This window comes from Sceloporus occidentalis, unplaced genomic scaffold (assembly GCF_023333645.1).
Source record: "Sceloporus occidentalis isolate IW3139 unplaced genomic scaffold, rSceOcc1.0.p SCAF_45, whole genome shotgun sequence".
Classification (NCBI taxonomy): domain Eukaryota; kingdom Metazoa; phylum Chordata; class Lepidosauria; order Squamata; family Phrynosomatidae; genus Sceloporus; species Sceloporus occidentalis.
In genome coordinates, this window is record NW_028317025.1 from 1,914,124 (window position 1) to 1,986,212 (window position 72,089).

Sequence of the window (72,089 nt, forward strand, 5' to 3'; positions counted from 1 at the left end):
TATATAATCCTTGCAATTCCCCCCCCCTTAGCCTTGCCTAACATTCATGAGACGGAGAATTAGTTTCACTGATGTGTTACGTATGCCATAAATCGCATGCATATTACCGTATTTGCGCGATTATAAGAGGTTCCCCCCCCGAGTAAATGTCCTGAAAAATAACCATCGTCTTTTATTCGAGGTCGTCTTTTAATCAGACCTCAACTAGAGGTCTGACTACAAGAACAAGATCAAGATCCCCCGCAGCGCTGCAGGGGACCCAGATCCTTCTATCTGGTAACCTCCACTGCTGCCGGCACCCTCTGGGGCTTCTATGACAGAGCGCCGGCATCACATGACCTTCCGGTGCTCCACCATAGAAGCCCTGGCGGAAGTGCCAGCAACAGCAGAGGTTGTCTACGCACATCGTGGAGACCTCCACCGGCTGCCCCCTCTAGACACCAAGGGAATCTGAAGCATGAGGAGAAGCCTAGGGATGCACTGGTAAGGCGGGGGAGGGTATAAGGGCTTTTTGGAGGCAGCGTGGCATATAGGAGGTTAAAAGGAATATCAGGGAGGCAGAGTGGCATATCAGGGGGTATAAGGCATATCTGGGAGGCAGATGTGCATAGCTGGGGGCAGGTTGGAAGATAGAAGGAAATAAAAACAAAATGCTTTTTTCTCAATCATAGTTTTTATTAAATATGAAAAATAGTTTACATGTTAGTTAATTTTTTACTAGTAAAACTTTTTCCTTATAGTGTCGTCTTATATTCAGGCTTTTTTCCTAAATTAATATTTAAAATTTGGGGGGGGGGGGGGTCATCTTATAAATCGAGGAAATACAGTAAATATGCACTGCTAAATACCTACATAAGATTAAGATGCAGTACATGGCCTTGATGTTCTTTTACTGCAACCTTGGCTAAAGAAGAAGCAGATTATTAAGCAGGGAGACCCTACAAATTCACTCGTTACATTAGAGATTAATCCTCCTCTACCCAAGTGGACACATCTTGATGGCTGATAGTCCAAGACAGATACAAGATCTAGGGACTGGGATTAGCAAGCAACATTTCACCAGTCAAGGTCATGATTACTACGGTCAATTTTAGAAGCACTAAACATCCGCTCTTATGTCGCAAAGCCCAGCTGATATTGCTCCGAGAAGCAGGTGCCAGAGCAGTTTTAATAGTAGTCCAACAAACTTTACCTGGAAACTTCACCACAATGAGAAGTAACTCTCTTCCAAAAGTAAAAATCTAATATATATATATATATATATATATATATATATATATTATGCAATCATTCCCCAGCCTTTTGCACTTACCATATCTTTTCTTTCCATAAGCAATTCCAACCAGCAAAGCAGAATACCTTGTAAACTAGAAAAGAATAAACCATGGTAGTTACAGTCAAAGTTCCTATAAGGTTTTGAAGTTAAACTAAGCTTTAAGGCGCCAATAGATATGATGCATGCAGCGCAACATGAAATGAACATGAAATGTTGGTTGTGTACACCATACAATATATTTAATGAATACTATAGGGACCTTTAATGCAATACATGAGTGAAGGGAAGAGTTGGTAACCGTATGAAGAAATAGCAGCTGTTGCTCTCATATACAGAACCGAAATCACTGGGGAATTAGAACTGTCAGCTAGGCAGCCTTTGCCAACAGCAAATCGGATGAATGAACACATACCGCCCTTATGTTATATTGTATATCTTTCGTCAATACGTGCCTCTACTACAGGTTATTTTACACTACAAGTGTTCACCAAGGTCAAGTAAGAAGAGGATAAACAAATATACAACAGGAAAAACTCAAACGCCATTTACAGTAAGCAGAGGCAATACATACATATACACACACATGTATAATACTACCATTAATGCCTTATGACGTTACACTCCAGGGTGAGCCATTTAAGATCCTCAGTCACCTCGATGAACTATAATGTTGGTAGGTCACGTTGAAGAGGCTGGGACAGTGGCCACACGCACAGAGTTGGGGTACATGCACAATACGAAGGGGGCGAATAATAATGCAAGTGACAGGTTAGCGCCTGCTGGCAGATACCAAGTGAGCCGGGGCTACACTCCGTGTAAAGGCCGCAGGCTCAGAGTCACCTTCAAGCCCCGCGCAGCAGCCAGCAGTGGTCAGTCCAGAAAGCAGCTCCTCGGGCCGGTAGAAAGACAGCCCCATTTCCTCGGAGCGCGCCCAGAACCGGGACACAAACATTACTCACCTTAATCAGCGGGGACACTTGCACCGGTGGAACCATCTTGTCTCCTCTAAGTGACACTAAGGAAGGCGATGGATTATGGGAGAAGGCGGAGTTTAACTTACGTGCGCATTTCGTCACTACGCGTGCGTGACAGGCGTTCTTCACGTACGCCCCGCCCCCTCCCTGCCGGTAGCTATCGATTGACGAATATTCTACGGCAGTCGGGAATTTTCCGTTTTCATAATAACTGCCTTTTTAGGGCATATATTTAACGGGAATGTAAATGTCTGCCTAACATGAACCCGGAAATAGCGATACATAATAGGGAAGCCATTCTATTGGTACTGCCGGGTTAATGCCATAGATATTTTTGTTACTAAGGTATTCAGAGGGGGCATATAGTTAAGACAGTTAAAAAGTTACAAACACATTTCTGCGCCGTTCGTCAGTGTAAACACTACAAATGGAAGCTTCCGGCAGCTGCAGAGGTGCCACGAAAAAAAAAAAGTACCCTGTTTCCCCGAAAATAAGACATACCCATAAAATAAGCCGTAGCAGGATTTCTAAACATTTGCGCAATATAAGCCATACCCCGAAAATAATACATAGTGATAGGCGTGGTTATGCAACGTACCGGCGCGGAGCGGTAAAGAAGACGGGCAGCCCTTCTCATCTGCCCCATCGTGACAGCTGCTATTTCGGAGGTGACCGGCAAGGTGCGGGCAGCCCCATCAACAAGGTCGGCTCCCCCTGTCAGGTCTATCTTTGAATAAATGTAGATTGTTGTACCATACTTAATAAAAATAAGACATCCCCTGAAAATAAGCCATAGTGTGTCTTCTTGAGGAAAAATAAATATAATATAAGTTGGCAATAGAAATTAACAGTGAGAAATGACTCCGCTGCCGCTTTGCCAAGATCTCTATTTCGAAGGTTCCACCATCCCCAGGCAAGAGGGTGTGCTGAAGCCCCAGGTACCCCCTCTCCACAGGTATACACAAACCACTGGCCCAAAGCACTGCACAACACCCATCACTCCTTTAGTCCAGGTGTATTTTTTGTGTTGCATGGTTGAGATCTGATCCATTTTGCAGGTAGGATTCTTTTTCTCACTAGTTTTGTGTGCACTGAAAACACCATGGTGAATCTGAGCCTCGGAGCTAAGTGCCTGACGAGGAAGACTGTTAGGCCATCGCTCCCTGGACTTGTGCCTTTCTAGGAAGGCTAGTAAAGCCTGAATTCCATTAGGTCCCAGGAAAGATCCAAGCCTTCCACTGACCTGCTGGCTGGAGGTCATCAGGAGACTGGCTCAGTCGCTGTAGCTGCCTGCGACAGAGAATGGTGTCCTCACATCAAAGGAACACAGGATGGGACAAAAGGTCACCACATGTCTTGAAGCAATTGCCTAATTCTTAATTGTGCCAGCACAAGGCACTCTCCAAAAACGTAGGAAGCATAAGCTGATATATCTGTTCTTGACCAAATGCACCAGTCTCGTGAGACAGGACACGGAATACGATGACAACACGATGTGCCAGAACATTAACCGCTTAACAACCAATGAAGGGCCAGGCACGTTACACAAAAACGGTCTGGTAACATCCAATGAGGTAATTTCATTAAACAAGCTTAGAAAGTAATCTACAATCACTTTCTTCGCTTAAAGTGTTGCTGTATAACACTGAGATAGGCAACATGGGCCGTGTGTGTCCCTTCCCCAGGACGCCAACATCTGCCATACACTGTTTGACGGCGGACACCCATTTTAAAAGAATGTAGGAGGTGATCAACGATCGATGGCAAGGCCTTCCTGAGAACTCTGAATACAGGCACTGGATTCAACCATGCAAGTCAATGGAGCCCAGCTTTCTAATCACAATGTGATTAGTGAAATATTAAAAAAAATAATTTAAAAAACATGGCAAAATGTAACTTATTGCCCAATAACTTGCAGAAAAAAGCAAAAAAACTATTTCTAGTTTTTCATTAGCTTTTTGGATGAGTGGTTTTTCAATTTTTAATCATATATATATTTTTTTATATATAGGAAATTAAATGAAATGATTAAAAAATTGAATCTGAAGAAAGCGCTTTTTGTCCTGCAAAAAAACAATATATAACTTGTGTGGGCCCTTTTAATGGGAAAGGAGAAAATTACAGCTAAACACAAGCACCACAAAAGTGTTAAAACAGCCTTGGTCACAAAGGGTACAAAAAACCCCCCAAAAAAACAACTGGTCCTTAAGGGGTTAATGCCCTTCATATGGAACTTAGCGAAACATTGTTGGGCAAAGAAAAAAAGAAAGATTACTAAGTAACAATAGGTAATTATATCCCTAACGTAATGGAGTGCGTAAAAAGAACAGCAAGCTGGAAGGAAAAGATGATGCTCTGCCAATTACTGGGCAGACGCTCTCCCTCTGCCTGCCAGTCTCTACTACTGAGCAAGAGAACAGTATATGTAGGATCGTGCATGAGAGAGGCTTCCGGAGTGCAGAAGACATTGGCTTTCAAAGATCACACGGAGTGTATGGGGGCTGACAGATAAAGCTAGTGGACACTGAAAGGAATGGAGCAATGGTATCTATAAAAGAAGTAAGAGGGATGCAGAGGACAGTAAAAGTTGCACACATTCATCTTTGCTGGGGGGGCCTGTTATTTAAAAAGAGAAATCCCACTGTTTACTATTACCGATATGTGATTGAAATACTTTTTTCAATAATGGTTCTAGTTTTCGCATAATATAAGGCCCTCAGGCAGCTCCATATTAGACACTTGCACTAGTCAAACACCCTGACTCCTTATCACACTGCCAGGGGTAAATAGAATGCCTTTGCCTTAATCAGCCAGCCGGACACCGAGTAATGAATATCTATGGAGAAAGGGACTTCTTCAGCATTGCCATGGAAAACAAGCTCAATGTCTGAACAAGGACTGAAAACAAATTACACCTTTCAGGTTTGCATATAAGCAAAGTTTATTGGAACAAAGTCAGGTTGTCAATGCTAACCTGCATTACTTTATACAACAATGTAATTTATGCTGAAGAAACAAAAATATTTCTTTCCCCATGAGACTTCCCCTTAAGGCATGTGCTGATGCTGCCTTTCGAATACCCATCATTGGTTATGCACCTTTAATATACATTCATGCTTAATATTATAATTAGGAGTTATTCACTTCCAACCACAAAGGACTTGAAGAAAACTGTTTTATTTATATGTACAATACAATGGGAATGATTATGTATTTACTACAATTGAGAAATGTACACCTACCATTGATTGTTGAGGGAAAGAAAGTGTCAGATCAAAATTCCATAATCAAACAATAGAGTTATATGTCTGATACATAAACTGCACCGAACAGCTCATGCTGGCCTACAAAAAAAAATGGAAAATGCCCTACGTACGTCGCTTGGAATGCACTTACAAAACAGGGACAGACATATGCCCGACATTAAAGAAAAATGTTTCATAGGCTGTTTTCTTTATACAAGTACATTGTACTTGGGAGAATAAAATGTGTGAGAATAAAACAGACCGACAAACAAAAACAGTCAGTTCCACTAAGAATGCAGACCCATTGAGCAGCTGCATTTTAAAAAAGGGATCGTGATCCTTGATTTTCAAATTCGGACCAGGCGTCGTTCAGCTCCATAAAAATCATTTTGGCGTACTGTTCATAAGGTTGTCCTGTTGCCTGAAGACAGAATGAAAATGTTTATAATATAAACTATAACAAATTGAAAACTGCACAACACTATCAGAAAAAAGCTCATTCACTTAATAGTTATAGGGCATCTTGTCTAATGTTAATTAAAAACAAAACAAACAAAAAAAAAAAACATACCTTATCAGGGTGAACCACAAGCACTGCTTTCCTGTAGTATTTTTTGACTTGCTCAGGGGTAACCAGCTCAGCCATGTTGACAGGTTTCCATTTTGTTTCCCCTTCCCACAACACCGTGTGTAAAGTGGAGATCAATGCTCTTATATTTCTCTCCTTCCCTTCAATCCAATCTAAAATCTGTACAAACACAATCATGAATGAAGCATAATAAGTCCAGGGTCTGGAGATATATAAATGACTGCTGCACAATAGCTCTGTGTGGGATAAGATAGGGACAGCATTTACAGTGTAAATAGAAAACACTTGACAGATTTCAACATCCCATACAAATTATTACCAACATTTACTTAATACATATGTAAATGTGAAATCTAACAATCATATCTGCTTTGATTCATTAAACCAATTTGTTGAGTGAAATGAAGAATCTCATCTCTTCACATTAAGCTATGCAGAGCCAGGTCAGTATATTGTATGGGAGAAATTTACTTGATCCTTGACCTGAAACTCACTGTTTAGTGAATAAAGCCCTTTTTGTGTACGTATGTATGTATAATATATATATATATATATATATATATATATATATATATATATATATACACACACACGGCCAAGAAAGATGTAAAACCTGGTGCCTACTTTAAGCTTCAATGGATCAATGTCCTTGGTCAGCTCTTGTCTTCTCATTTCAGCAATTGTTTTTGGACCTTGCTTTCCTGATTTTGTGGAAAACCCTTGGTTAGACAGAAGATCCCCAAAGTCACTTTCTGAAACCTTTGGCTTTGGTCCTGTAGCCAGATGAGGGAGTAAATTAATTAGTAACCAGAAAGGAAAAAAATCACCAATTATAACAGATAAGGCAATCACATAGATAATGACAGGAAAATGGGCAGGAAAAATTACACCCCAAGGCAGTGGGCGTATTCAGGCCTAGGCCAACTGTCAGGTTGCTGCTTCTTAGTTGGCTGGTTACATGAGAGATCCTGGATCTCCCCGACAGACAAAGTTACACCAGCACAGGCTCATAGCATGGATCCAGACAGACGCCATATACTGGAACTCAGCAGTAAGAACGGCAGCTGTGGCTTGGGGCTTTGCCCTGGGTGAAGCCGATGGCAGTATTGAAGTTAAGTATATTGCTGCCTCAAAGTATATATAGAAGAAAAGTTGCAATGTAAAAATATACTGTGATATGGTAGCAAACAATTTGTATACGGTACTATGCTACATTTACCTTACACTAACAGGGTGGCATAACACACACACAGAAATTAAGATAATGTGCTATCCTATTTGAGCTGGCATTATGCAAGGACATTTGCTCTAATTATAATTTCTGTTATTCCTTGACATTTGGCCATATTGTAACTTTTTACTTCTGTGTGTTTGTTTGTTTAGTTACTTTTGATGTTTCACTTATGTGGAAACAGAAGTAGCTCACCAAAACCTGGAGCTCTGATGCCCCTTTCCTCTCTCCCTCCAATTACACTGAAATTCACAGTATAGTTCGGCTTTGAGGGAATGACGGGCTTCTGTTGGGATTGCCATGCGTTACTGCTTGTCTGAGGTTTTCCTGCTTGCCATGGATTGGACTTCTGAGATGGCTTCTCAGTAGAACGTGGGGGTAATTTTTGAGACGATGATCCTAAATGAATCAGGAGAGATCAAGTTTAACAAGAAAACATAGATGTGATCTGGACAGAAACTCTTAATGTTAAATGTAAAAAGCAAAAGCATGAAAGTGCGCATCAAACCCGAGGGACAAAACAGACCAGGATCTGCAGGTACTCTCCTTAAACATAATTGCTTTAAACTTGTCTGAAAATGTGGATTAAACAAGTGACCAAGCACAAATGCAGAAAATCTATCCTATTCGTACTGACACTTGTTTTTTAGTCAATAAAAAAAAATAAAAAAAATTATCGTAGTAGATAGATCAGCTATCAAAAGCTTTTAACTGTCATGATGTGATACTGCAGAAAAAATAGTCCCTAGGCAATCAATTACCGAATTTGCTTAATTATAAGACGACCCCCAAAATGTGATTATTAATTTAGAAAAAAGCCTGAATATAAGACTACTCTATAAGAAATTTTTTTTACTAGTAAATATTAATTCCCATGTAAACTATTTTTCCATATTTAATAACTATGACTGAGAAAGATGCATTTTTTTTATTCTTTTATTTGCCAAACTGCAACAGTTATGTACATCTGCCCCCCCAGGCTTGCTACACTGCCCCCCAGATTTGCCTTATACCCCCTATTTGCACCCTGGTATGCCTTATATACCCCTCGATATGTGCCCCCCCCCCTCGACTTACCAATGCATTCTTAGATTTGTCCTCCGTGCTCCAAGTGTCAAGTGGGGGCAGCTGGTGGACGTCTGCACCCATCGCAGACAACCTCCTCTGCTACCCAGGACTTCCACCGGATCTTCTATTACTAAGCACTGGAAAGCCGTCACGCCGTCGCTTATAGAAGCTGCGGAGGTTGTCTGCGCGCATCGTGCAGACGTCCACCAGCTGCCAGAGAGGAAGATCCGGGTCCCTGCAGAGCTGCGGGGGATCTGGATCTTAGTCTTATAGCCAGACCTTTTAGAGCACAGGAGAGAGAAGGGCCCCAAGCGGTTCGTTCATGAAAAAATCTTCAGTAACTGCTTGGTGCCTCTATGTCTTCTCCGCTCCCTGCCACCACCGTTTCGGCGCTGCCCTGACTGTCTCGGTCTCGGTAGTGGAGCTTCATGCTGAGCGCCGGAATATGACATGATATCCCGGTGCTCGGCAGTGAAACCGCACCCACCATGACGGAGCAGAGTGATAGAGGCCCTGCACTCCCACCACACGATTTTAGCAAGGTAAGTGAATTACAAAAGTGTGTGGGGGTAGATCTAAACAGGAATGGAATATTTTGATCCAGGAGATAACATACATACCAGGTGTGTCCAACCTACATCTCCCATAATGCTCTTTCAGCTAAGGGGCTGGCTGAGGAGGATGGGAGATGTAGTCCTGCAGCAGCTGGAGGGCCGCAGGTTGGACGCCCCTGAGATATACTATACCATGCAACCCATAGTTACAGTGCTATTTTATAGGCACTGGTTATATTTGCGTAGCTAGGTTACCTTGAATAGAAGAACTAAGGTTGTCAAGATCAGCAAATGGGTCAAAATTTGAGGACTTTGCTTGGTTAAATGATGCACTCGAAGATGTACTCAATTGACTTGTGGAAGTAAAAGCTGGGCCTGGATCATAAAAGAAAGAAAGTCACATTACACTGCAACAATAACATGATTTGACTATGGTTACTTTAATTAGAGCTGTCATTTTTCTGTAAAATTTAATTGTGAGGATTATCGGTAGACCGGAATGTAAATGGCAGTGGGTATAAGAAGTTGAGAGTGCCTGTAAGAGGAGGATTTTGCTCATATACAAGCTATTAACCCCTAGGTTTTTCTTACTCTAAAGTCTGGAGCTCTTTTTTGCTATTTTTACCATGTTTGTTAAACCACAATTGCCCTTTTCATATTTGATGTACCAACACAAAACAGATATTTTTTGGAAGACAGGCAGTACATTCCTTTGAAATCACAGAAGCACATAAAACATATTAGTGCCAGTATGATAAAATCTACACTAACAAACTAACAAAAATTTACTTGCATTTTTGCATAGCATTTTTTCTACATACAATAATAAAGTCTTTGGTTGACAACATTCTCTGATTACAGTAATACCTCATAGCAAAGGGTTTTTTTGTTTTGTTTTGTTTTTTTAATACATTTTCCACTTGTTATAGGTATTAAAGGACATTTTTTTGTAATTTTGTTTTCTCATTTTTTTTGCACTTTTCCCAGAGCAAAATGGTTGGGATCTCTCTTGTATCTTGTGAATGCCAATGATGTCATTGTGACATCACTGGACTCCCTAAAGCTTTTTTGTCCCCATTTTTTGGAATAAAAGGAATCTTTGTTTCTCTCCCTTTTACCTCTGATCTCACCTGCTTTAATAACACAAATAATCAGGAAGCAGGGCTCCATTGCTGGTCACAGTACCTGTGATTAGCCAACAGGAGATCAATCAGAGATCCCATCTAGGTCTCTGCTCTTCGAGTCTTTCTGGTGGATATCGGCGACACCGCCGAAGGGAATGCTCAATCATACATATTGATTGTATATATACACTCACACACAGAACAAACATGCGTAGATTGTAAATGCACTCATTGTCTTAAAAGAAAATACGTTTACATACCTTCAAAAGCACTTTTTTTAGTTTGTGGGATGAAAAAATTGTTGTTCCCCGAAGGTTCTTCCCATGAATTCCATCCACTCAGAAGGTCTGGATTGCTTGCAGATGAAACCATTTTTACTTGTGGGGTTGATAAATTATCTTACAAATAGAAACAAAAGGTCTTAGTTGGCTTCATCGACATGTTTAGTACTATAATCAGAATAATATGGTTACACCCATGTAGCTATAAATATCACTGATATCAATTAAAAGGTAGTGTTTCAGAAATCGTATGCAGTGCAGTCAATAAGGGTAATATGTACACACACACCATATTCTAGTCTAAAGATTCTGTAGATTGTGGGACAGTGTACTGAAGGTCTGTGGGTCTAAAGGTTCTTAAAGTTTAAATCATAAAAACGAGTTGCAGGAAAGTTAAAACATCTTATATAGGTTAGCGCAGTTGAATGTGAGACATTTTTTTCCCTCCAAAAACGGTTACAAACAAGTGGGATCCCTATCCCATCCATATTTTCCATTCCTCTGTAGTTTCACATTGGGTCTTCTAGCCCTTACGAAAAAAATTACTGCAGTTTTTCTTAAGTAATACTGCAGTTTTTTGGACATGAAAAAACTGCAATACTGCACTTTTACTGCAGTATTACTGCAGGTTTACTGCATTTGTACTTCACTGTACTGCAGTTGTTTTTGTACGGAAGTACAAATGCAATAAAGTTGCAGTACATTGAAGTACAACTGTAGGTTTGCAATATAAAAAAAAAGTGCAGTAAACGTGCAGTAAAACTGCAGTACAGTGAAGTACAAATGCAGTATTGCAGTTTTTTCATGTCCAAAAAACTGCAGTATTACTTCAGAAAAACTGCAATATTTTTTTTGTAAGGGAGCAGTTTTGGGATTTGCTATGTTTATTCTTTTTAATTTAAATATTAACATTAATTGTCTTAATATTCTCTCACTACATGTTTGGGGTCTTGGTCATCCAATTGGGCAGATCTGCTGCCCCCCTGGACATGACAGCTTAGGCTAAAATACATCCCTGATTGACTCCAAACACCAAACTTCTAACCTTACTCCAAATTCTTATAATATGCAAAGCAAAAACATGCATTACCCAAATTCAAAAAGTCCATGTTGGTAGCTGGTGCGGCACTTTTAGCTGATGGATATACATTGGGCGTAGATGCGGAGTGTGGACTAATCAAGCCTTCAAAAAGATCAGGACCACTAGACTTGCTTTCCGATATAGTGGTTGCAAACGGATCAAATATATCTAAAGACGCCAGGAAAACAATGGGAAAAGGTTCATTCTTTTCAATCGAAATTGGGAGCATTACATGTAGCTCAGTGCATAGAGTATCAATGTGCCAACACTGATATTAATTTCCTACTTTTCAGTTGCTGTTTGTTAGGAAAACAGACAACAGCTGCCAATTACATAACTTCTTTGGTTTCATTCATATATCAAAAGACAGAAATCTTGAAAATGAAAAATCCAAGTAGCAGATTACACTACACATTCAAATAAAAATAAGGGAAATGTATATTATTTATACAATTGTTTGTTCACAGGGCTCAGTGTGACACGGTTTTGAAACATTAGAAGGTTACCTACCGCAGGGACCAGACAGAAAACAGAGAAAAATGCAAGCATTCCGTTGTTCCTGGTGCCATGTTTGCCTCATGAGAAATTATTACCTACCAGAAGATGACAGAGGAACATCAAATGAAGTGCTTGATGATCCTGCTTTGGGCTGAGGAGGTCCACTATAAAAGAAGTTCTCTTCTCCTCCGCCTAGTAAGTCTGTTGCTTTGAATTCTGATGCCATATTATCAGGTAATAAATTGTCAGCAAACAAATTGTCCAATAAAACTGCATTACTTGTGGAATTCTTTATTTCTGAGGACGAGCTATTGGTGTCCAAAGTTACAGCTGTTGAATGAAGTCCCAGCAGATCTGCTTCATCTTCGCCTGCAGGTTTTGAAGACTCTACAGTAAATGAGTCAGGATCTGCTTCAAACAAAACCTCTTCGGTTTCGGAATCTTTTGTGTTGGCAGATGATCCTGTTTCTTCAGAAGGCCCTTTATTATGCTCTTGAGAGAAAGAGTAAAACTCTTCATCAGATGGTTCACTTTTCGTGTCACTTGTGCCTTCATTGTGATAGTCTCTCTGTATATATTCCTGATCGCCAATGTCAACATCTCTCCCTTCCATTTGATCTACAAGAAATTAAGATACAAGTTCTGTTGCAATTTCTAACAGTGCTAAGCAATGTAAGAATAATGCTAATGGTTTACACTCATGTTAAAGTAGAAACATCATACAGAGTCTATTCTGTATAACATATGACATGATATAAAACATAGAATAAAGAAAAGTCACAGGTAAAATACAAGTTTCCAATTTAACTTGGTACAATGATACATACTATAATTGCATATATTAAATATGTGTATATCTTATATATGTATATAACTGAATACATGAAGGACTGGCAGCCACTGAACAGGTTTCTTCAAGCCAAGATGGCACACAGCTGAATGTACTACACTGTCCAGTTACAGAGATTAGGATGAGAAGTGATTGACAGATATGGAGGAGGGGTTATGTGGTGTTATGGAGTTATCTCTAAGATCTCTTCAGGGAAGTATATCCGATAATACACACGACAGATGAACATACTAAGAGTAGACTAGGAGATGCGTGGACATAAAAACAGACAGCTTAACATTATAATGAAAGAATACTATTGTAGGGAAAACAACATCAGCACAAAATATTAATTAGCAAAACATACTTCATTTTGGTGCCAGAAGAACGACCCTTTACCCCTCTATCAATGAGTGACAAAAATTGTATTCAATAGATGACAAAAAAAAGTTACGTAATTAAGTAAAGGATGGGCAATGCATGAATACAAAGACTTCTATTACAGTTCCCTCCACTAATATTGGCACCATTGGTAAATATAAGCAACCCTTTGATCTTTTCTTAAAAAAAAAAACTACACGAAAATACTCTGCTCTCGTGGATATAAAAAAAGTTATTATTGGCACCCCTATGAATTCAGAAGTATATTCCCATTGATTCTTGACATTTTTTAGTACACCTGGGTGACTAGGAACAGGGGATTCTTTCACCGGGGTAAATATTATGTAACACATAGGCCAAATTCCCTTAGTCATTCTTCACAATGGGAAAGACCAAGGAATATAGCAGTAACGTGCAGCTAAATGGGAAGTGGCTATAAGAAAATACCAAAAGCATTGAAAATGCCAATTTCCATCATTAGGGCAATAACTAAGAAGGACCAGCCAACTGAAACCGTTATAAATTAACCTGGAAGAGGAAGTATGTCTATATTGCCTCAACGCACTGTGAAGAGGATGGTTCAAGGGGCCACAAACTCTCCAAGAATCATAGCTAGAGAATTGGAGAAGATAGTTGCTTCTCAGGGGTCAGAAAGTCTCCAAAACTATGATCCAACATCACCTATATTGCCACAAGTTGTTTGGTATGGTCTTCAGTTTGCCAGACACAACTAACTTCATATGGGGATCGGGTACCATGGTCAGATGAATAAACACCAGAGGTGAGTTTGGAGCACACAGAGAGGTAACCATATGGAAAAGTACCTCATTCATACGCATGGCTAAATATGGCGGTGGCTCTTTAATGCTTTGGGGGCCAGAGGACCTGGACAGTTTGCTAGAAAATATGGCATCAAATATCAACAGATATTAAACACCTAACTGGATCTGCCAGAAAACGTAAAATGGGCTGTGGTTGGGTCGTCCAGCAGGACAATAATCTGAAACATACATAAATCAACACAAAAAAATGGTTTACTGACCACAAAATCAAGGTCCTACCATGACCATTACAGTCCCCTGACTTGAACCCCATAGAAAACCTGTGGGATGAACTGAAGATGAGAGTCTTAGGGCTTAGGGGGGACTTAATAACTATGTATAAATATATAAGGGGACAGTACAGAGATCACTCCCAGGACCTATTTATACCCAGGACTGTATCTATAACAAGGGGACATCCTCTACGGCTGGAGGAAAGAAGGTTTCTACACCAGCACAGACGGGGGTTCTTTACAGTAAGAGCGGTGAGATTATGGAACTCTCTGCCAGAGGAAGTGGTGATGGTAAACTCAATAAAAGAGTTCAAAAGGCGCCTGGACGTGTTTCTTGAAAGCAATAATATTACAAGTTATGGATATTAGATTAATAGGGACAGAACGTTGATCCAGGGATTTATTCTGATTGCCATATTTGGAGTCGGGAAGGAATTTTCCCCCTGGTATGGGGCAATTGGCATCTGCTTCATAAGGGTTTTTTGCCTTCCTCTGGATCAACACAGTAGGGACACAATATGTATATAGGTTGAACTTGATGGACTTTGGTCTTTTTTCAACCTTATGAACTATGTTACTATGTTACTATGAGTCCACCAGCGTCGAATTTCAAAACTAATAATTTGGAGACATTTTGTATGCATTATAGGAGAAGACTCAGAGCTGTTATCTTGGCAAAGGGAAGTAGCGTAAAGTTTTGACTAAAAGGGTGCCAATAATTGGGCCACACCACACATACATTTAACATGATTTTTTTGATAAAACTTGTTTTGTGTTTGCAATAGCTTGATATCTGTGACAGGAAAGGGAAAGATCAAAGGGTTAAACAAACATTTTCTTTGCTCATATTTAAAAAGGTGTCAATATTAGCAGAGGGCACTGTGTACCAGTATTTCTGCAACAGGAGATATGACTACCTTACTTTCTTTTGATTTGCTACCTTACTTTGTAGGACAGCAAACTCTCAAATCACACAATGCTATGTTATTGTCCATTTTTGGGAAAAAGTAAAGCATTTCGGTGCTTTCATAATCTTGTCGGATGTGACAAAGGTATACACTATTGTTATTACTATGCAATCTGTGGAATAACACAAAGATCAAAACCTCACTTCCCTCACAGGACATCTGTTTGAAATGTATGGTCAGGTTGCAGCGATCCATTTACCTTTAGTTTACCTTAGGGTCTACGTTACGACATCAAATGTTGTAGCCTATACAAGGTAACAAGTGATATGTCTGTAAAGTAGTGCTCACAACACCCACACAAGTTTTATTTTTTTTTCTTTTATGCGCCCTCACTAAACACTTAAAAGCTTTAATATGATGGATATTTCATTACTCTAAACTGAAGGGTATAAGGACAAGAGTACCAGGCAAGAAAATGTAGATTAGAAAATATACCTTGCCAGTCAAGAGTTTGAAAAAAGTTGTTTTGATGGAGTGTATTGGAGTCTGGAGACTTTTCTTCTTGGGAGTTTTCAGCCTCATACTGAGCAGTTGATCCTGGTTGCCTGGGTAATTCAGGTTTTCCTATTAAAAAAAGGAGTTGTGCATGACACAAGATTAAGAAATTGCTGACAGAATTAAAATGTAAAGAGTAAATTAAGGCTTAATATATATATATATATATATATATAAAAAAATTGGCTACATTTTAACATTTTTAAATTGTATTCAAAATATTGAATCCATAATTTATTTTTGTCAGAAGTTCCCAAATATAGTTTTTAAAGCTGGGCCGACACCACTAGCAAGAGGTACAGAACTTTGCTTTTCTGTAAGGAAAATACAATTAACGGCTGAGGCTGTAACGGTGAAGTGGCAGTGGGTCTGGAAACAAAGATTTTTGTTTTTTTGCTGGTGGTATTTGTGCCCCAATGAGGTTTTTCAAAAACATCAAAATACATTAAGTGCTTATTTCAAACGAATATTTGGGATGATACAATTGCATTTGCCAGTACCAGAAAATGCCTGCTGAATTGGGGATTGAAAACCAGCCAATCAAAACAGCTAATGCTCATTTTTTACTTAATTCTCAGTACAATCAAATTTGCGATTACTTATCCTTTATCACTGCCATTGCAACAATATAAAAAAAAATACCCTGTTCTGAGCTCATGTTTTCTGTTTCAAAGAACGTTTTGAACCTTTGCGTTCCTGGTCCATTAAACTAAAATAGCACAGAGCCAGGAAAGCTACAAAACCTCTTGAGTTCCTCTGTGCATATTTTGATTCTTTTATTAGCACCAAGGACAGCAAGACCTCCAAACTCTCCATATGTAGAATGTCCATAATGGGATGTATTTGGAAGTTCTACAGCAGCAGGAACTACTGCTGTAGATATTTGGGAAGCTAATAAAATATCATGCACACTTTACGCAAGAAAAAAAAATCTCTCTACAAAATGATATAATTAGTGGATGATTTCATGGAAACCTGCCCAGCTTTATTAATAAAGCAACAAACATGAAAGGAATTATAAAACTGAACCAAAGTAAACATACATTAGACTAAACTATTACCAAATTTAGACAAGATTTCTTGCTGCTCCTCCCGGGTTGAAAACAGAATCTTGGGATTTAATCTTTTTGTGTTCAGATTTTCCCAGGGTGGAGTGACATCAGCAGGTCTATCTCGAGGAGACACCTCAACTTCAAGAGTTACTTGAAAGAGATCAGGGTATTTTTCTTGTATATCACATGCGTCAAGGTCATACCTGGAATACAAATGATCTTCTGTTTATGGTTGCCAATGTAATCAATTATTGATCATTGTTAACAAATGACCACAGACTAGAATTAGTTACAGGACACAAGGATTACACAGAATGATCAATACCTTGATTATCATGAAAACAAAAGAAAGTAGCAGATGTGATGATGTGATGAAGTTCCTTACAGCCAAGCCCCTGGTATATACTAGGCTTAACTTGTTCACTATATAATAATAAAGCAGGGCTTTGCATGTGTGTGTGTATATCTTTTAGCACTATATCTGAGCTGACTATATAAAGCTATATAAAGTTTGAGTCTGAGGTATTCTACAGTGGATGGTGTTGATGGTCTTGCATGTGTCCTGTGGCAGCAGTTTTAGTTATTTTCTGTAAATAATGTCAAGCTATAATTTTCCCAAGAGTTAAAAATACAAATGTTATACACACCGTTTAAGGCTTTTTTAAAAAAAATGTTTTAAAGTTTTATGCACAGCTTTTCATGCAAAAATAAGAACTGTCCTGACCTGTTCATTTTTTTTTCAGCCCATCTATTCTGCCCATTTTTCCTGATGGAGAGACTCAGTCCATGCTCTTGTCTTGGATTCAAGACAGCTTTATACCTATCCCATGCATTTTTGAATACCCTTGTTGTACAAGTCTCTACTATCCTCTCGGTAAAGTAAAAACGGCGATAGATAAATGGAGCACCCTATAAATTATTATTAATTGGCTTTTTTCATAGATCATAGTTGGCGGACAGACTGTATGTAGTAAAACACAGTCTGTTCACCAGCTATGAGCCATGAAAAAATTCAACATATAATGAAATATAATGGCCCTTTAAACAGCTACCCACGAACATACTTTAATTGTTCATAACTTAAGTATAACAGGTTGCAATCTATTATACTTCCGTTAGGCAATCATTGTATCAAATATTGTTTTATAATTATTGTGTCATGGAAGTATCTTGTTGGGCAAAGTTCCAAAACAGTACTGCTGTGCCCCAACTTCTCAGTCATCTTTAACCCCTTCGTGACAAAGGCTGATTTTACTTTTTGTACCCTTCGTGACAATGGCCGTTTTAACATTTCTGCGCTGCTCGTGTTTAGCTGTAATTTTCTTCTTTCCCGTTTACTGAACCCACACACATTAGATATTGTTTTTTTCAGGACAAGAAGGGCTTTCTTTAGATGACATTGTTTTGATTGTATCATATTATTTACTATTAAAAAAAGTATAAAATATGGTGAAAAATTTAGAAAAAAATGACTGTTTCTAACTTTTAGTTGAAAAATCTTTTACTCATCTATAAAAGGTAATAAAAAAACCTGCTAAATAGATTCTACTATTTGTCCTGAGTTTAGAAATACCCAATGTTTTTATGTTTTTTTGCTTTTTTCTGCACGTTATGGAGCAATAAGTACAGGTAGCGTTTTGCTATTTCAAAGCCATTTTTTCCAAATCTGGTAATTCTTCCCTCCATGTGCCATTTCGGGTATCTTTGAAGCCGGCCAATGCAATTTACCCCATTAAATCATATATTTTTGAAAACTAGACAGCCCAGGGTATTCCAAATGCTGGTATTTTAACCCTTTCCAAGCACTTATTCTACCATCAGCCTTTGTCAAACTTTATGGTAGTAATTTTTTTGCATTTGTTTTTTCACACACATTTTACTTTAGGTATGAATAAACAGGTTCTGGTATATGTCACTATCAAAAAACACCCCAATATGTGTTTAGCAACATCTCCTGAGTACAGCGATACCTCACATGAATGATTTTGCCTGGCTGTTTGGGGGCAAAAGGGCCACATTTGGGACATGCACATTTTTCAATGTTGAACTTTGGCATTTGGGGATCCACTGCCCATGCTCTATTTGGTACATCTTTGAGCCGGGCCATTTCAGTGTGCCCAACAAAACCATATATTTTTGAAAACTAGACACCCCAGGGTATTTTAAATGCTGGTATTTTAACTCTTTGCATGCACACATTTTACCACCAGCATTTTTTCAGTTTGCAGTAGTATTTTTGTGTGTGTATTTTTCCCACACACACCTACTTTATGTATGAATTTACAGCTCCTGGTATATTCCGCTGTCACACGACACCCCAATATGTGTTCAGCAACATCTCCTGAGTACAGTGATACCACATGCATGGGTTTGTCATTTTTGGGGGGGAACTAAAAGGCCACATTTGGTACGTGTGCATTTTTCTAATTGGAAATTAGATGTGTGGCCATCCTTCCCCCCCGTGTTAATTGGGACCTTGTTGAACCCGGCCAATTCAATTTACCCCATCAAATCATACATTTTTTAAAAGTAGACACCCCATGGGCATTTAATATGTGATTAGAAAGCTGAGCTCCATTGACTTGCATGGTTGAATGCAGTACCTATATTCAACCTGCAAGTGGAGCCAGAGTTCTCTAGAGGGTCAGGAGACCGTCTAGCGAACCTTTTCATCTTTATTTTTTTTTTTCCCGGGCTGCCGCCATCTTGCTGATGGCGAAGATCACCGGCAGCTGCGGCTGTGACCACTCTCCGGAGCGGTCACAGTCCATCCCCAGGTAAGTGTTTGGTGTCGCTGGATGCCTCCTGATCGAGGCATTCCAGCGACACCATTTAAGTAAATGCTTTTAAAACGGGCGTCCGCCGCCATACAAAGTATGGCGGATGTTGACGCCCCGGGGAGGGGCCAGAGATGGCCCCTTTCTGCCGATAATGGCGTTGCTGAATGCCTCGAGGCATTACAGCAACGCCGTTTCGGTGCAGAAAGCGTAAATAGATCGCTTTCTGCACCCGTTTAATGACGTGCCGGTCCTGGCACGTCATTTGTCGTTATCGACTTGAATTTCCGTGACGTGCCCGGACCGGCAATTGTCATCAAGGGGTTAAATTATAGACATCACCTAAATATCTGAGAACATACTTTGCAAATTTCACAGTTGTGGCATTCCGAGGAACAAAGCCTGTGTGGAACTGAATCTGGAACATTTTCATTGACGTCATCTAAAAACAAAAACAAACAGCAGCAATCAGCAACTTAACGGTGCAATAATAATGCGGACCCTTATAAAAGGATGTTTACATATATTTCTTCATTGCATGGATATTATTTTTAGTATAATCGAAAACCCCTTTGGTTTACTTAATGCGAAAAAATTTAATGTAATGTGTCGGATCCCCTATACCACCATACTAGTGTTTACCTAGAAGAAAATCTTGTATGTCCTGAGTTTTTTTTGCTTGTTAAAGTATTTCTTATACAAATGTTTGATTTAATAGGAAGGGACAATTTTTTATGGAAGCTGCAATGGGTAGTAACTACTTATAACCTCAGCACATCTCTTCTCCTCCACACACTCCCACAATTGTCACCACAGTGGGACAGTGACAGTGACAAAATAACCAAGCAAATCTTGTGAAACTGAAGTTATGGCATCCACACCCATTGGTACACTCAGAATTCTACATATATATTGTGTTTAAACATACAATTTTGGCATATTGAACTGAAATATTTGGGAACAGTAATACACCACTGCCACCTTCATCATTTCAGCTACCAAGTCACGTAGTTGTGGGAGACATGGAATTTATATAAAGGAAGTCTTGAATTTCAATTGAATAGTTACAATTACCTTTGCTTGTAATCGACCACCCAGTGTGGACCTTGCATGATAGATAATAATCAGGACATCTCCCTGTACAGTTACATCAAGTGGAATTTCAGCTTTGCAGTCCTCTGTTTTAAATTCCCTATAGACCAAGAAAACAGAATCGATTATTGAACTGTACTAGATCAGGGCTAATGTTTTAAGAAACTAACGCTGCTCTAAAAATAAATAAAGGCTAGCAAAGTAACCCAAAGAATTTTTTTTTGTTACCAGTTCTGTAATATTGCTGATAAAATCAAGAATTTCTAATACACAATTTTAATGTACTAAAGGCATTTTGGTAATGTAAGTCAAATGGTAAAGAAGGAGTATACAAAATGCTCAAACAGTGCGGCAGTGTTAAAACGTACATTAAAACAATTGAAAAATCAAGGCATAACACATTTGCCACTGCCAAGTTGGTGATCAAACATCATCAAGAGTTAGGTACACATTCAAGTAAAATATGAAGGCTCAGAAAAAGAGAAGGAGAACTTGAGGAATTAGGCTTTCCCTACAAGGAAAGGTTATATACCCCACAGTATACTCACATCATTTTGTCATATTCTTGAGAAGTTGTTGCCACTCTCTCATCCCCAACATAGACTTCACAGAACGGTCTGCAACCACTGCGCAGTTTGCTGAACAGAGGCACTGGGGTCATCACAATTGACCTGATCAGGATAGGTTTGTTGTGCGGGATGATCGGCTCCTCGGCAATCATGTCACACATATATTCTATATATCTGGAAAAGAAAGATTTTCCACAGTTTCATAGAAAAATAACTATATACATGATTTATTAATATAGCTGGGTCACTAAAAAATACAAATGCAAACTTACCTCTTATGAGAAGGCCATATGCCAGGTGGGCAACGCTTCATGCTAAACATGTAAACAGCAGCTTCTGCAGTAGTGAATAGACGACAGTAACACAGGAAGGCGCAAACAACCACGGCAGATGCAGCTTTCCCATCCTTAAAAATATAAAACAAACGTTCAGCTGAATCACCGGGCACACAGAGCAAAAAATGAGTGATGGCTTCTGAATAACCTAGACTGAGAACAGACAACATCCATCTGCGAGTTAGGCTATCACTCACATGCAATTATGCATTATACAGAATTTCAAGCCACTCCAAAACCCTAGCTTTCAACAGATTTGCACGTTTTTACATATGCGGCGGGAGAGAGGGCGAGTATATATATTAATAAAGTAGTGTAATGTATAATTTAGTAAGGCACACAGTAGCACACAATGAGCAGATATTAGAACAGACTTCAAAATGGACAAGAAGAAAAGAGATACATGGATGTTACATACCAGACAGTGCACAATACAGACATTCTTCTGATCTTGTTTCAACCACAAATGCATATTTTTACAAATACTGTACAGGTTCATGAGATTTGGAGCGCGTCTGCCGGACCATCCACAATCAGACACCTGCACAAGGGGGAATGCACCAATAATAATGTGAACCGGGTATTAGTTTAATACTAAAAATAACAGCCATATGTAGTACCGGGGCCCCAACGTAGTGATGTAGACGTACCCTATTGTGAAACTTTGCTGGTCTGTATTTCCGTGGACATAGGTTATATACTGCATAACTCCCTGGGTGCTTAGAGTCCAGAAACAGACGGACATCTTCAATATTGTTCTTAATGGCAGATTCCACACCTTCTGCCGGAAAGGACATAACTGCAAGAAAGAAAAGCAACTAAACGTAGCTATATATTATACAGTTTAACACGTTTTCCCTACTCACTACTATACGACTACGATTGATTTATTGAGTTCACAAACTGCTGCCAAACAGTTCTGTGTGATAAATAAAGAGCCTATTCACAATTAGAGTGAAATAAAACTAAATTTAAGATGCTGATCAACATAGGAATAGGCTTTTACTTGTTAACTATATATCTTAAAAACATTATTAATTCAATAAACATACCAGCAATCCTTGAGGTTATGTAAGATAAATCCAAATCTCCTTTTGCATAACTGCAACAAGAAGCATAAGATATTTTACACCACACTTCTATCACAGTTTTTGGACAAATTTGTTGTCTTGTTTTACAAAAGAGTATTTTTTTTTTTAATCTTAATATTCTCTTACTTGGTCATGGACTGAAGTACTTTTGAAGAAGTATCTTTAATGTTACTTAGGATTCGTTCTGTTCCTCCTTTCAAAATGTCAAAGAAACCTCCCACATCATCAGCAGAATTGAGTCCTACATGGAACAAATGCAACATGAGGAACTTTTGGGAATAATAATAATAATAATAATAATAATACAGTAGCCATTACTGTATTTGCTCGAATATGAGACGATTTTTTCAGAGCAAATAGAGGTCGGGCTGTAAGACTAAGATCCAGATCCCCCGCGGCGCTGCAGGGGACCTGGATCCTCCTCCCTGGCAGCAGGTGGACGCCGGCGTGACATGACCTTTCGGCACTCCGTCATAGAAGCCCCGGCAGTAGCTGAAGTTGTCTACGTGCACCGCACAGACGTCCACCAGCTGCCCCCACTAGACACCAGTGAGTCTGGGGCTGCACGGGTAAGCCGGGGGGGGGGGGGGGGGCAGAGCAGCAAATAAAAGGAAATAAAAACAAGAAGAGCATTTTTCTCAATCATTGTTTTTATTAAATATGAAAAAATAGTTTACATGTGAATATTTACAAGTAAAACATTTCTCCTATGCAGTCTTATATTCAGGCTCTTTTTTTCCTTTATTAATATTTACATTTTGGGGGGTTGTCTAATAATCAGGGTTGTCTATCGTGCAAATACGGTAAATGCTTTTACATATTTTGCTCTTAAGTGTACAGCAGATTGCTTCTATCTAATAAAATAACTTGCATGATTGCGGGCTTAGCAGAAAAATTATAGATACAAACAAACAAAAATAACAGTTTTGGAGATATAGGATTTAAATTTACAGTCATGGGTTATTTTTTATATAAAGATACCCTTTAGATTGTTTCCAGCAGTCTCCAATATCCCCCATGCTATGCAAGTGCATGGGGACCAAATGAATGGATGTCATTAGGCTTTAACTCATGGCACTATGAAAGACGACATTTAGGAATGCAATGCAAACATATGAAATTGTTATAATACAGGTAACCAATCTCAAAACAGAATATATATTTTCTATGTTTAGCATGTGCATACCTGAAAGTCCAATAGGCTTGGGAGTCAGTGGTATAACGCTTGATGACCTTTGATTCACAGTATTACCATAGCCACCATTTTGTTCCAGCAGCTATAAAATAAAAATAAAAAAAAAATATTGGATTACACTTTCTACTTGGTCACGTTAAATTAAAGTTCATTATCACATAAAAAAAATCTGAATTATATAACAGAATAACAAAAAAAAATTGTTATATGATGGGTGCTTTCTGTGATCACAAAACTGCTTGTATGGGTGTAAACGTGCAGTATGGTTTGTTAAAATGATTTATTCAGCAACCCACAAAACAAGAATGGCAATAAAAAAAAAAGGTGGATTTGTATCATTGTATAGCAGCAGACAGTTGTAAGCTTAACTGAATAGTGTTATTAAGAACCATGCTTTGCTTACAAACAGACTACACACGTTGTAAACTCTTAGCATCTCCTGTTAGGTGCTAAACACCTGGCAGCTTATAATTGTTATGACTCAATGATGCGGTTGAATACTTGTGGGAAAGAAACAGCCTAAGAGTGCAGAGGGCAAAAAAGTGAATTGGTTAGAAAGCTGCCATTTCATCTCACTTGCTTCACTATACTCTATGAAGGTTAAGCCCTAGCATTCACCTCTTACAAGAATTGCTCCTAATAGATAATGCAATCCAGGAACAATAAACCTCATACAATTGCAGCTAAGGTCTGCAGAACAGGAGCACTCAATGTGGAGGCAGCACTTTCTTCCTTGTTTATTGACCCTTATGGACCAGTGTTAACTTTAGCAGGAAGACACCTGGATCTGCTAGTTCATTTTAAATCAGTTACAATAGACATATATAGTTCATGGGATTTAAATGTTACTAGTCTATGATGTTTTAATATTAATAGAATAATCAATTGCTGAGAATAACATCCGTTAACAGGCACTCACCTCTGTTATAGGAGATTTAGGATTCACATTTCTAGCAGCGGCTACTTCCTGGAGCTGGCTGACTACTTCTGTAATTGACAATCTTTCATCAGGATTCACCTTCAGCATGGACACTAAAGGGAAAAATCATGCATTAAGGTGACAGATATTTGCAGTAGAAGGGCAACTTTTGCTTATCCAGTGTGAAATACCCACAATAAACAATTAGAGGGGGGAAAAAAATCTGCTGGAGCTAAGCAAGCAAGTTCAACCTGACATGAAGCAGGATTTTTTTTAAATATCCCATGTAGCTGTAGTATTATTGCAATGGGACATCATATAAGACGCTATAGGTATCACCAACACCTGATAATTGCTAACAAATACCATAAAGCCGATAGACTGGTATAGAATAATATACCCAAATTGAGAACTGATTCCCCCTCAACCAAACTAGTTGAACAGCCAATAAGCAGGATAAAGCAGGACATAAGACAATAAAGCAGGATTTTCTTTTGCTTTCATTTCCTTAGTCAAGCTTGTCCTTAATGAACCACTTTCTTAACCCCACAGCTGAATATGTGTAGAGCATTGGAATACAGCATTCAACCCCTGACACTTTGCAAGCCCCTCCAGTTTCGCTCAGTGGTTTAATTCAGCCTCCACTTATACGTAGACAACGTTTGATTTATAAAATGAAATCTTACAGATTAGGCTGTGGAAGACCGTATATCTGGTGTCATTCTGTGGAACTGAATATTTGCCATTAACTATGCGAAGTTTTGCGCCATCCTCAAAGGGGTGTTGCTTGAAGCACAGCAAATACAAAATGCAGCCAAGAGCCTGAAATAAAACACAAACTTAAAGTCTGAACGCCTAGATGCAAACAATTCCAGTGTATTCTTGCCAATGAAGGGTATTCTTCTAAGAAATTAAATTTCCAACCATTTCATGCCCCATCTTCATAAGTGACCAATAAAATGTAATCTCAAAAAAAAATTGACAGGATTTTGAGGCCTTGTTCAACACAGACCAGTCATAGATTTGACTGATTAACAGAAATTGTGTCGGATACTATCCATTTCCAAATAATAACTGACTTTTTTTGTACTTTTGGTTATTACAGAGAATAATTAAACACACTATTCAACAAATAAAATGTGAGCATCCTTACAGTTAAATGTATTACAACACATTTAAAGCATTTAGCTTAAAATTTAAGCAAAATAAACAGACATAACATAAGTTAATATCTGTGTGTAAGTCTTCACATAACTGATAGACAGGAGCCACTTAAAAGCAATTTAGTTGAACTTAATGACCCTTTTATACAGAACAATTTAATGGAACCTGACCTACTGACCAAGTCTCCTGATCACATGCTCAACTAAATAGCAAAGTGTAGAATTATATATTAAACCACATTTTATTTAATGTTCTTTAATAGGGCAATGCAAAAGCAGATGACCATACCTGAAAATCAGATTTACACAGTTAAATCAATGCAAAGAAAGAAAAAAAAATACCCATATATCTTGTTTTTCTCCTATTGGGAAGTTTGAATAAAGGTCTATTATTTCTGGAGTTCTGTACATTGGCGTTGTGTTTCGTGTAACCTAAAAAAAATAAAAATAAAAAAAATTTAAAAACAAAGCTGGACGGTAACAGAAAATAGAATTTGCAACAGCAGCGGTCCTGCAACAAGGTACAAGGTAGGTTTAAAAGGTCGCAAGAGCAGGGCTCTCGTCTCCTTCTGTACCAATATGTGTTCATATTATTGTCACTTAACGTTATTGTTAATTTCATTTCTCTCTTATTGTAAAAACTACCATAGAATCCTTAGGGGCTCAAATAATAAAAATGTAATCCAATAGCTGGAGACTTAGTCAAATGTATTTGTAAATCTCATCAGAATCTATATTAACTGCAGATGTTTCCTATATCTGCCTTGTTTAAGATCTGTTAATACTTAGCATAACATAGTATTCTGTAGTATTTATTCCGGTATGACTTGCTTTTACTAAATTAATGTGTTCATGCTTGATAGTTGCACAATAGTCATCACTACTAAATAAGCACATACATGTCCGATTTTGGGAACACTTGAGCTGTAGTTTATAGAGCCGCAACCAAGTATTAACTGCTCAACACATATACAGTATATTGAGATTACTTGGGAATCACGTGTTGCGTTGGGCCAAACACTGAACCTATAAGTTGAGTAAGTAGGGAATATTACAACTGTCATCCTTTGTATAACAGTAGGTTACAATATACGTTTCCTTTTAAATGACTAAAAGTGGGGCATTATTTCCTCTTGGAAACTAGGCTAATTTTTGTTGTATTGTTCCAGTTATACTTCGGCAACTGTAAAAGATTCTAACACATTTAACATCTCTTTTAACCCTAGTAATATGAAATGGACCATATATAATTATTGGTATAGGCAATAGTCAAAGATATGTAATCATTGTTCATAAATAAATGATTATTAAGATATATTAATAGGTTTCAATAATAAGCTTCAGGGTTTCCTTGACCTTAAATATAGAATGAAGGATTTGCATTCTATAGATAGGATAGTAGCTTGCTACAGTATACGTACAGTGACCACCTAAAATAGGGTTTCGACGTGTAAAGATCTTAGTGAGCATGTTTACCCAATTAGGTGAAGACCAATAGACTGACATCATTATCCAAACCACATATAAGCTAGGCATTTGTAAGACATGGGGAGGCATGGGAAGAGAGGTCGAGAGAAGATGTACTTGCCATCCACGGACTCTTCACGTCCCAACACTCCCTCCCTCCATCCTCAGGAATGCATAGGACAGATGTCATGAACTAAATTCCTCTCCAAGGTTTTGTAAGACTCGTTTTGTATTATTTTTGTTATCTACTTTTTATATTCTTCTTCTATTTTTGTTCGTATTAAATGTTTTACCTTTGTTTGCATCTAAGTGACTGCCTATTTTTGACGCACATACATTTATATGAGATCCAATTATTTGAAGTTTGTATTGGCCTTATACATTTTATTACAGCAACAGCCTTCTAAACAGCTTTTGTTTTAACTAGGGAAAACTACATATTTTTCAGAACAAACACAACCATAATTCTCATATATGACAAACGAGTCTTTGTTTTCTTCTGTTTTTTGAAGTCCCGACCCATCCTCGGTGAATATATCCAGTGTTACGTAGCTCATATAGATGACAGTACACAACAAAATTAAGGGCAAGCACACATATCTTATCAGAACTTAAAATACACATTTTTCTGGTGCACCTGCTTCTGTGGTGTACAGCGTGCATGATCCTCAAGAGCCATGAGGGTTGTAGTCCATAGCCATTCACCTGGCTATGGACTACATAGAAAGAATACAGAATTTATGAATACATTTTTGGGCACTTACCTCATCTTCAACTGCTGCTCTCTTTTGAGCTGTCCAGGTGTAATCTGGGTAATGTGCAATTGTAGTGGCACTACCAAAATCACATAATTTAATTGTGCCTTGACTGCTAACTAACAGATTTTCTACCTGTAAGATATATAGATATAAAAAATACAATCAATAATCACAATACAACTAAATTAGAATTCCGCTTCACAATTAAACTACTCAAATAACGATGTGTTTGACGAAACATTATAGTGAGTAAGTTTTCACACAATATAAAAACCTCTGGAACTTTGTAGCGAATATAATTAAATCCACCAAATCTGCTGCAGAACAGGAGCATCTTACATTGACCAGCAGTGAGGGCATTATTATTTTTCGTAGCTTCTTATGTATACACATGAACTCAAAGTAATCCGGACTTTTTTGGGTGACCTTTGTAGAACTAGTGAGCTAGCGCAAGATAGATTGTAGGGCCCTATTATTTTTTTTGCAATGAACACAATTTTACATAAATTAGGTTAAACAATAATGACAACTGTAATTTAGTAAAATAAAAAGTCAAAAACAAAGTGTTCTAGGGTCTATTGACTGAGCACAAAATGTGAGAAATTTAAGGGACGTGCAAGAGAATCGTAAAATTGATGCCAAAGTAGCAAAGGTGGAATAACACCAGCTTGTACCGCCATTGTTCCGGCCCTGCTCTGTATGTAATACGGTTCAAGTGTTTGCTCAACAAGGATCATTGTGTGCTGGGGTTATCGAGGTGCCTGTCGCCACAATTAGTGGCGTCCGTCACCTTCACTCTGCAGGTGCGCTCGGCATGTCATACCCTGGTGCCGATGTACAGCATAGAAAAACAAACACGAAGGAACAGAGAAAGGAAAAAAAGGGAAGAGTGGGAAGAGTGTGTTTTGAAAGCGTTTGCGTGAAGAAAATGATGTATGTTAGGATAAGTGTTCGTGTAAGGGCAAGTGTATACTAGTATGCAAGCGTGAGTTAAGTGTGCGTGTATATGAGCAGTCTGCAAGCGTCAAGGTTATGACACGGATTTGTAAATCTGTACAATAACCACATAATACGTCACTAATCCGTGATCAGATTGTAATCAGATAAAAACGTAGAAATAGAAAATATTTTATTAATTACCTCTCTCTCTCTGATAACCTTAATTATTGAATCCAGGTGTTTCAATCATACCCTTTGCCACAGGTGTATAAAATAAAGCACCTGACCATGCAATCTCATTTACAAACATTTATGAAAAAATATGGGTCATTCTGAAGAGCTCAGTAAATTCAAGAATGGTCAGTTTGCAAAATTTCATTGTTGCTAGATATTCCACGGTCAACTGTAAGTGGTATTATTGGAAAGTGGAAGCGTTCATGAAAAGCAGCAACTCAGCCATGAAACAGAAGACCACATAAAGTCACAGAACATGGTCACGGAGTGCTGAGGTGCATAGTGCTTCGTAGGAGCATAACATTGATTGCTACTTGGTCCCTTAAAGCCTACAGGGACTGAAGAATTAACACCTTCAATGCCCCAACTGCGGCATTAAAAGAGTTAATGCTCTCATGCAGCAGGGGGAGATCAGGGCTGGCCTCTGCACCTGTATGTGGCCGAATGTAGCCTGGATGGCAGGTAGGATGCAACGGTCGATGATCTTAGAGTTAATGCTGCATAATCGCTCGCACAGCAGTATCCATGTATATGTCAACACACTTCCTGAAAAAGGGGTAAATTGTGTGCGGTATACCCAAGATTTCAAGGTAACAGACCACAATTAAAGAAGGGGAAACAGCACTAACTAGTAATGCAAGGTGATTACGTTATTTACAATACCTTGAGATCTCTGTGGATAATTGGAGGCTTTTGCTTATGCATGTGCTGAACTGCCCGACAGGTTTGGTAGAAAACCTTCAGCACTGTGTCACATGAGAGAGGCCCTTTGCTTTCTGCCTTGTTTAGGAATTCCACAAGTTGTCCTGCACACAAAAAATACAGATTAAACAGATTATAAATAAAAATAAAGTTAATGTGAACAGTCTGTTCCATGGTATCTAAAATTCCTGTTCTCAAGCCTGATAACCTAGCATTTAATATAAATAACATTTGCTTAATTGGATTTTTTTCCGTAGAGATCAAAAATAATTTAGTCATAAGTTACTTCAATAGTCCTAAATGTGGTGGAAACCAATGGGCTCTGACAGCCTTTGTAACAATGGGGGGAGGGCAAAGGTTGGAAGAGAAGACTGGTTATGCTAGTTTTGCCACAGATTCCTGCATTCCTAAAATAAAATAGTTCCCGTTGATTTTAAACTACTGCGTGTATCAATAAAAATGTTTAATAACCAGAAAAACGCAGCCGACTGAAAACACATACAGAGGATTATGGCAGACACAATGAAAGCTTAACTACGTTAAAAGGATGACATGGAAAAACACTGATTTAGTGATGTTGATTAACCTATAATGGCATTATCTGTGCTATTTTTGGTGCAAATCCATCAGTGGAGTCCAGCTTATACAACAAATTCTGATGACATGCTTGGAGAACCTCTCTGAAATTATGGTGCATCTGAGGCCTTTAGTATTTCAGGAATTGTCCTGATATAATTAATTTTGTAATGAATAACTAATGTACCAGGAAACACTTTTTCAGCCTATTAAATAAACCTCAGTTAGTTGCAGTCAGACATTTGTTAAACCCTTTCAGACTCAAGGATCGTCATGCCGAGACGACCTCGAGTAGATCATACCTGAGGCTGAGCAGTTGTCAATCTATAATGGATTTCCCTAATCTTGTTTTAGTGAACATTGTTTATGTATTCTGAACAGCAATTCCACCATGTAAGCACCCCCCCCCCCCCCGGCTCTTTATACTTTCATGACCCTTACAGTAAGATTGCCAACAGTACTTAATGTTCCTCAAGGAAAGGAACATCATTTCCTCCCATAACATGACTGACAAAACTATGTTCTCTCAGTTAGCGATGAAACACATCTAAAGTGCCAGTAAATATTTTAGCGTAGTCTAGTTTCCCTTATTTGCTATCTTAAGTGATAACATCCTTTGCAAATCTGCATAGCTCACTCAAAAATGTGATGACACATTTCATTGGAGTACTTTAATCAGTCCTGGGTCCTAGGGGGGGTTTTTTCACTACACTATTATTTATTGATTATAGGGGACCTATAGGATGTTACAATAAAGTATCAAGTTTTGGAAAATATAAAATACATTGAGCTTTTGAGCACCAGGAGTGGCTTAGGTGTATCGAGTTGGCAACATCATTTTTCTTGTGTTTGCAATAAAGGTGTTCCTTGAAACTCGCCTACACCATGGAGAGAGAATGCATAAAAACTTCTTGTTGGTTTTGGAACTGTATTACAAAGGCAGCTGTGGCTTTAATGAAATGGCTACATCAAGAAATTGGTAAGTTGACCTAGCCAGGAGCCTTTACTATAGAGACATGTTATGATATCTGATATTTTAAGTCACAGTTTTTAGTTTTCCTGCTTGTTAATGTTAACTCGAGGGGGGCGTGGTCTGCTCGCGGACAAGATGGACGCGTGAGTCCGGAGCTCTGGTACACCCGGCCCGTAATAAAGCTTCTATTCTGCTTCTACGCGCACGATGGGCAAAACAAATAAGCCGCATTCCACCCCGAAGTCTTCGGGGTCAAGAGATAGGGGTTCACTTGCCTCGGTGCGCTCGTACTTTGCCGCTTCCCCGGATCGGGATTTGCGGGATTCTGAGCATAGGCCGCTATCTCCATCCGCAAGCCTGGACAGCGAGGCCACTGGTGTGAGTGCCCGGAGACTGCGGCTGCCTTCTCCGGGTCCGCCTGATCACTCCTGGAAAGAGAGACTCGACTTGCTCCCGACTAAAGCGGACATCGCCGAGATTGTTGACCAAGCGACCAAAGGGATCCGCTCAAGTCTTACCGATATCCAATCGGATATTCGCCATATTGGTGAGCGCGTGGCGACGCTAGAGGACGACCAACCGCGAGTACACGCAACGGTAGACTCCCTGACCTTCCATCTCCGGGAGCAATCGAACATCATAAGACACTTGTCTCGCAAGTTGGAGGATCTAGACAATAGGGGCCGCAGACACAATCTTCGGGTTCGGGGATTACCTGAGTCAGTGGCGCATGAAGATCTCCCTAGCACTCTTCGAGCCCTTTTCAACAAGATTCTGAACCGCGATGTTGCCGCACCCGTTGGATTTGATAGAGTACATAGGGCCCTCAGACAGAGGCCTTCTGACTCGCTATCTCCACGGGATGTGGTCTGTTGTTTGCAGGATTTCCCTTTGAAGGAGGACATTATGCGGGCGTTCCGAGCTCGACCTACCTTTACGTGGGAATCCCACGCCATCTCTGTTTATCAAGACCTGTCGCCTGTCACGCTGCAGAACCGACGTGCGCTCCAGCCACTTACCAAGGCTCTCCGTGCGGCGAACATCCCCTATCAGTGGGGTTTCCCCTTTGCCCTGCTCGTACGGAGGGGCTCTACAACGCTCGTGGTACGTCAGCCTGAGGATGTTCCACCTCTCACCGAAGCTTTGGGTCTTCCGCACTGTGAGGTTCCAGCATGGGAGTACTTTACTCCCCCTGCCAGTCTCTCGGACCCTGCCAGGGAGTGGTCCCCGAGACCTCAGAGACCAAAGTGCCGACGACGCCCGGACGACGTACTGCCCTGATGATTTCATTCAAGCTCCTCTGCTGTGCAGTTTTCCATCTATTTGCTGAGCCTCTCGTGGTCGTCTTTGACTTCCCGTGTTGTTGCTCCCCGGAGGAGTTTTGTTGTTTGACCTACCTGTTGGGAGCCTACACTTGCGAGCTGCAGTTTCCTCGTTCTTCTGCATACGCCCGGCGGTGGTGGCCCTCCGCCGCTTCAGCTCATCGTTTCTGCTGAACATCTCGACGACCACTCTTGGCCTCGTTGGGCCTCTCTGGGGACTTTTCGCGGAACTGTAAGTGGGACTGCGGGTGTGGTGGGATAGCTGCTCCCGCCGTCAGGAGCGTCCTCTGGCTGGTTCCTGCCCGTTCGTTTGTTTGCTGCGGGCGGAGACGCTTGGCTGCTGGTTTTGTGGTTTCATTCCGGAGACCACACTGGGGGCGCCGGCAGTTTGCTGTCTTTGCCCTCACCGCTCTTATCCTCTGGCGGGGCAGGTTTCCCGATACGGTCTTGTGTTTTTCTATTTTGTTTTCCGCTACGGATCGACCCGTTTTTGAATTTATTTTATCTTATTATATTTTGTTTTGTACGCTCGCACCCGTTCGTTTTTCGTTTTTTTATATACACTCCCTCTCGCACTCACTCGCACTCACTCACTTACACACGAATGCATGCCTCGCTAATTTCATATGCGCGCGGTTGTGCTGCCTATCGCGCATGGCCTCTGCGGGCCTTTCTTGCACACATCCACTACATGAGTTCGCCCCTACATTCTCCTACTCCGCCGGGCCCTTGTGCTATCAGGGCCGGGTGTGCCTCTCAATCCAATATGACTCAACCTACACGGATTGTAGGAGTTTCCGTTGTTATGGTTCACTTTTACACCCCTCGGAGCCGTCCTGCCTCCTTCTCCTATCGGAGTGGAGTGCAGGTTGTCGACCTTTCGTCTGGTCATTGGGCTCATTACTCGGTGCTTCGGCATCCAGGGTCTTTGGTGGCTCGTGTTGTGCCTACTTTTGACTCTAAATGTTCTCGTTTGGTAAGTTTGGTTTTACTTGTTTTATTGTTTCAGTTTGTACACTGCTCGGGTTTCGCCGGCCTCCTTTGCTCTCTCCGGATCTCCATAGATGGGCCCTGACTTAGTTAACTTCGCCTCTCTCAATGTACGAGGCCTTAATAAGCCCCAGCAAAGATCTAAATTGCTTCACAATCTTCACTTATCCAGGACGCATTTTGCGTTCTTACAAGAGACCCATTTCAGGTCTGCACGGGAATTTAAACTAACAGACCACCGTTACACTCAGGTGTTCTTCTCTAGCTCACCTGACTCTAAGACCAAAGGAGTGGCTATTGTACTGCATAAATCACTTTCCTTTCGCCTGTTGGATATCTGGAGGGATGCCGACGGTAGGGCTATATTCCTGAAGGGTTTCGTGGGTAATCGCAAAATTACCCTTGGCAATGTTTATGCGCCCAATCGTGGGCAACATCTATTCCTCTGTCGAATGTTGTCTATGTTCGCAGACTTTCAGGAAGGTATAGCTATCTATAGGGGGGATTTTAATATGACCCTCGACCCTCTTAGGGATTCCTCAGCACAATCCTCGCATATACCCTTTAAATACATTAAGAAAGTGAGGAGAGCCCTACATGCTTGTCAATTGGTGGATGTCTGGCGTTCGCAACATCCTCTGGGGAAAGATTACACGTTTTAGTCTGCGGTTCATAACCGTTATACCCGTATAGACATGCTCTCTCTCCCATCATCATTTACTGCACTTGCATTCGACTGACATTGGCGTGCGCTCGTTTAGTGACCATGCCCCGGCCCTTTTATCTCTTAAATTGTCTCAGTCCTCCCGCAAACCCTGGTGCTGGCGGCTTAATGAAAATCTGCTTGACAATCCCTCATCACTAGCGGACCTCTCGGACCTCCTTACCAATTATTTTCAGGACAATGATTCGGACGAGGTTCCCTTTCCCACGGTTTGGGAGGCCCACAAAGCCTTTATTAGGGGTCACTTTATAAATCTGGGTGCCACACTTAAGAAGCTTCGGTTAGCTGATATTACCGCCCTGACTAACCGTATCCACCGGTTGGAGCAATCGCATAAAGCTACGTTAGACGCGTCTCTGTTGTTGCAATTGCAGGCGGCTCGGGAACAACTGGCGTCTCTCCTGGATAGTAGGGTGAAGCGGTCTTATTTATTGACTAAGAAGCAATTTTATGAACTGGGCGACAAGCCGGGTAAACTGTTGGCTCGGGCTCTTAGGGCTAAAAGGTCGGACTCGTTTATCCCTAGGATTCGCGATCCTAAGGGTCAGATCCGGTTTGAATCTCACGAGATTGCCCGTTGTTTTCGGGATTTCTATAATGACCTATACAATTTGCCGTCGCCAGACTTGGCTGAGTCTCGTCACTTAGCTATGATGAAGGAGTATCTTCACAAATACTTACCTCGGCGTTTAGATGTCGCGGCCTTAGCTGTATTGAATTCACAGATAACGTGTGACGAAGTCAAGGCAGCGCTAAAACTCACCCCTACGGGCAAAAGTCCGGGTCCAGACGGTTTGACGAGAGGTTACTACAACCGCTTCTTCCCAGTCCTGGGTACCCCTATAACAAACTTTTTTAATCAGCTTGCTAGCGGCCGCTCCCCGGATCCACACACTAATTTAGCACATATTGTCGTTATTCCCAAGCCGGGTAGAGATGCGGACTGCTGTTCCAACTACCGTCCCATCTCCCTGATAAATACAGATCTCAAATTACTTGCCAAGGTGATGGCGCTTCGTTTCCAACGGTACATACCGGGCCTGATTCACGGGGATCAGGTGGGCTTTGTCCCCGGGAGGGAGGCCAGGGATAATACCATTAGGGTGTTGAACCTGATGTCTTACGCTCACGCCCACAAGCTTCCTTATGCTCTGGTTTCTATGGGACGCCGAGAAGGCGTTTGATAGGGTTGCTTGGCCTTTCCTCTTCCAGACGCTGGATGCTATTGGCCTGTCCGGGAATTTTCTTAACCTTGTCAAAGCCTTATATTCTAATCCCACTGCCCGTATAAAGGTTAATGGTATCCTCTCCGATGCCCTCCGTATTCGCAACGGTACGAGACAGGGCTGCCCCTTGTCACCGTTGCTATTCATTCTGACCATGGAGCCCCTTGCCTGTGCCCTGCGGGAGAACGTCAATATCACTGGCATCTCCATCGCCAATCATGTCCACAAACTTGCTATTTACGCCGATGACATACTCTGCATGATAACGCAGCCGCACTCCTCTCTTCCACAGATTGTAGCGGAGCTCGACTCCTTCCAGACGCTCTCGAATTACAAAATTAACTTACAGAAATCTGAAATTCTGGGCATTAATGTTCAGGACCCGCTTAGGGAGAGCCTTGCGCGTGTCTTCCCCTTTAAGTGGCAGCCGGTGGCGATTAAGTATCTGGGTTTGATGCTACCTGCAGATTTCTCTCGGCTCCGCCAGCTGAACTTTGATGCCTTGCTTTCCTCTGTGATAACGGATCTCCGTAAATGGTCGTTTCCGCACATATCTTGGTTTGGTCGAATAGGTGTCTTGAAAATGAAAATTTTGCCCAGATTTCTGTATTTGATACAATGCCTGCCGATCTCTCTCCCCAGGGCGTATTTTAAGACCTGCCAGAGTGTGTTTCGTAGATACATTTGGGGGACTCTGAACCCCCGGTTGGCCCTCACTCATCTGATCCGGCCCAAACGTAGGGGGGGTTTGGGGGTTCCATGTGTGGAGTGGTACTGGATGGCGGCTCACCTACGCCGCATAGTGGAGTGGTCCTTGGAGGTCCCGAAGCTGTGGGTGCCCTTGGAGAATTCATTCCTGGTGCATCACATCGCGGCGGTGCCGTGGCTCCCAGACCGTTATCACACTTTGACAGTGTCTTCTCACCCCACTGTTACGGCTACCTTACGGGTTTTTAAACGGCTAACCTCCCGCCACCTCATTTCGACGTGTCCCAGTCCCCTCTTTCCACTCTCGCATAATCCTGCTATTGACCGAAATATTCAGGCAGGCCTCCAAGGTTTCTGCCTACAACTTCGTACTAAACATATACGCCTCTTTCAATTTCTTCAGGGTTCCCAATTTCGGCCCCTTAGGGACCTCTTGAGGCAGGCCCCGCATTCCTTTCCCTGCGTTTTCTTACATCACCAACTCAAGCATTACATTTCCTCGCTCCTGCCGAACGCTCTCCTCACCAGACCTCTCTCTCATTTCGAGAACCTGTGCATTGCTTCCCGTGAGCCTGCCCACCTCCTCTCGCAAATTTATAACATACTCGTTGATGAACATTGTAAAACTAAGCCGTTTTTCCTTAGTTTGTGGGAGAGAGATCTTTCCCCGCCTGCCCCCTTTTCTGATTCTGAATGGGATAAGATCCTAGTGCTGAAGCATAAAGGATCCATTTCGAGCAAGATACAAGAGTGCTCCTATAAGTTACTATCCCGTTGGTATAAGGTCCCCCAGGACCTTCACCACTACATGCCTCAGGTCTCTCCTCTATGTTGGAGGTGTGGCGTAGCTGTTGGCTCTTATATTCACCTTTGGTGGGAATGTAGGGACATCAGGCCATTCTGGGATACGGTGGGGACAGTGGTCAGGGAAATTGCTGATCCCGACTTCGTCCCCTCTCCAGTGGCGTACCTTTTCCATCACACTCGCTCTCCCTGTGGCTCCTATAAACGGTCTTTAGCCTTCCATCTTATCCAGGCGGCTAAATCAATTATTCCCCGTTTTTGGAAGACCCCGGGTCCGACTCCCATAGGGGCCTGGATCTCCAGGGTAAATGGAATACCCTTCGGTGGCTCCCGTGGTCAATGTTTCTATCCTCGCCTCGTGTGCGGGATCTGGGTCTGGTTTAACCCCACCTCATCTGATTCGGTCTTCTCACCCGTGTGTTATCATCCTTACCTGCTGGGCTACCTTTATCGGCTGGGGTTACCGGTCGTATTTCGGAGTTCCTCACACTTCGGTGTGGGTTGTCATGTCTTTGTCCGGACTACCGTGCAGTGTCTTTCTTTCTTATTTTGTACTTTATGTTTTTATTTACTATGTATCATTGTTTCCTCAATGTCTCCAGCATTATCTGTATTTATCCATATTATTGTGTAGCGGCTCTTCTCTATTTGTGCGATTATGGTCCCTGGTGTGCCGTTTCTACTTTCATGCGACCCGGTGCTCTCCACCTTTGTACCGACCGCAGTGATCGGCTCTAGGTCGCCTATGAAGCGTCTTACACTTGTCTGATTTACTGTGCACATTGTCTGTATAACCTTTATGTGCGCTCTTGTTTTCTCTCATTGTGCATATTTTCAATAAAGGAGAATTGAGAAGAAAAAAAACCAATGTTAACTCAATATAAATGCCATATGCTATGCACGTTACAAGATGTAGATACAACACATATTGACTAAAAGGTCTTAAAACTTGTTTTTACTTTTTTGGTACAGATCAATTAAGAGGTGCAGAAGAGGTACTATTAACTTACAGTGAAATAAGATTTCCAAGCAAACCATTACACCTTGATCTGATTGTCTAAATCAAACAATGACTTACCCCTAAAGGATCCAGAGGTAGATTTAAAAACACAGTAGGATAGTTGGCATTTACAAGTTAACAACGGGAAAAGTGTCTTAAAACCCACTCATTTTAGCATAATGGCAGGTCTACCTAAATTAACTTTCTAATTTCGAACGTGCATTGGGTTTTAGTCCATTAAGTATGTCAGGCAATATCATTTAAATAATAATGATATGATTTAAAACTGCTTCAATGTTTTTAACTCCAGCTCTTTGTAACAAGCTAACAAACGTTCCCTCAACTTAATCTTTCTCTGTGTTTGTTTCTTTCTTTCTGCTATCCACCAGGTTGTGACCAGGGCTGCCACATCAAGCAAACATTTCCCAAACATCCATTTTCCACGTGTGGCTGACAACCACCTCTAAAGTGTTTTCCTTATATATGTCGGATGTATAAACTTGATTAAGTAATGAACTCATTCTGTAATTTTACACATCCCACATACTGCAGAGTAGCACTACACATGGTGGAAAGCAAACCATGAAAATTGCGTGTGGGGGGATGTCAGCCTTAATTGTGATTGAAGTTGATGTCCAGATGAAGGGCAAGTCTTCAGCATGACAAGACATCTTAAAACTGAGCCTATTCCAAGCTTTTCTAGTACACTCAATTGTTCAAACTGTACTTCCAAACCCATTTTCTTTGTCCACCCAGCTCTATTATGGATGACATGCATGTTGCAATTTCAATACAAATGCCAGTGGCACCTGTATTAGGTGCCACTGGACTAGTCATAAGTAGGTACACTGAATTAAATACCTATGTTACCATGTTAAAAATGATTGTATGTTGTATTACAAATCAAACATGCAAATATGTCAGTCAGTTACAGGCACATGGTATTCTCTCCAAGACCGTCTAATGCCTTTAGCTGCCATTAATGATGCAAGGCAGGACAACATATGTTAACAGGAATCCATCCATGAGTTAAAAAAATGGTGCTGCTGCCATGCTTGAAAAAAGTACTTCAATTACCATAACAACCAATGGTTGCTGATTGTACAACTCTGTGGGTTGCTGTGACATCACATTTTCATACCTAATGCCAAAGAGTGTTTTCTTTAGACCCAATGAGCTCTTACAACATAATACAAACTTACTACTTATTATTATTATTCTTTATTTCTAAAGTGCCGACAGATTCCGCAGTGCTGTACAAGGTGAAAAGGTTACAGATAATGACAGGTACAATACAACAATTGACATACAGATACTGTACTATGTTATGTAGGGTGATCTTTCCTCTTATAGTATGGAGCTGTCCTGCCAAGACTAACAAAGGATTAACCCTGTTGTTCCTGCATGGACTAAATAAAGGCTATGCTTAAAACAAAGCAAACGGCCACTCATACTGTAAGATGAGATGGTAGAATCCTAGCGCTTTTATGTCACACTTGTGGTTAATTGGATGATGGTATTAGGAACAAAACTTACCTTTGCAAAGTTCTGTAAGAAGAAGAAACTCCCCTTGGCCTGTGTCTGATTCCTCTTTTCCTATTGATGCAGCTGAGCAAAACTGGACTATGTTGGGATGGCCGGATAATTTTTTCTGAACACAAAGCATTAAGGTGTAATAATGTCATTTTGATTGCTATAAAGATCAAAGTGATAGGACTTTAGATTTTTCAAACAAGCATAGTAATCAATAGCATTCTGCAATGGATCGCTATGGTGCTTCTTGTTTTGCGTTACACTGGAGTATTTGTATTCAAACGGTTAAGAAAGCCATGCAAAATGCAAAACTAATAAGACAACGTTCTTCAAAAACTTCTTAAAAAGGATACCATAAAACATATCTCCTGAATAATGGACTTGTTCTTTTCTTCCTCATTAGAAAGCAGCCTCTAAAATGAAACAGAAGCATTAGTACAAGATTTTGTGGTTACAACTCATACTAGAACGTAACAGATATTACAAGCGTGGTATTAGCGTCCAAAAGAATGGCAAACATTCAAGTGGACTTGTCAACTTAAATATGAAAGGACCAGCAAAAAATAAATACAAAATCTATTCATGTGTTTTGTCAACATGTTTAGCACAACATAAAACCGTTTCAACTTGTTGAGCCGAGTGCATTTTGGGCATCCATTCAATCCACCTCCTACTTACAGTTTTCTGCAACAGTTATAAAGCAGATCTCAGCTGTCTAAAATGCACACGTTTTCACCCAACCAGCCATGAGCCATATAACAACGGGCGCAGAGGGGTGAATGATTTCCAGGGAACCTCAGAGATATCTAACGTTTCATCCAAGCACATTGAAACCCGCGTTCATAGCATGGGTTGAAACAGGAGCTTATGCACCATAGTATGATACCATTACTCCAGGTGGCTTCTGTAGTAATTTAACCATATGCATTTTAACAATTATACAGTGGTGGTTTGTGTGACAGCAGGCAATTTCAAATGCTAGAATTGTGTTCAAATTTCCCTTCCTCCTGTTTTTTTCTGTCCTCTGAACACTCCAGAGGCGAGACAGTTTCTCTGAAGGCAGGTGCCATGACTAGCTAATGCCAGCCTCAGATTAGCCTGATTTGGGTATGGGCATAACAAAGTACCGTATTTGCTCGATTATAAGACGAGGTTTTTTTCAGCGCAAATGCTCTGAAAAATACCCCTCGTCTTCTAATCGGGGTCGTCTTCTAATCAGACCTCAAATAGAGTCTGATTAGGAGACTAAGATCCAGATCCCCCGCACCGCTGCAGGGGACCTGGATCCTCCTGTCTCACCCCCCCCCATCATACACACTTACCGGTGCTTCCTGCTGTATTGCCGGGGCAGCGGGTTGACGTCTACGCGATCCGCGTAGACAACGTCCGCTGCAGCCGGAAGGAGGTGTGGCTAGCAGCGGGGGTTGTCTGCGTCCGTCGCGTAGACCTTCCCCGACTGTCAGAGATCTCTGATCTCTGACAGCCGGGGAAAGTATACGCGACGGACGCATACAAACCCCCGCTGCCAACTCCACCTCCTTCCGGCTGCAGCAGAAGGCGACGTCAACCCGCTGCCCCGGCTGGAAGCACCGGTAAGAGAGGGCTGAGAGGGGAGAGAGGGGAGAGAGGAGAGAGGAGAGGGGGGGGGGGGGGAGAGAGTGTGTGTGTGTGTGTTAGTTAAATGGGGGCATAGGGCATTTCTGGAGTGGCGTTAAGGGGGCATTTAATAGAGCACTCTGCCTCCGGAAATGCCTTATACCTCCCTATATGCCACTCTGCCCCATAATATGCCTTTTAACCCCCTAAATGCCAGAGTGGCATATAGGGGTATAAGGCATTTCTGGAGGCAGAGTGCTCTATACAATGCCTTTTAACTCCCTTAATGCCACTCTGCCTCCTGAAATGCCTTATACCTCCCTATATGCCACTCTTCCCCATAATATGCATTTTAACCCCCTAAATGCCAGAATGGGATATAGGGGTATAAGGCATTTCTGGAGGCAGAGTGGCATATAGGGGGTCAAAAGGCATACCATGGGGCACAGTGGCATATAGAGGGTTAAAAGGCATATCATGGGCCACAGTGCCATATTGGTGTGGCAAGCCTGGGGGCAGATGTGCGTAACTGGGGGACAGGCTGGAAAATACAAGAAATAAAAACAAAAAAAATATTTTTCTCAATCATAGCTTTTATTAAAAAAAATAGTTTACATGAATTAACATTTACTGGTAAAACTTTTTTCCTTTAGGGTCGTCTTATATTCAGGCTTTTTCTTTTTTCCTAAGTTAATATTCAGATTTTGGGGGGTCGTCTTATAATCAGGGTCGTCTTATAATCGAGCAAATACGGTATTCATGATATCAACATAGGCAACCGGACAAAGTCCAGAGTATAGAGTCTACTTATGACAAAAATCACTGTAGGCTGATAAGGAATGTGTCACATTAATGCAGCTCACTCATGCTCATAAAGTCACCCATTTAATATGGTGATATTTCATGCATGTTGTAGGTACAATGGCTGTATTTACAGATTACCAGTAGCGCCACTACTGCACAGTATGTGTTCTACTGGGGGAGGCAGAGGAGTGGAGTATTATTATTATTATCTTTTATTTATATAGCGCCAACGTAAGGTCTCCTTATATTGGCCTAAAAGCTCACTGCTCACAGACCAACTAACAATTAATTTCTATTAACCTAAACGAATAGCATCAGCATTACCTTAAAATCTTAGGTTAGAAAGAATATTCCCTTTATGACACACAAGTGTTCTGTCCAAACTATTATCCACTAGTCAATAAGAACATATATTAATGAGGAAAGTCTTTTTTATGTTTTTAGATTTGTGAGTGTGTCTTACCTTTAATGCATAATCTTTCCCGCTGCCTAGATCTTGTGCTTCGTAAACAAACGCAAAACCACCTAGAGAAAAAATAAGCGAGAGGATTTTATTGCCAACATTTATCTCCCCAGCCAGTCCATTTACGCTATGGAGGGCTGTGTTTCTTTACACGCTTGCTGTGACACCATCTTATCCTTTGTAGGGTAATTAAACTTAATATCTTTAAAATGTATTTCTATAATCTAAGCTTTCGACAATAACCATGAAAGTGTTTAAAGTCAAACTAGCGAGTACATAGCACTTTTATAGAAGCACATATCTGGGTGCTATGAATCATCAAGTCATTATAGATGTGTAAGTGGCTATACAATCAGAATATAAAACTCCTACAACTGGATCACACAACTTATATTGTATGTATTTATATGGTGTATCGAGTCACTGGGGGGAGGGACACAGAAAGCCAATCCTTTCCGGATCCACCTGCAGCTAATTGAGTATATATAATAGGTATGTTGTGTGGCTAACAAAAAGGTTACTGTTTTATGTAGGCCACATGAACTCATGACGGGAGTCGGATGCAATTCAGATCCTAAATACATAAACCAAATATGTGACATTTCAGTCTTAGCGGAAGCCTCGTATATCTGCATTACTTTTGCTTTATAGATGCAAAAAAAAAAAAAAATCTTTCTGGCAAAATGTTCGTAAATATTTTCTAAATAAAGAGCAGGCTGCTTCAATTTTGGTGCCAATAATTTACTCAGCAGTTAACAAGGAATTCCTCATGCTAGAAACGGCTGATAATATTTAACCATTTGATCATCAACTTCACTTAACTATTCGCATCTCGCAAGAACGAAAGGTCATGCGGGTCACAGAAGGTGCATACATATTTTACTAAGCTAGCATTTCTTCAAGAGAAAGTAACAGTACAATCATTAACATACAAAAGAGCATCTCCGAGCGACCTGGAACATCTCAGATATCAGGATATTGCGACACAGGGTGCAACATAATCATATCCATTTATGTTGTAAAATACATCAAACAGCTTCACACAAGCCACATATTGTTGCAAATGTTTGCAACAATACTCTGAATTGATGTACGGCACTTCTGATGCTAGTATTGCCCCTTAGTGTCTAAAGTCCAGCTAGGAAAGGGTAAAAAAGAAATTATAGGACACTCATGCAAAATTTTACGTAGGTCTTCCTGCATTTGTGCTTAAAATAACAAAAAGCAGACATATGGTCTGAAAGCACCAGACTGTTATGATGCGTAAAGTAGCCAATCAGTGGAAGGAAATCTGAAATCAGTGAGGGTTTTCCATACATGCACATGGGGTTTAAAACAGACCCACGTCTGCAGCATTCTGAGAGCCAGCACTGGAGCTGGGTGGAGGTAAGTATTTCACGTACATGGAATCTGTTCAGCAAATCAAAACAGCTGGGGGTGAGGAAAAGAGAAAATGCGTATGGGGGAATTCTGTAGACTTTTTCCTTGTTTAGTAAATTTCCCCATGTTTCAGTTCTTGACGTATGTATTTCGAAGCACCTACAAGTAGGTTAGAAAACTTCCTGTTTGAATTATTGATATGTATTTTCTAGCACCTCTTCACATCCAAATTGTAGAAGAGCTTAGCATTGTAGGAGAAGGGTAGTATGTAGAAAGAACATCCTATCCCATGTGAAAGTCAGAGCACACCTTAGGAAGCCATTCCAGTGTCAAAAGACCATCTACCTTTTCTTAACAAATTTGCAGGAAGGGACACAGCATGGACAATTCCTGCAACTCTCCAAGTATTCTCGTTAAAGCTGAAGTAAAGGCTAGAGGGCAGACTTTCTCAAGAGTCAGGAAGTGAAAAGAAATCCAAAAAAGAAGCTCAAACAGGGAAAATATCAAACACCATAAATGCAGGTCCCTAACAGGTGTCCTAGGTGATAATGTAGGAGTCAGATTTGAGACAGCCGTCACAAATCTCTTGCAGCATTCTTAATTTTCAATCTAACAGGAGAGAAACCATAACAGAAACCAAGGAACACAGAGGTAGCAGCTTGCAAGGCCGGAATGTTTCTTTCATGGCACAGGGAGGAGAATTACCAATTACGATTTCTTTTGTGACTTGATTTATTATGCTCTCTTCCTAACTGGATCGCAAACATGAAAAACAAACAGGTTTAAACATAATTACTCTGACCAGTAGAAGAGGAAAAACATAAGCCAGTAGAAAATTCTTAAGTAGGAGGGCATCTAGGGCTTCTCAACACCTTAAGAAAAAGGAAAAATCTTCACGTCTACTGAATGTAGAGAGTTCCTCTGATATGGGTAGCATTCAGCTTCTCCAGATTAAGTTCCTCCAGCTGCAGGCTTTCTGTATCCAGTGTTTGTTGCTAAAGGATGCCCACAGTCTGATTGACCCTGAAGAGTTACTATCAGGCAAAGAGAAACCTTCTTGAGAAACACAAGAATCAGTCTATGAAAATGCCCAGAATCTGCAAACTAGTGCATAACAGACCTTTGAGGGCCAGCCTATAGTCCACATATTCATCAGAGTCAACAGTGCAAATGCTTGATGATGAGGTGATGACGACATGCTGAATGATGACCATGCCTGAAACTGCAGGTATAAAATATTCCTCTAGACAAAACCACTCAAATCAGGAAATGAAAAAAGGAACCTTATATGGAGGATATGAAGGCCTCGAAGATACATGAAACAATATTACTATACAGACACTAAAGTGCATACATCTATTTATTCAAGTTGAATTACAACAACAAAAATACTTTACAATGCAGTCTCCTTTCGGCAGATGAAAACACTCGCATAAATCTTAAATTATACAGGGGACCTAACCTGATCAGAATATGGCAATAAACACTGGTTAGGACTAGTAGAGTGCTAAAAAAGTATTAAACAATTAAAGGTGAATATATGGTATGTGTCGGTCACCTGGTCAAGGTACACCACATGGCAAGCCCCACTAGATTATTGTTGTATGAAACACTGTGGATTGATACAGCCGAATCGTTGTCCTTAAAAGCCTCCAACTAACACAGGGACATTGTGCAGGCATCCTGTTTCCTTATTACAAATTCACTTGAAAGTAGAAAAACAATTTCTATTGTGACTGACCTGCTTAGATACACACAATTATCTTAAAAGTAAATGGGAAGGTTTCTTGAGGTTCATGGTGACCTAGTAAATATGCTACAAAAAATAACGTCACTGTATTTTCAGGGAATAGAACCAAGTATCTCTTCCAGCATTGGAGGTATACATAAGCGTAAGGCTGATCACTGTCTTATGATTAATTGTTTAGGAAAACACATGGATCATGATTTACTTCACGCTTTTTACAGGTAATAGTCTATTAGAGGTCAGGGGCATTAAAATATCGTTATCGTTAAATAAATGTTTGTTTTGCATAGCAACTTAGTATGTTTTCTTTCCTTAGTTAATTAAAAGACAACTGTTTTCACCAAACCAATTCATAATTCATTACACACTGCTCTCTTGAGGACTTTAACATTTACAGTAATACTTAAGCATACTTGCACACACATCTATCATCTTCTCAAAAATACTGCTACAGTTAAACAAAAATACAACCCCAGCAATGATCACATCCCAATGGCTACAACCAGATTTAAAATGGCTCACTCGGGTACCTTACATTTGTTTTAAAATAAACTGGACAGATGAGCTCCACAAAAACAGAGGCAGAGATTTTTGGGTAAACGGAAACTATTACTACATTATTAAAAATATCCTACAAGAGTGTTTCAGTATACTTCCTGGTACTCTCAGGCTTTTATAAGGTGTAAAGCCAATAGAGGGTGGCCTGTCTGAACTAGGGAGAGGTTTGTTCCTTGGAAGATTATGGGCTTCCTTGATTAGACAATTCACTGTATTTGTAAATATTCGAGATATACTTTATTACATCCCCTGGTATCATTAACCCTTTCATTTTGCTGTTTGGAGTAGAATATGCCATTTTAATTTGGGAATTCAATGCATCCGACAGAGCCTTATATAGTTTGCCTTTGTCCTGCCATCTAGTTATTTTAGAGAACAATCAAATATATATGTTAAAAAAAAGATAACGGTTTCTTCATGCTCTAGAATCAAACGGATTCAGTTAGTCAAAGCAGCTTTGGGCAACTAAAAAACAAAGGACACTTCAACAGGAAAACCAAGCAGATGACAAACATATGGACACCCTATAGTAACAAATAGTATTCAAGATGTTCAGTAGCCACCAATCCCACTGGAAATAAATTTGGTGTCCAGTGCCACACAGTAACTACATCTGAACATTTTGAAGGTTATGCATAAATAGTAATAAAGGGCTAAATACACAATAATCAGCAAGTGCAAGGCACTAACTGCAATGGTAACTGCACCCAATGTATTCTTTCTTTGTATTCCTCAATGTTTGGGTGTACAGCAAGAGCATGACATGCAAGCAGCACGAGACCTTGGATTAGCTCCATTAATATTCATCCTGTGTGACATTATGCTGTAGAAGGGGTGGCAGAGGGACCAAGGGGCACCTGCATTCAGTCAGCTAAGGGACCTCATACCCTCAGTTCATATTACAAGGAATTTAAACCTAATGCATGGGATGGAGTACAATTCTGAATAACTCATCGGTAAATGCCTCCTCCACTTTCCCAAGCTTCCTGTCTACAAAAAAAAGATTTGAGCTCTGCATATGTGGTTTGTGCACTATATCAGGGTTCTTCAAATGTGGGATCAACACCCAGTACCGGGTTGCAAGGTGTCCGTCACCCATTGGCACCACCAATCGGCCCTCTCTGTACATAGCATTTAACACGAATAATCTCTGAAGGTAATGAAATACGAATGAAGATCAATTTCCTCAGGTTTATTATTTTCAAAATGTGGTCCAAGCACCACCATATTACTAGGTTGGTTTCGCCTCACAGGTCATAAGTTACCTGACCTACCCTGTAAACACATGAATAGGGTCATGCGTGTGCCGGATACCATTGCTCTGGGTCAAACGAAAAAAGTTTGAAAACACATTGACCTAACATTTAAGAGATTTTTCAACTGTAGAAACCAATGGGTAAAACATGTTTACCATATCAATCTGGATCGTTAAAAACTTTATAATGAATATCACACACAAATGCTTCACTATGAGTACATTACCAAAACTTTAATTGGCATACAGACTACCACGAAATAGCCTCTAAAACGTGTCAAAATTTTACATATACACACACACACATATATATATATTGTACACAAATGTATCCCCTTAACTAAATTATACACAGTCCACATTTCAGTATCCCCAGAGAATTTTTATGAAGATCAGAGACACACAGGAGACCCACACAAGATATAAATAAGAAGCATTCCTTAAATCCAGCCGTTTTACCGTAAAACACAAACAAACCAATATTTTTACATTCTGATTGGAATAAAGGTAGTGTTGTTTAAACAGATCAAACGTCTGTTTACGTGCCACGTTTCAAGCTTTACCTTATGATTTTGCAAGTACATTATATATATATATATATATATATATATATATATATAATTATTGTGATTATAAGACTATTCAGAAGGTATTTTATTCCTTTGAGTGCTCAGTCATATGGAAACACGTTGAAGGTATGGTAATGGCATTGGGAATAATTCCGGCATCTACGACTGTTTAGTTGGGGTAATGTAGAAAAATGTAACTAATTAATGTATCGAATTTATCTGAAAAATCGTATACTGCAATACACACGTACGGTAATGAGGCAGGCTATACTGGTGTAATTAGAGCCCCAATGGCTGAAGTAGGGACTGGCCCAGTACAGGTGCACCTGAAGCCCACACGCATGCCCGCCTGCACCTGGCCATAGGTTTTGCTTGCTCATGCCCCCCCCCATTCATTTTTAGTCCCTCACCCTCGGCGATCACTCGCTTCACCCGCAGCTTCAGTTCTCCCAGCTCCACCGTCTGCCCCACGAAGTCGTGCTGGTCCCGGCCAGCGGCTCCCGGCCCGGACAGGAAATCCAGCGCTGACTGCAGCAGCGACATGTCCGTTAAGGAAGGCGGCGCCGGTCCCGCGTACTGATTGAAAGCGAATTTCAGTACCAGGCCCAGGACCGTCCTAGCCCAATGGGGCAGATGTCAGCTGCTTGCACAGCCCGGCTCACTCGGCTCCCCGGCGCGGTTTCCGGCCTCTGCCTTGCTTCCGCATTCGTGACGTCATTTCGCAGTGACGTACTAAAGTCCCCCTATTGCTTGCATATCTTGAGTGAGTTTCTGGTGTCGTGTAGCGAGCGTGAGCAGAACCTGTAGGCAGGGAGTGTCCCTGTAACGACAGTTCTAGTGTTTCATTGTCACAGCTTTTAAAGCGACAGTCATTTTTTTTTAAATCTATGTTCAACCAAAAAATCTATTTAATTTATCATTCCGAGTATTATTGTCTATTAAATTAGAAACATTATGCTTACTAGCTAAGCTCCCTCATCCAGTGATACGCAGCAACTTTCTTTGTGAAGGACATTTGACTTGGGAACTTTCTAAATGAGCTGACCTTAGAGGATTTAAATATTAACCCTTGAAATGCCCATAGAGAAAATTCTATGTAGCGACTCACCAAATGTGTTAACCAGATGGCCCCTAATATCAGCTCTCATGGAAATATTGACTTATTCAAAGATGCACATATGCACCAGTAGGGATACCAGCCATGGCGCACTGGTAGCAAAAGCTAGAATATGAAAGATTAAGCTCCATACTGTGTCACCCTGAGATGTAAAAATATCCTGGCACATAAGCAACAATGACTTCCACGAGCCTTGTCACAAACACTGGTGTCCTGGTACGGACACTTTGTCTACCCTTGCCCGTACCTTTGCTGACCATAGCAAGTCTAGCAGGTCCATGCCATAATTCCCAACAATAAAGAGTGTGGCATACAGGGTGGCTGTAGATATAAGCACATTGAGCCTAAGGTCCATATAGGGTATTTTTTCCATTATGTTTTGGCAATGTCTTGGCAACCACATTTTACTTTTGTGATTTAAGGATAATGGATTCAACAGGTGTAGGGATCAGTAGACTTTGTTGTGAACATTTCAAGAAAAAGCCACCAATGGCTTCCACAAGAGTTGTTGCAGACGCTGCCATCCAATGGACATTTTATCTACCCTTGGTTGTAGGCCTTTAGTAGAAGAGTAGAAGAGACAAAATAGGTTTAGGATCCTAATTACATTTCCAATAGCGGTGGTGTTTTTAACCATCAGAGTGATTGCTAAAATCTGTTTTCTGAATACAGCGGGGCACTCTCAGGTGGGCAGAACATTCTCTTACCTCCGTTGGAGATGTCACATTGTTTTATTGTACACATGAATCTTAAGTTATACACAAAAGCTTTGCTTGTACAGTCAATTGGCACAAAACCAACAAAGAAAGGAGGTATGCTGCTGATTGGTCATGATTCTTGTTAAAGCAAAAAAAATACATATGGTCCCAACATTTAAGCAGCAATTGTCAATTTAGTGTAGCTACCAGCTTCCTTGCTTATGTTACAAAAAATAAAGCTCACTGCATGCCGACAAGCTGATTTAACTGATTTAACTAAGTCAATCATATCCCTGCCTGCAATGGTGGCGCATTGCAGGCCCGGACAGGACATGTGGTCCACCAGTCAAATGCTCCATCAGCAGATTGGGTGATGCAGTGAGGGCAGGACTAGCCTACTGGGATAACGTGGATTTCCTGGTAGGTGACCTCCCCTGGGGCTGGTCTTGAGGCCGGCCATCTAGTTATATGTGTGGCCATGGCTGCCAATGAAGTGGTAGAGCAAAATAGTAGTCTCATCCACAAGTATAGCATTATATATCACATCTGTCAGGCCCCATTCAGGCTGCAGAGCTGCTTCACTCTAGTTTCCCCTTTCTCACTACAGTCCCCCTGTCTTGCTTCTCCCTTTGCTGTAATCCATTCCTGGATTTCCTTGTGCTTTGATGTTTACTTCTGAGACTTTGTTTCAGCCCTGCTCTTAGCTTCAGCTTCTGTTTCCTTTATAAGGTGTGCCCCACGCATTTGTTGTGTTTGTCTCAGTCTGCAGTCTATAGGTATGTTTTAGCTCTGTTCTGTGTTTAGATTTAATGTTTAGTTTCAGCTTTAGAAATTTGGTAGGCAGGGTTTAGCCCTAGGACCTACCGAATATTGGTGTACTTTGGCGTAGTGGTAGGCTAAGCATACTATGGCCATATGATGTGACTGAATCTCCAATTGTTATCATATAGTCCTAGGCTTGTCCTGTATTTATGTGTCAGTCTTTTATGTGCTTCTTTTCCCTGAATCATCTGAGGATCTTGGTTCCTCTTTCTCCTCTCCTCATGTCCCAGTTTAAGATATCCTATCCTTGCTTAAAGGAAAAGCGTCTGAGGATCTCGGCTCCTCACTCCATCCCCTGTATTCCTTGCCTTATTCCCTGTCCTTTGTTGTGTCCTGTACATGCATGTCTTTTCTAGCTGTGTTTCTTGCTTGGTCTCCCTGTCCCCCTTGCTTGCTATGTTTCTGCTGTTACTCTGCTTAGCTTCCCTACTCCCAGCCCGCAGCATCCTGCACATTTCTCTGTTGAGCTATGTCTCATGCCTGCTCCAGGGTGCCTGCAGGATATCACTTTTTGTTCTGGACACTGGTATGTGGCTGCACAACCACAGGTGCTCAACACTTGGGGGAGTGTGGTTTCCCAGCACCAGGCCCTGTCTGACTCCGCTACTGCGCATTAACTCCTGAATACCATCATTGGGCGCTCTGGGTCATTACAGTCTTCTGTATGGACCCAGGTCCCTGACAACATCATATCCAGTTGACAGGCACTGTTATGTCCTGTGGTGCAAAAGGAGGAGGAGCCCAATATGCAGGGGGTGACAGGAAATGTCCGACAACACCAGGTCACTGCCAGGTCAGAGCTAGGTAGCAATCCAATAATCAAGGTCAGTAGGTAATCTGAGGTCAAAGTTCAGGCAGCAATCAACAAGCAAGGTCCGTAGGTAATCCGAGGTCAAAGATCAGGCAGCAATCAAACAAGCAAGGTCCGTAGGTAATCCGAGGTCAAAGTTCAGGCAGCAATCAACAAGCAAGGTCAGTAGGTAATCTGAGGTCAAAGTTCAGGCAGCAATCAACAAGCAAGGTCAGTAGGTAATCAGAGGTCAAGTTCAGGGAACAATCAAATAGGCTAGGTATAGATAAGGTAGCTAGGTCACAGTAGGGACAGAAGCACAGAACTGAGGATACTCTGTAGTGCACAGAACATCTCAGAATATCTGAGCACCGACATGATGGTGTTCAGGTGTTTTATATGGATCTCAGGCCTGCAGATCAGCCCACTGTACAACCCCTCCTAATGTTAGGTGAGGGAGCCGTTGCTGGAAGCACCGCCCCTCCTGTATAAAAAGCCTCTGTTCTGCTGAGGGTGGCGTAGGAGCAGCATACTGCAGCGCCGCCCCCACCTCGGCGTTCCCGCTTTGAGATCTCCCCAGAGTGGCTCCATGATATTAAGCTTAGGAAACTGTGATGGCCACTTCAGAACCTTCACCTTTTTCTGGTGTAACCACTGGAGGTCAACTTGGCCATGTGCTTAGATCATTAGGGCCATGCTGGAAAGTCCAAGTGCATCCCATGAGAGCTTTTGTGCAGAAGAATGCAAATTGTCTGCCAGTATTTTCTAGTAACATGCTGCATTCCTTGTGCCTTTAGAGCTCACACACCCCCAAAACATCAGTGAGCCACCACCATGCTTCACAGTGGGGATGGCATTCTTTTGGCTATGGGCCTTGTTGAGCCCTCTCCATAAAGCTCTATTTTGGTCTCGTCTCTAGGAGGATGTTAAACTATATACCTAAAATTAGAGACTGCAACAACACCATACATCGCTCCACTCACTGGAAAACTAAATATTTTCAGCAATATTACCAGTCGCTATATAACCTCCCCAGGGTAAGAGAGTTTCCCACCAATGTATAGAGGGTTACATAGCAAAACAACTGGCTACCCCAGTCTTCCCCGAAGCAGCATAGCTTTTAGCGGTTACTATAGATCTCCTAAAGAGGTTTGGGCTACCATTAAATCCTGCTGGCAAATGTCCAGGTCCTGATGGCCTCCCTACCTCATACTATAAGACATATGTGGATATTTTGGGCTCCCCAACTGTTGTGCATAACGAATTCCCTGAACTCCCAGGTTGGGCTAGACCTCCAAACTAGCACAGCACATAAATCAGCTATACACAAAAAGATAACTACAGGCCTGAAGCTCTTTGCAAAATACATGCAGATCAGGTAGGCTTTGTCCTAGGGAGGGAAGCTAGGGATAACACCACTAGTCATAAACATAATCCATCACTCATAAAAAGGGGATCCTCACGCTTCTGGTGTCCACAGATGCAGAAAAAGCATTTGACAGGATGGCCTGGCCTTTCATGTTCAGAGTCCTCAAGGGTCTGGGTCTTGGCCTGAGAGAGGTAAGTGGCGGTAGGATATATGTACAGTATCTCACAAAAATGAGTACACCCCTAACATTTTTATAAATATTTTTATAATTTTTATTTCATGTGACAACACTGAAAAAATGACACTCTGCTACAATGTAAAGTAGTGAGTGTACAGCCTGTATAACAGTGTCAATTTGCTGTCCCCTCAAAATAACTCAACACACAGCCATGAATGTCTAAACCTTGGAACAAAAGTGAATACTGTGCGCTCACTACTCTACATTGTAGCAGAGTGTCATTTCTTCAGTGATGTCAAATGAAAAGATATAATAAAATATTGACAAAAATGTGAGGGGTGTATTCACTTTTGTGAGATACTGTATATGTGTGATTGTATACAGTATATGTATGTATGGATGTGTACTCGTGTGTGTGTGAGAGCATTGATGTGTACTCGTGTGTGTTTGTGCATTGCTGTGTATGTGTGTGTGAGCATTGATGTGTATATATGTGTGTGTGAGCATTGATGTGTAGTCGTGTGTGTGAGCATTGATGTGTACTTGTCTGTGTGTAATTTGTGTAATTGAGTTTATATATGTTGTATGTTGGAAGGGGGGCAAAGAATGCACATGCCAATTGTGTGGGGGCAATGATAGCTGTTGAAGTTGGGGGGGCCCCGGAGCAATTTTTGCACCAGGGCCCCCATGGTTTCTAGTTACACCGCTGATAGAGAGCTTCTAATAGATAGTTTGTAATTGCTTCAATGATTTGTGCTGGAGATATATAAGCTTGATAATTAACTGATTATGATTAGACTCGGACTCTCACAACGTCTGACAGATGAACTATCCACTAGAGATCCGCCGAATGAATTGGAAGAATTTGTGTCATTGGCTCTGAAACTTGACAACAGCATCAGAGAGATGCAGTCGCAAAAAAGCTAAGAGATACAAAGGAAGTTTCTATCATTCACTTCCATCAGGTCCCACCCCTGGGTCATCTGCCTCAGCTACCACTTGTGAGGAACCTATGCAATTGGAGGCTACTAAGCTGACGGTAGCTGCAAAGACTCGCCGTACCAAAGGACTCTGGCTTTATTGTGGTCAGAAACGCCATTTCATCCATTCATGTCCTAATAGATCGGAAAAAACTTCCGCACCCACTCCAAGTAAAGGAGCTTTGTCTGGGTGAACTTACTGAAGCTCCTAATTTAAAAAAGGACTTTTTCCACATCCCCATATACCTGGAATAGAATAAGGTGAAGGTTTCCACCATGGCTATGTTAGATTCAGGGCCTGCAGGCTCCTTCATTGACTATGCTTCTTCCCTCCTGCACAAGATCCCTCACTTCAATGTGTTTCCACCTATGGCCATTACTGCTATCGATGGACAACCACTACATCCATCTTGCATTACCCAGCAATCCACCCTATTACTTCTTTCTGTTGGTTTATTTCATCAGGAGTCATTAATGTTCCACATCATCTCGTCTCCCATTATTCTAGGCCTTCCCTTGCTTTGAACTCATAACCCCTCTATCAATTGGCAGTCTGGGGACATCCTGGCATAGGGTTGGTCATGCAGTAAGCATCTCCGTTACCCCCAGGGCCCTGGCCATACCAAAGACAAGCAGAGGTTCTACAGACCTTATAATTTCCTGATTGAACTTCTACCTGGCACTATACCTCCTAGAGGACGTACTTAACCATTATCTCTACCAGACTCTTAAGCATTGGAAGAATATATTAAAGATTACCTGAAGAGGAGATTCATTCGTAAATTTTTCTTGATTTCTAAAAAAGATGGGGGACTAAGGCCTTGCATTGATTATCGTGGTCTGACTCAAATCAACATTAAGAATAAAGATCCACTATCTCTTATACCTAAATTATTTGATCGTCTATGGGTGTTAGAAAAATGCTTGCGTTATCGTAAATATTATTCCTGACAAGACATAAGAAAGCAGGGAATGTCTAGTCTATGATATATGGACGAGTTCCCGCCAACACGTCTACTCTAAGTTGTTCTATATATATATATATATGTGCAAAGGGTCAAGTCTAGGCCATTCTTAATTATGCAGCTTAAAGAGGTGTAACTTGCTTGAAAAGTAACCAATCATAATAATGCATGTTATTAGAAGTAGATAAGGGGTTATATAAACCATGTAATTCAAACATGTAATCAGACAACGCTTCGACTTTTGTGTGTTGTGTGCCTTGTCTCGATTATGCGCATGATCTAATTAAAGGAAACTCTTTCTGAGGAGAATTCGACCATTATTTCAACCAACATTTTGGTGCCCTGTGTGAGGAACTATTAACGGTTATACATCTACCAAAAGAAGTAGCTGTAATAAAGTGTGCAGCTCATACCAACAGCAAAGATCCTATAGCATTAGGCAATCACCGTGCAGATATAGAAGCGAAAAGAATTGCTCAAGAGATCTTTGCCATAATCACTAATGAAATACAAATTGATCACCAGGTTTTGTATGATATGCAGCAGGCTGCCCCTATGTCTGAAAAACGATATTGGCGCTCTAAACAAGCGACTCTATGTAACAACATTTTTCACATTAACAACAAACCAATATTGCCGAAATCATTATTTCGCTATGCAGCCTTATTGAGTCATGGGCTGAGCCATGTCTCAACAGGAGGGATGGTAGCCATTATAGATAAGGTGTTTACAACATTCGGATTCCAAAATTACTCTAAAAAATGTTGTGCTAATTGTCTTATCTGTGCTCGATATAATCCACAGGGAAATCTCAAACCTGCTATTGGAAAGTTCCCCAACCCAGAGTATCCGTTTCAACATATTTGCATGGATTATATTGAACTAAACAAATGTGAAAATATGAGATATTGCCTAGTTATTGTTGATGCATTAACTAAATGGGTAGAAATACGCAGATGCAGATACAGTAGCTAAGGTCATGATTAAAGAAATCATTCCTAGATTTGGAATACCAGAAAGAATATATAGTGACAATGGGCCTCATTTTGTCAATCAACTAATCTCCAGATTTGCACAAGTATTTGGTATACAATTAAAGAATCATTGCGCCTATCATCCTCAGTCAGCAGGGTTGGTAGAAAGAAACAATGGAACAATAAAGAATAAATGTAAAAAGACCATGGCAGAAACCGGGAAGAATTGGGTTTCTTGCCTACCTATGGTAAAATTGAGTATGTGTATTACACCCAACAAGCAAGGTCTCACCCCATTTGAAATAATGTACGGGAGACCCTATAGTTTGCCACAAATAAAGGTAAAAGAGGCAAATGATGAAACTGAATTGACCCTAGCAGATTATATGGCAAAAATGTTGAACACCAGATCAATACAAACTGTTAATTCTCTTCCAGAAACACAAGAGCTAATTCCTGAGAAATTGAGCGTTGGAGATTGGGTACTAATAAGGATAATCAAGCGAAAGAATTGGTCATCACCGAGGTGGGAAGGACCATACCAAGTACTACTAACCACCCCCACTGCGTGTAAGATAGCTGAGAGGAGTTGTTGGATACATCAGTCACACTGTAAGAAGGTAACACCACTTGCTGGTAGTCACTCATTAAGTCTGGGTACAAAGGGGGGTCCAGACAATAGGTTGGACTCGTCTCAAGCCAGTGAAGAAATCCATTCCCCGAACCCTGAGTTGACGGCCAGGTAGGATGAAGGGGTGGTGCCTGCTTATAGTTTATTGGGTAGTGACTGATGCTTTTACAGTAATTCCTTATTCTAATGTTAATGCTAAGTGGGATGAGAACAAGAAGGTGACCAGATGGGAAGATACCAAAGCACAAAATCTGACTTTTTCATTGGCAGGAGATAGTTCCATTGTCATTGATCTGTGTAAACTGATCCATTGTGAAAATATTGGGCAAGCAAGAAAATACGCTAAGGCCGATGTATATGTATGCTGGATGCCCGAAAAGCCCCCTGGAAAACGGAGTATAACATCATGTCTTGGTTGTGTTACGCCGGATCAGGCACCACAGGTGATGGACCCACGATGCAGAAATGGCGAGAATATCCGATAGACAAGCCGGGATCGAGACAGGCAGCACAGGAGCGTGGTCAATACAATAGCCGGGGTCGGGGCAGGCAGCACAGGATCAAGGTCAAATAACAAAGCCGAGGTCGGGACGGGCAGAGCAGGATCAAGGTCAAATAACAAAGCCGAGGTCTGGTACACGTGGAGATCAATCAATACGCAAGAGCACCCAGAGAACATTAACATGGACTCGTTGAACGGGCAAGGAAACAAGGAACCAGGAAGGTTTAAATAGAGCCAATGGCGGGAGAGCAGGTAAGATGACGTCATCGCGACCGGTGCAATTAGCGTCGTCGCGATGGCAACAACAAAACATAACTTCCTGCCTGTGTTACCTCCGTGAAAGACGCGGAGGAGCCACATAGGCAGGGGAGGTAAAACAACCTCCGTGGACATGCAGCGGCGATCAAACACTTGATCGCCGCCGGCATGCCCGCGGCAGTTAATTACGAGGTCCTCTCTGCCTGTGTTGCCGCCGCGAGCGACGCGGCAGTGCCACACAGGCAGAAGAGGTACTGGTCGGGTGCCGCGAGCATGTAGCGACGGATCGTTTCTCCGATCGCCGCTGATATGCTGCGGCAGCCCGAACAGAACTGTCAGTGACCGGGAGGCGTGCCTGCTCTATACGCACGCCCCCTCGTGTGTGTGTAGAGCGCACTTCAGTACACGAGGGGGACGTGCGCGAGGAACGCCGTGGGACCCCGGCCGGACAGGTAGGTGTAACAGGTTGGGATTATGCTTTGTGGACAACAGCTAGTCGAGATTGGGGATATGATATACCCGGGGCAAGAGCGAGCAAGATCAAAACAAGATTTTCTGTGAAAAGATTACAATCCGAATGTACAACCTTTGATAATTGTAATAAATTACTATTTACTTTAAAGGAATCTATGAAGACGGATGAGAGACTATATACCATAGGTGCGTGGGTTTCCAATAGAGACCCGCAGGGAACTTTCTTTTTATCTTTTCCAGAAAATAAGGTCCAAGCAGAAAAAGAGTTACAGATCCAGGAAGGAAAACAAATTGAAGAAATTGAAACGGGTAATTCGGTATACCAATTTGAGTTCTCTTGACCAAATTGCCCTGGAAGCAGGATTTCATGGAGATAACGTTTGGTTGGAATGGCTTCGATTTACTGTAAAGAGTCTTAACAAAGAGAATTGTAAAGTCTGTGCAGAAGCCCGTCCGCAGTTGGCTACGGTGCCATTTCCGTTAACAGAAGAGAATGATCCAGTCGGATTTGACTGCATAATAAAGCTGTTTGATAAGACTTATACCCCACCTAGAAATGAAACTTGTCATACATTAGACTTGTTGTTTCCCAAGGTTAAGAGACCTGGATTACCTCCAACAGTGCAAATATATGGGGGAAATTACACCTGTATGGAACTTCAGGGTAATGGCAGCTATTTTGATTACAAAGATTTGTCTAATTCACTATGTGTCGAGACTTTTCCCACAGGACTGCGACAGCCAACCCAGATGAGAGCAGATATTTGGTGGTTGTGCGGAGACCGGAAAATAAGACCTTTCATCGATCCCAGAGGAAAAGGAAAATGTGCTATAATACAACTCATCGTACCTTTGAATCTGTTGACCTCACGGAAGGAACCAACTTCAAGGCCAAAAAGATCAATACAACCACAAGGATCGTTTGATTATCACTAATTAATTACTATCACTATAGTAGCTGCAGTATTAATATTCGGAGGATGCTGTTTTATTCCATGTTGCCGAGGACTTTTGAATAAGACAATTGATAAAGCTGTAAATCAGACTATGTACTCCCTGATCGACAAAGAAGAATATGATCAATTATTAAAAATATCTGAGACTCTACATATTAATGACGTTTTTGACATGAAAGATAAATTATCAGTGTTAATGACCGATACTGAAGATGAAGAGTCTGATATTGAATAATATTTTGATAAACAGGAGGGAAATGTTAGAAAAATGCTTGCGTTATCGTAAATATTATTCCTGACAAGACATAAGAAAGCAGGGAATGTCTAGTCTATGATATATGGACGAGTTCCCGCCAACACGTCTACTCTAAGTTGTTCTATATATATATATATATGTGCAAAGGGTCAAGTCTAGGCCATTCTTAATTATGCAGCTTAAAGAGGTGTAACTTGCTTGAAAAGTAACCAATCATAATAATGCATGTTATTAGAAGTAGATAAGGGGTTATATAAACCATGTAATTCAAACATGTAATCAGACAACGCTTCGACTTTTGTGTGTTGTGTGCCTTGTCTCGATTATGCGCATGATCTAATTAAAAGGAAACTCTTTCTGAGGAGAATTCGACCATTATTTCAACCAACAATGGGGTTCTACTGTCTTTATCAAGCTGTATCTCAGAGGAGCGTATAATTTGAGACGCATATGTGAGGGGAATGAATGGACATATCGTTGCAATTTGTCATATACTTGGATGACATCCTGATACTCACCTGATTTACAGTCTCATCACAGACATGTCCGTATAGTTCTGCAACGCTTGCATCAGAATCAGTTATATGCTAAAGTAGAGAATTGCCTGTGCCAAGGGTCTCATTTCTTGGATTCATCATATCTGCATCTGGATTTGAAATGGATCCCAAGGAGCCGTTTCGGAATGGCCTCAACCACACGCTTTAAAACCTCTTCAAAGGTTTCTGGGGTTCACTAACTATTACAGGTAATTTATCCAAGACTTCTCCAAAATAGTGGCACCCTGCCAGGCTGTGGAGCTGCTTATTTCAGTTTTTTCCTTTTTCACCCCTGTCTTGCTACAGTTCCCCCTTTGCTGTATTTCCTTCAGTGTTATGCTTTAGGCTTGCTTGTTATAATCCATTCCTGGATTTCCTTATGCTCTGCCATTAACTTCTGATTCTTGAATTTCGGTACTGCTCTTGGCTTCAGATCTGTTTCCTTTATAAGTTGTGCCCCACCCATTTGTTATGTTCGTCTCAGTCTGCAGTGTATAGGTATGATTTTCTCTGTTCTATGTTTAGATTCAATGTTTAGTTTCAGCTTATTAGAAATTCAGTAGGCAGGGTTTAGCGCTAGGACCCACTGAATATTGAAGTACTTCGGCATAGTGGTGGGTTAAACATACTATGGCCATATGATGTGACTAAATCTCCAATTATTATCTTATAGTCCTAGGCTAGTCTTGTATTTATGTGTGCCATTCTTTTCCTTTGCCCTCTTTTCCCTGAGTTCTCGGAGGATCTCAGCTCCTCACTCCATCCCTGGTGTTCCTTGCCTTGTTCCCTGTCCTTTGTTGTGTCCTGTACCCATACCGCCACATCAAAATGTGAACAAAGGCTAATGTTAGCCTCCCAGGACCCTTACACACTGCCTTTACACACACCTGCCCATAAACACACATATACACATACACTGCCCTTACACACCCCTCTCCATACACACTGCCTTTACACACACCTGCCCATAAACATACATATACACGTACAGTGACCTTACACACACATATACACTGCCCTTACATTTAAAGTTTTATTTTTATTTTCTATAAAGGAGGGGTCAATATTACGATTGATATCCTCTTCTACTTGCCTGATCTCAGTTTTAATAGTTAGTAGCCTAACCTACTGATATTCAATCAGTAACCTCATAAGATCTAAAGAGCGTTTCTCAAAGATGTTATTCCATTTTAACATAAAAGGCTCGTCTTCTGAACCAAAAGCAGGGGGGGTTTGAATACGAAGACCCCTTGGTACTATGTTTAATTTCAAGTGAGCGAGGAACAAACAAATATAAACATCAAAGAACACAATCCTAAGTGAAAAACATAATAATAATTAAAAAACAGAGCATTGATTTTTCCTTTTTAACCAAATATAATGATAAAGCGTTTGATATTAAAAGAGCCATTAACAAATGTTGGCCAGTTTTAAAACAAGACACTATATTAAGACATTACCTCCCTGATAAACCTAATATTATTTATAACAATTCAGAATGCTTAAAATTAACTTTAGCTCCTAGTGTTCTACCTGATATATATAAAAAGATCACAAATCACTTACTCTCTGACAAAACACTAGGTTTCCATAGATGCGGAAGATGTAAGATGTGCAAAACACAGTAGCGTACCTAGCGGGGCGGTCCGCCCCGGGTGCAGCTCATCAGGGGGGTCCCACCATACCGGCACCCCTCCAGAGACGGAAAGTCCGCTGCTAGAGGAGCAGGCTCAGTTGGGGAGATCAAGGATCTCCCTCTAACTGGCTTAAAGTTAATTAAGGGAATGGAAGGTCTGTTAATGCAGACCTCCGATCCTGCTCCCTTGCGATGCCTGCCACAACCGCTGCTGTGCGTCGGGATTTGCTGTCATATCCCTGCACACAACTTTGAAGCTGCATCCACCGGAAGGAGACTTAACAAGAGGAGCCTGGATGAAGAACAAAGTGGAGGTGGAGGAGGAAGAACGAAGAGGAGGTGGAGGAAACGTAGCTGTAGTGGGAAAAATGACAGTGACAGAGGAAAGGTAGGCAGACATTCAGAAAGAAAGAGTGGAATAGTAAATGTGGATTAGTAAGTGTGTGAGAGTGATGGGTGTTATGCTGTACCATTGCCAATGTTTTGTTCAGTATATAATTATGGGAGTAATGCTCTAAAGTACATCATAACTCCCATCACTATATACTATGCCAGACATTACATTATATAAATGTGTGTAGCGCTGTTACAATCAGTCAGTAAAATTAAAAATCAAGTAACAAACTCATGCAAAAGTAAAAGAGAGCTTACAATCTAGTTGACGGTGGTACAGCATAACCCTTATCACTATACATTGAGCCAGACATTGACAAGAATGCAGCATAACCCCTATCACCATATACTAAGCCAGACACTGAAGTGGTAGGCCTACAGCACGTCAATGTTTGGCTTAGTATATAGTGATAGGGGTTACGCTGTACCACAGTCAGCGTGTGCCTCAGTATATAGGGATAGTTATGCTGTACCCCGTCAATGTTTGCCTCAGTATATAAAGAAACAGTTATGCTGTACCCCCGTCAATGTTTGCCTCAGTATATAATGATAGTAGTTATGTTCCACCACCGTCAATATCTGGCTTATTGTATAGTGGGAGTTGTTATGCTGTTCCAATGTTAATGTCTGCCTCAGCATGTAATGAGTGAGTGGTCACTTTGGACCTGTGTTTTTTTTTGGGGGGGGGGTTATTAAAAAAAGAAGTATATGTTCAGTAAATGTTATTTATTTAAATGTATTTATTTTATTTAAAAGGTATTAATTTATTTTTTCAGATTTCTTGTTGTTTCCAGTTGACATACAGTTTACAAATTGGTGCAATAAATACACCTGCCAACATTAAAATGTAAAGATACCTACAAAAATATTAAAGTGTGTGTGTAGGGGGTAATTTACCTGTTGGAATGTAAATTTGATATGTTTTAGTATATGGGCCGAACCACCAGAGAACTTAAAATAAGAGGTTTAGAACACCCTGTTGGTATACGTAATAAAAGTCAGAAACAGTGTTCCTAAACACTGTAACAATTGGAGTGTTTTTTTTTCTTTTTCTGATTTCCAAATCATTGGTATTGATTTCGTATTGCCCCAATGGCAGGGGATATAACACAGGACCTCTAATGAAGATATATAGATTCTGAATGCACGAAAAAGGGGATCTCAATACTGAATTAAATATTTTAGCAATTATTGGCCAATTGTGCTTTTATTGCACGTTGCGCTTTCCAATTCTATAATTTCTATATATTGTCACGTACCTGGGTGCCGGTTCCTCCGGGTCCGCGGATCGGCAGCCGCCACGGAGAAGGGGGAGACCCCCCGCCTTGCCGCAGCAACCTCAACCGCCGCGGAGAAGGGGGACACCCCCCGCCTTGCCGCTACAGCCGCAGCCGCCGCGGAGAAGGGGAAGACCCCCCGCCTCAACACAGCAGCCTCAACCGCCGCGGAGGAGAGGGAGACCTCCCGCCTCCACGAGACAGCTTCTGCCGCCGCGAGGACGGGGAAGACCCCGCAACTCCACACGGCAGCCGCCGCCTACTGGAACCAGGTCCGGACCTGCCGCGTGTACCCGTTCTTCTGCACGCCTGCCAGTACTACTGCTCCTTTTAGGAATTTGCGATCTCGCCAATCCCAAGATGGCCGCAGACCGGAAGTGTCGTAACGGCACTTTGTAATTTGGCGGGAAAACGCTAATTGATGCCTAACTTCCTCTGCCTACTTAAGGGACTCAGAAACCTTCCAGCTTTGCCTTCTGATTGTCGTACCTATCTTGTATAGTGTCTACTCCTCAGTAAGCGTTCCTGTGTGATTACCCGTTACCGACTCGGCTTGTTCCTGTTTTCGTGGCGTTTGACTCTGGCTTCCCTCACGACGATTCTGACTTCTGGCTTCCTGACCTCGGCTTACCCTGCAACGATCCTGACTTCCGGCTTCCTGACCTTGGCTTGCTCATCGGCTATTCTGTACTGGACTCTTGTGATCTGTCTATTGGACTTGCACACGCTGTTCTACCTGATTACAGGTCCTATTATACGCTGTGCGTGACATATATTCATGATTTTATTTAGTTTATTTATAATCTGGGGATAATCACAAATTGTCATTGCTCTTAATTGTTCCTCTTTAAATGTGATTCTAAATTTAATTCTCATTTGGGGATAATTATAAATTATGTACTGTATCAAATTTAAACTGTTTCTTTTTTTACTCCGAATAAGATCTATATGTCATGAATGACTAATTTAGAAAAATATATTCTTTCTGTATTGCAGCTTATGAATTTTTAGAATGTATTTTTTAGTGTATAATTGATATTTTATATCTAGATTATCTTTTCCTTGAACGCATAGACTTCTCTTGAATTCTACACTATTATTTTTTCTCTTGAGGAAGCAGTGCTTGAACTTGGCAAAACACATTGAGATTATCTGGACTGCTACACCGATCGATATATATTTATTCCTATGATGAGAAATGGGACTTTATCCATGCTATTGCGTGTTTGTGCATAACATATGTGTTGTGCCAATTGTTCCTGTAAATGCAAACCTTATATTTCCATTGAGCTACTGGTGTGACACTGTACCATTGGAGTTCTGTTATTGTTACAGATTTAAAGGGAGATTTTAGACGTTTTTCTCTATACTCCTTGATGAGCTTGCTTTAAACCTTATGTTTGTGAGTGGTATTGCTCTAAATTATTTTTTTACACTTTATCTATACAATATTGCACTTTATTTTTTATTTTTCCCATGTATATGCGCACCATGTTGTGTGAATTGTCATTTTAACCCTTTGCGGTCCTATGTCTGAATACATCCGACAACATATTTTACCATTTGTGGTCCAATGTCGGATTTACTAGTTCACCGCTAGGTGTCGCTATTATAGGCATTTCCTAGTGACCGCAAGATGTAGCTATTATAATGAAGAATTAGCCATATTATAAGTACAGATATCTGAATGTGATTTTAGTGATGAAGATGATCATAAAAAGTTTCATACATTGAAGAAATAGAGACTAACATAATATATGCTTTTAGAATAGCATTTATTAATTACTTTGGAGTTATAAGAAAATATAACTGTTTTGTATAAAAATTATAAAGTGTGTTCAATTTTTGGAGTAAAAACATTTGACCTGCTTGCTGCACTTAGTGAAAATGTATTGGACCACAAAGGATTTTGGGGCTGCTGCAATACTTTGGGAACGTAAAAAAATTCTTACTTCTCTTTTTCACTTATTCAGGTGTGATTGTTTTCTTTGATTTTTATATTTCCTCATTCCTTACACTGACATAGTTACAAACAAGTTCACTGCCAAAAAGGTATCATTCCTGCATGTTACACAGCACTGCTCACCCATCTTTGGAATAGCAAATTACCTCATATGCCAACATGGGGAAAAGAGCTACAAAATGTTCTCACTTGAGACTCGGTTGGAGGCGGAGGAGGCCATGGGGGGTGTGTCCCATTGTACAAACCATATAGAGCTTCAGAAGAATATAGTCTGAAGGTGGTACCTTACTCGGGCTAGACTATTGCATATTTTCTCCGGCTGTTTGGCCTTATGATGGAAAGGGTGTAACGAGGTAGTACATGTCTAGTGGTCCTGCCCACTGACAAACTGTGGAAATAATTATTTACTACAATTGATACTAGACTGAACATTGCACTACCTTTTACCCTTGCCCATTCTATGTTTCCTGACAGAGATTGCTGCTCCTACTAGAAAATTGCTTATACACTTTTCATCGCGACAAAAATGCTGATAGCTCGAGCATGCAAGTTGCCGGTTATTCCAACTATTGCTAATGTTTTATTTCATTTAAAAAAAACCCATAGAATTTAAGAAAAAAGGCCTTACCAGAATGAACAACCGACATGTGTATAAACAAGATTTGGGATCCATGGAATGACCACAGTGGTTTATAATTAACTGTTTAATTTTACTCTCTGATATTCTCCTAAGGGGAGACTCCTGTAAGTTGAGCACATCACACACACTTAATTTCATATTTTTGTTTAAAACTACAACTCATGACCTTAAGGTTTATCTTTATTTACATTTTCTTTATTATACATTTTACATGCTTAAAGGTAAAAATTTTCTTTTATAGCTCACACCATATGTTGTGTACCACATGTGCCCTGAGAGAGTTTCTTTTTTCCCCCAACATGTATCACTAATTTATATTTCATTCCACTTGACTATTTTTTGGGTCCTGATCAGAAGAGACAGATTTTAGGCTCCATGTACACAAATGGTGCCTTTTTTTGTATTGTCAATTACAATTTGCAGTATATTAATATTACTGTTATTGATCTTCTACTTCATTATTATATACAGGTATGTGGGCAAGATACAGGTATGTGGGCAAGGTATGTGGACAAGATTACTATGTATAATTTCAAGTACTCTTCTTTTTTTATTTCATCATTGTAATCTACATTATACTATTGGCTTATGTGTGTCCAGTGTCAGGTGATGCTGTTCAATAAAAATTAATTTACGAAAAAAACATTGAAAAAACAAATTTGAATATTCATTTAGGAAAAAAAGAAAAAGCCTGAATATAAGACTACCCTATAAGAAATAACCTTTACTAGTAAATATTAATTCACATTCATATTTAATAAAAACTATGATTTTTTGTTTTTATTTCCTTTTATTTGCCAACCTGCCCCCATTTATGCACATCTGTCCCCAGAAATGCCTCATACCCCCTATATGCCACTCTGCCTCCCTGCAATTCCACTTTGCCGCCAGATATGCCTTATACCCCCTATATGCCACTCTGCCTCCCTGATATGCCTCTTGACCCCCTATTTGCTACTCTGCCCCCAGATATGCCTTATACCCCCTTTATGCTACTCTGACTCTCTGATATTCATTTTAACCCCCTATATGCCACTCTGCCTCCCTGATATTCTTTTTAAACCACTATATGCCACTCTGCCTCCAGAAAGCCCTTACACCCCCCATATGCCACTTACCCTCCCCCGACTTACCAGTGCTTCCCTAGACTTGTCCCCCCCCCCGTGCTTTAGATTCCTTGGTGTCTAGTGGGGCAGCCAGTGAAGCATCGCACAGACCTCAACTGGCTGCCGGAGAGGAGGATACGGGTCCCCTAAAGCGCTACGGGGGATCTGGATCTCAGTTTTGTGGTCAGGCCTCTATTTGAGGTCTGATTAGAAGACAACCTCGGATATAAGACAATCATTATTTTTCAGAGCATTTGCTCTGAAAAAACTTTGTCTTATAATCGAGCAAATACGGTATTTAAAGTGTGGTCCCAACTGAGAACTGATTTTAATAAATGGTCAAAATGTTCTTTATCTTGGTTGGGTAGAATTAACTCCATAAAGATGACGGTGTTACCAAATCTACCATATCTTTTTTCGGGTATTATCTTTTCCAAAAAATTTAGTCAGCCATCAATGACTTTTTTAAAGCAAAAGGGAATTCACAAATATCTTGAATACATTGTATACTAAAATGTGAAGTGGGGGACTCCCTATGGTTATATATTACTATCAAGCTGCACACTTAGCCCAAATCACTCATGATCACATTTGTGCCGCTTGTGTGGGTACACCAAGAGTGTTCTTACCTGGATGGTGTCTGTTGGCTACTGTCTTATTGCTCACTAAAACCTTTAGACCACCTGCCCCATGTGCTCTTGCCATTTCCCAACACTCCATTTCAATGTGGGATGGGCTGAGCAAGCACCTCACAGCTTTGGGTGCTCAGTGTAAAACAATGCTCTGTAGTCATTCCTTCCTGGACTAGATTTGGGAAACTGGTTTGCTAAGTGTATTACTTATGCAACTACAGTGCATTCTCTATATACGGGGGCCTATTCTTCAAGACTTTCAGTCTTTGTATATGATGTATGAACTCTATACCAAAGACTTTTATAAATAACTGCAGCTTTGTCATTATCTGACAACACATAAGTCTTTTATATTGTCAGTAGATAACCCGGGTAGTCTTCTCATATCCCTGTGGACCTGTGATGCTCCCCTCTGTGAGCGTATGCTATGAGGCAATATTACACGTGACATTTTCGGTTGAACTGTCCTATATTCATAACTGGAAGTGTGAATTGGGCAAAGGATTCCAACTAAAGCTTTGGGTTCAAGTTATCGAAAACACGATGGGTCTTTTACAGATGTACCAACTGCATCTCCTATATGTTGGAGTGGTTGTGGTAATATCGGCACAATGTATCATGTTTGGTGGTCTTGTCCATAAATAGACAAAGTTTTGTAGTTTTCACAAAACTACTCAGCCCCTTAGCAGCAGATTTAAGGCTTCACAGCATTGCGATCATCCCATATCTCAACATCATATTCCGGTGCTCAGCAGTGAAGCAGCGTGCATGGCAGCAGAGCAGGGAGACAGAGGCCTCGCGCTCCCACCGCAGGACTTCCAAAACCTGTTTTGCCTTTAACTACAAAGAGGGAGAGGGTAGATAGTGAGAAGGGGGGTAGATAGTGAGAAGGGAGGGAGAGGGGGGGTAGATAGTGAGAAAAAGGGTAGTAAGTATATTGAAATAAATAAACTGTGAGAATGAAAGAATTAATGTGTGGATGCATTGTGTGAATGAGGGAGCTAATTAACGAGTTTGTGAGATTGTATTAATGAATGTGCGAATAAGTGAGAGAATAAATGATTGTATGAATTCATTATGTGAATGAAAGTGTGAATTAGTGAGTGACTGTAAAAGTGTGTGTATCATAGATGTGTAATTGATTTGTGGAAAGGCAACGATGGCACAAGCAGGGTGTTTGAGCCATGGGGACCAAGATGGCACAGGCAGGGTGTTTATGGGACAAAGATGGCATAGGACGGGCTGTTTGGGGACAAAGTTGACTCATGCTGGGCTGTTTGGGGACAAAGATGGTAAATCCTATGTGTGTAAATTGGGTGCTGGACAGGTTCTATGTGGGCAGTGTGGACGCCAGGGCTAGTTTTGGGTTGTGCAGCCTGTAATCTATGCCTGTAATTTAGGGGGTTTTATTTATACCTTTATTGCTGAGTTGTTGTTTTTTTTATTTATTTATTTTTTATTTGTATTCTTAATTAGACACAGAATATTCGATTGTATCTCTTACAAGCGAATTTTACAGACAACACAGAAATACATACAATTTAAACAAATTTTAAATTCCCGTTGGTTCACAAGCCTTATTTTCATAGTGTAATTTTTATAGTCCCCGTATCACCAGGGTTTATTGTACTTAATAATTTGAAGTTCACGAATCTTACTTGTATTTTTTGTTGTAATTGATCTACCCAGCCACTCCAAAAGAAATAGTTTTCTTTAAGACAGATTGGGTAGGTTGCAATTCTCTTCTCCATTTGACATTGGTATATCAATTGAGCTTTAACTTTAGTCCAAGTAATCCCTTCCAACTTTTTCCAGTTTCTTGCCACTTCTATTTTAATGGCTGTTAATAAGTGGAGAAGAAACCTTAAATTGTTCTTGTTTGTATTAGGGAGATTTAGATGTAACAAAGCCTGATCTGGAGTCAGGGTCCATTCTTGTCCAAAAGTCCTTTGCAGGCGAGAAGATATGAATTTCCAAAATTTCTTATTAACTGTACAGTTCCACCAAATATGTAATTCATCACCCTTTAATTCTCCACACCTCCAGCAATTAGGTATGGTGTTATGGTACATTTTAGGTAATGTTGATGGAACCCTGTACCATCTGTTCATCAATTTGAACTGTAACTCGTTAAGATTTAAACAATGAACATGTTTCGTAGTAAGTTTCAAAGCATAGTTCCAATCTTCTGGTTCTATTACACAGTTTAAATCTTTTTCCCATTTCTTTAAAGCTGGAGGGAGGAGAATTTTTTTGTATGAATTAATTATACCCAAGGATTTTGTAGTCATTCTATTATGTTCATTGAATTTTAGTATTTTTGTGAAAAGAACAATAGAGCTGTTTTTATTATCAAAACAAATATTTTTGCTTAAAAAAGTTTTAATTCTTAGGTATTTAAAACATTCCCCCGGAGATACAGAATATTGCATTTGTAAAGTCGGGAAACTTTTAATAGTCTGACCCTCATATAAGTCTGAGATCTTTAATATACCGACAAGTTTCCATGATGTTAAAGTTATATCTTGAATTAGGTTTTCAATTATATTCAGTGGTAGAGACAGAATAATTTTATCTTCAAGTCCCATTTTCTTTTTTATCTGGGTCCAAGCCTTTAGTAGATGGACCCAAATTAAATTATTTCATGTCTTCACATATTCTATACTTTTATTTTTAGGCAACCAGAAAAGTGTTTGAAGATCTTTAAATGGAATATTATTTTTACATTCTAGATAATACCAAGATTCTTGTTGTGCATTATCAAATAAAGTCATTAATATGTGAGTAAGTTGCGCAGCCAATGCATAATCCTTAATAATTGGAAAACCCAGACCTCCCTCATGAGGCTTTTTTGCTAATTGAGAATTCAGCCTAGGTTTTTTTTGAAGCCCAAATAAATTTTGTGAATGCTTGTTGTATTAATTCTAGCCACGCGCCGGGAACCGAAAATGGTATTAGTCTAAAGATATATATAAATTTTGGTAATACATATATTTTAGCAGCATTTAACCTTCCCATCCAGGAAATGTATTTTTGACATTTTTTAAATGATTCATCTCTTTTATAATTGGCAGTATATTGATTTCCATCCATGCAGCAAGGTTCACTGAGATTTTTATACCTAGATATTCTATTGAATCTATAGCCCAAGAGAAGCCAAATTTTTCTATCTGTATCTTCTGGGTGTTCTTAAAAAAAAAATAGAGGTAAAGCAAGTGTTTTTGAAATATTTAATTTGTAATTCGACAATTGGCTATATTGGTTAATTAATGCCATAAGGCCCTCTGTTGATCTTACTGGGTCCTGAATTGTTATAAGGATATCGTCCGCGTATAACTTTATTTTATGGGTCTCATCTCCCCCACATCGTATAATTTCCCGGCTGGACCTAATCTCCCTAGCAAGGGGTTCTAATGAAATAATATATAGAAGGGGGGGGAAAGCGGACAACCCATTAGTTAACAAGAACCAGGAGGGCTCAATCCCCGGTCCGACCACTCTGCCCATAGGAGTTGTGTATAGAGCCATTATCAGGGGAGGGCTGGCAGCCTAAGGCCTGGGGGGCAAGTCAAGTGGCTCCGCCCCCTCGCACTCACCTTTCACCCCTCACGCTGCTCCCATCAGTTTGCGGCCATCAGACTGCTGGAAAACGTATCTAAACAGCCGCTGGGTGCTGATGCCACCGGCCGGAGCTACTTTAATCCTGTTTTATTTATTTAATATGCCGGATCGGCTTGCCGTATTATAAATAAATAAAGTATTAAAGTAGCTCTGGCCGGCAGCATCAGCACCCAGCGGCCGTTTAGATTCGATTTTCAACAATCTGATGGCCACATAGTGATGGGAGCAGCGTGAGGGGTGAAAGGTGAGTGTGAGGGGGCGGAGCTTTCACCCCTCACGCTGCTCCCATCGCATACGGCCGCTGGGTGCTGATGCCGCCGGCTGGCCCTGCTTTAATACTATTTTTTTTTTTTTTTTATTTAATAGCCGATCCGGCTTGCCATATTAAATTAAAAAAAAGTATTAAAGTAGCACCGGCCGGCGGCATCAGCACCCAGCGGCCGTTTAGATTATATTTCGTGCGGCCTGGGGGGCAATTGCCCCCCTGCCCCCCGGCCCAGCCCGCCCCTGGCCATAATAGCTCGGTGGAATTCCCCACCAATACCAAATGAAAGTAGGGCTTCTGACATGTATCCCCAACTGGTCCCTGTATTCATAACATCATTAAAAACAGCAGTCAAGTTATGAGATATTCAGTTTATAAATGTTTTATAGAAATTAGCATTAAACCCTTAGATTGGTAAGCAATTTATCCGCTCTATTCCCTTTATAGTACCTATTTATTTTTAGAGAATTCAGTGTTTTACTTACTTTCTCTAACAAAAGATTATTGATCTTATTTTTTATTTCTTCAGTCTTTTCTGTCAAATGAGTTGACGGTAGTTTTTTATTTTCTGTTACTAATTGGAGATTAATATATAATTCTGAAGGAGATGATTCTGTGGCTTTTTTCCTTTGGGCCTCTAATTTAATAAAGTGTCCTCTAATTACCGCTTTATAAGCGCACCATAAGGTGCCCGCTGATATCTCTTCTACATCATTCTCTTTAAAATATAATTTGGTGATTTCATCTATATATACAATATCCTGATCCTTCTTCATTAAGTTGTCATTTAATGTCCATTCCGGATGGTGCTTAAAAGCTAAATCTTCTACAGAAACTGTCAATAAATTGTGGTCAGACCAGGGACCTGCATCCTACTCCCC

General features: G+C 40.6%; 1 protein-coding gene across 1 annotated transcript; it reads right to left on the reverse strand.

The window, feature by feature from the left end:
• Nucleotides 1-5,814: 5,814 nt before the first annotated feature.
• On the reverse strand, nucleotides 5,815-48,712 carry LOC149289442 (cyclin-G-associated kinase-like). Its single transcript, XM_089490574.1, has 28 exons — nucleotides 48,580-48,712; nucleotides 42,661-42,722; nucleotides 40,151-40,210; nucleotides 39,801-39,915; nucleotides 29,903-30,045; nucleotides 28,073-28,198; nucleotides 26,184-26,273; nucleotides 25,365-25,500; nucleotides 24,679-24,791; nucleotides 23,751-23,841; nucleotides 22,691-22,805; nucleotides 22,526-22,575; nucleotides 22,124-22,272; nucleotides 21,892-22,014; nucleotides 21,411-21,544; nucleotides 21,118-21,312; nucleotides 20,552-20,669; nucleotides 19,840-19,919; nucleotides 16,710-16,903; nucleotides 15,589-15,717; nucleotides 12,021-12,539; nucleotides 11,433-11,591; nucleotides 10,322-10,459; nucleotides 9,193-9,312; nucleotides 7,511-7,714; nucleotides 6,709-6,857; nucleotides 6,067-6,243; nucleotides 5,815-5,916 (listed from the first exon to the last, which is right to left on the reverse strand). The coding sequence occupies exons 1-28, from the start codon at nucleotides 48,710-48,712 to the stop codon at nucleotides 5,815-5,817; spliced, it is 3,924 nt and encodes a 1,307-aa protein (XP_089346700.1).
• Nucleotides 48,713-72,089: the final 23,377 nt, after the last annotated feature.

Coding starts and splice junctions, on each gene's coding strand:
- LOC149289442 (XM_089490574.1), bottom strand. CDS start 48,712: ATGTCGCTGCTGCAGTCAGCGCTGGATTTCCTGTCCGGGCCGGGAGCC. Junction 28,199..29,902: donor TTATCCACAGAGATCTCAAG/GTATTGTAAATA, acceptor TATATCTTACAG/GTAGAAAATCTGTTAGTTAG. Junction 22,273..22,525: donor CATAACCTCAAGGATTGCTG/GTATGTTTATTG, acceptor TCTTTCTTGCAG/TTATGTCCTTTCCGGCAGAA.